The sequence below is a fragment of the Lotus japonicus genome, chromosome 5, assembly GCF_012489685.1.
Source record: "Lotus japonicus ecotype B-129 chromosome 5, LjGifu_v1.2".
Lineage (NCBI taxonomy): Eukaryota > Viridiplantae > Streptophyta > Magnoliopsida > Fabales > Fabaceae > Lotus > Lotus japonicus.
The window spans coordinates 67990686-68053531 of NC_080045.1; the positions used below are offsets into that span (position 1 = coordinate 67990686).

A 62846-nucleotide genomic window follows, 5' to 3' on the forward strand; every position below is an offset into this window, starting at 1 on the left:
GTAAGAGGAGGCGAAGGCTGTGAAGATGAATTTGGTGGGGGTGGTGACCGGAAAAAAAAACCATGAAAGAGAGCAAAATATAGGGAAAATTCAAAAAAGAAATGGAGAGAGCATAGAATGGTAAGAAATATGGAAAAGGTGATGATGCACGATAAAGGTGGTGGATCAGGGTGGGAACATAACTCACAACGAAGGGAGTATGACTAACCTAGTGCGGGTATGGAGCCAACGCCCCAATTTTGCGGCCCAACACCTCTACCCAACCATCTTCCACTATAGTCGCACATAAACTGCCCCAATCCATCAAACAACCTCCATAAATTGAGCTACTCGCTGACCAACGAAATCCAAGCCCACCGTAAAATCTCGTTACCAAGCCTTGCAGCTTCACCCTAGCCCAACTTAGAGCCCCACCACCACTGCACCATGAATCATTCAAAGCCCAATATTGCACTGACGTCAACAACTTATTTGGTTCAATGAGGAGGAGATTAAAGTGGATTCAAGAAAGGCGTCAGAGGAAAAACTCTTCTGAACAATTATACTAGCAACTTGATGATGCTGCTAAAGGAGTTTATATACTGATAAATGACTTGGATACTATGAGTTGTATGGTACTTAAGAAGTTAAATTTAGAGGTAGAACACTTGAAAGATTGGTTGTTGATATATGAGTGAACATTGGCACGGGTGAAATGCTCGAGACATGTTTTTTTTTATTGTCAACTTCTGTTTCTCATTCAAGCTAGGTTAGCAAGATAATCAGCTACTTTGTTGCCCGATCTCTTGACATGAGAAACAGAAAAACGGAAAAATCCTAGATAGGTTCTTGCAGAGTCTAATTACATCATGCAAATACGAGCCCCCCAAACAGGAGCTTCGCCACTGTAGAACTAGAGAATCAGTCTCCAGGGAAATTTGGAAAAATCCTAGCTGTCTTGTCCATTCTAGTGCCCACTTCAATCCTAGCTCGAGACATGTTACTAGCACTTTAGGTTGAATAAAATGCAAAAAAGAAAGCCCAATGGGCTAGTGCGAGCTAGTGGGTTCACTACTTCGAACTCAACCCGCCTAAAAATGGTTAGCAGGGTAGCCTGGCCTAGTGAGTCAAGCCCATGTTGCAGTGCAATCATTTGTCAGGAAAAATCTTATGCACATGGAACCTTCAATTTAAACATCACAGAAATTTAACATGCACCTTTAGATTCATTTTATAATAAAATTCAGGCAGGCCATTAAGTGTAATCTAAGCATAGTACAATTTTATCGTTCCCAGGGGCAGCAGCAGTTGCGGAAGACAACAGGGTCCCAATTAATCATAAATAGATGCAGGTGAACAGTTATCTACATCATAGAGAAAAATTAAGGTAATGGAAAGTTAGTCTCATTTATTATTAATTAGGAGTTCACATATAAGCTTTCTTTTTTCCAAGAAAAGATGCAGAAAAAACTGCTTCACCATGAAACTCCTGAAGACAGAACACATGAACAAGAATACAGACAGCAAATCACTCTCCGTCAACTTTGGGTAGGCCCTTCCACTTAAAGTTGTCTGCATATGATTTAACCTACAACCACAAGTAAATAACATTTAATAAAGTTATTATTACTGAGGGCACAAAGGTAACACAAATAAAAGTGGTGAGAGAAACTAATACCACTGTCATTCAAACTACTAAAATCATAATACAAATGGTAAAAGATGTTCAAACCTTCAGCAATGGTGTGTGGGGCTTCTTGACCTGCAATAAGTTCAGAGCTGTTGTTAATAATGAAAATAATAACAAAACCACCAATAATCATTGCTGTTGGTATATATGATTATATTTTTCGAATGGTAGAGTATCTCAAATTATTTTAGGTAGTTTCCATATTTATAATTTGCTTCCTTGTTTAATTAGATTAGAACTCTTCTATTATCTATATAGATATGTAAAAGAGACTTGAGTTTTTGCATGCATTAAATCATAAAGCTACTATACGTTTATATATTAAATAAATTAAAAAATAACAAAATAATGTTAAAAACTTAAAAAATTCGTATTATAAAAAATTATTCAACTACTTATATAAAATAGCAACATTCATAAACTTAAAATTGACTTCAGCTTTGCATTTGACAAAAATTAAAAATAAAAGTTAATAATAAAATAATATTTATTAATAAATAATTTAGAGGAAATACTTTAAAAATATTTTTTTATCTATATATATCTATTGATATCTTTTAACATATGTAAAGTAGACTTGAAAAATTAACATTAAACATATGAAGAAATAATAAATTTCATTTGTATTAAATATATTTAAAAAAAATTAAAAATAAAATAAAAAGTACATCCCCTTTATTATTTATTATATTAATTATTATTTGTTAAACTTTTCAATTTCTCATATTTAAAATTAAATATTAAAATTAAAACTTTTCAATTTCTATTAATTATTTAAAATTAAATATTTAAATTAATTAAATTTTAATTATTCATTACAACTTGAGGTGAAATTTTAAAAAATAACACATAAAAGTTATTACTATTTTTTACTTATAAAAAATGTTTAGTAATAAGTAATGTTGAAAATAAAAAAATGTCTCTATAAGGTATTTATTATTACTATATCGAATTTATGAATTATTTGAAAAGGATTATATATATATGATTTTTGATCTACTATATAGAAGTAAAAATAACTTGAGAAAGTATAACAGAGAAAAATAATTATAACAAAAGTTGAATAAATATAAATCTACTAAATAATATAATTTTTAAGTTAAAATTATTTAATTGTTGATAAAAAAACATAAAAAAATATGTTATTATAAATTATATTAAAACATTCTTATTTGATTTAAAATATTTCAAACTCACTTAAGGATTTTTCAAATTATTAAATAAATAAATTATTTTATTAGTTTAGTACCAGCAAAGAGAACTTTAGTATGAGCAATTTAATTACACAAAGATAACTTTTGTATGAGCAATTTAATACACCAAAACTATTATGTTGACTTAACACGGTTTTTATTGTATTTATAATAAAAATCTATTTTTGATATTTGGTACAATATAATAATGTTTATACTATATTAGAAAAAAAGTGTAAATAACCCGTGCAACGCACGGGTATTATTTCTAGTTATTATTTAAAGAAGACTCTTCTATTAGAATAAAGACTTAAATGCACTTTTGGACCCCCAAGTTTACATTTTTTGCGATTTTGTTGACTCTGGTCTTATTTTTCTACGAAACGAGACCCTCTCCAGGCAATTTGCATGCAGAAGATGGCTGGTCTTTTTGCCTGGAGAGGGTCTCGGTTCGTAGAAAAATAAGATCAGGGTCAACAATCGCAAAAAATGTAAACTTGGGGGTCTAAAAGTGCATTTAAGCCTAGAATAAATAATCTCAAATTCATGTTTCTTTGATGTGATAAGATGTAATGTGGTGGAATCTAAAAAAACAAAGCTATCAACTCTATTTATTCAGACTCTTCTATTAGTATAAATAGAGTTGACAACTTTATTTTTTGGATCATACCATACTACATCTTATTCTTATTACATGAAACAAACATGAATTTGAGATTATTTCATCTCTATTCTCTCTTTTCTTCCTTCCATACCTAAATCCTTATAGATATCACTCTGTGTGAACTGTCTCGTCACTACTTTGGTGACAATTCCCTTGAGTTTCAAACTATTTTGTTTAGTACATTATGCTTCACCATATCTTAATTTCCAAACTGTCTTTCTCCTTCTTGTTCTTTGATGAATTCCAGTTGCCTTTCATCTCTTTGGTTTAGTTTTGTCAATGGACTTCTTCAACTGCAGTCTGCTGCCATCTTCTCTAGAATCCCTAGACAGATTTGTCCCATCTGTTGTGTATCTTTCCAACGCATTTTCTTTCTCTTCCAATCGCTATCAAGATTGGATCTCCTGTCCAAATAACTTCACTAATCAAAGTGAAGGTGTGAAGTATTTCCTATTTCATTATTCATAAACTCTCATCCAGTCACTCCTTCGTCTCTCTGGTCCGACTTTGGCAACTGTTCTCTTCTGATTCTTCTTTTCCTCTTTTTCTTTGTTTGTTGGTTCTATTTTGTATGTTTTGTTTAAGACACCTACGACTTTTATTATTAATTTAAGAATCTCAAGAATTTTGAGTAATTATTTTAGCATTATCCCTTTAATTCCACAGTTGTCATCTGTTGCATAAAAGACATATGGTAATGTTATCCATGCAGTTGACTCTTTTCCAATGATGGGGACAAAGTTGTAAGGTTTCTCTAGACTCTAGCCCAAATTTCTGTCCCAGATGCTTTCGAGTCACAGACATTGTTCCAAATGCGCTCTAGAATCTTAGTACTAGACACAATGTAACCTCAGTCTTTGTCCTAGACACTCTCAACCTTGCCTTTATCCTCAACGCAGTCTGACCCTCAGCTTGTGTCCCAAACACAGCGTGACCCCACCAATCTGTGTCCAAGATACAGCTCAAGTAAAGCCCTCACAGCAATCTGCCTATGTTTGTCCCTGGCCTATTTCCAATTATATGTCCTAGATGCAGTTGCCTCCATCTCATGAACAAATTTATACATCCAGGATTTATCAAGTGGACTCTTCTATATAGCACCCAAATGCTTGAAACAAAATCAAATGACTAACAACTCACCAAGCATGCTCCAATGATAAACAGTTCATAGTCGTATGAGAAACAAGATATGCTCATTCTCGTAAGTTAGATTGCTGAGTGCAAAATTGATACCCTCATACAATAGATTATGGTTTAGAATTAATATCCTAATTGAGGCATGAGCAAGAAAAATGAATGAATCCACTTAATATTATTTTATTTCAAAAAGAACATGTCTGAACCTTAACGATAGGCATGACTTAGAAGACACAGTGACCGAATATTTGAATAGCAAGACATACCACATACTCCCAACCATGTTTCTCTGCAAATGCCTTTGCTGCTTCTGCACTATCAAAACTCAAGGCAGAATCGCCAACATGAGCATATGGGTCCCCAGTGGATGTCCAGCCCATCAGTGGATTTTCCCATCTACAAACACAATAAGTTGATAGTAACTATTCGTGAAGCCATTATTAAGGATAACAAATCTGTCAATAAGATGAGTAAAAAAAGGTTTAAATTCAGGATATTGTACTTCCAGTAACTGTGTCAAACATTCAGGAATGCCCATAATCATAACATTAGTGCAATAACTTTGAAATTAAATTTAAAACCCATGACCATTTCCAGTGCAGGACATGTGAATCATAGCTTAAGTTTCATTTTTATGAATAAGTTTGAAGCAGAAACTGGTTGGTATACTCAGAAAACAGATAGACAATGCAGATGCAGAATCCCAAGGGTATCAAACTCATTACAGAAGAAAAGTAAATAAAGAAATCGAAATACTTTTGGGTTGATAAGAAGTTGATCTTCCATCTTCCAACCTTCCCAGATCCTTGTTGAGATGCAGTTCTAGCAGGAGAGTAAATCACAACCTGCCAGACATCCTTCGCATCAATTTTCAAAAACAAGCATACAATTCATCTACCCTACCCTAGCTAAAACTATTAATTATGCTTGATGTTGCTAAATTGATATCGTAAATATGATATGATCCAAGAAATCAAATGAATGAATGAAAGCAAGGTGGTTTTAGTGGAGTGGAGGTGATAGATAATTGTGAATAAATCAAATGAAATACGAACCCTCCTATGAAGGTGTTCTTGAGGAATTCCAGAAACCATTCCGATCTCGCCTGGTTTAGCCTCGACCAATGCGTCGGTGGAAAACTGCCTGGTCAAGGTGGCGCGTAGGGCACCACCGCGGCTCACCGCACGTTGCACAGTGCTTGCCATCATCGATCAGAAACACAACCTAGCCCAGCCCAAACCCAAAATGAAATCACCATACCCTTCACCTTTCTATAGTTTCATTTATTCTTCCGCTTCATTTTTCAGCTCACTCCTTCTACTTTTTGTTATTGCAAAAAACGCCTTCAGTATTAATTTTTTTGTCTTTTTGACATAGAAACGCCTTTTTTTTTTTTTTTCTTATAATAGAGAGAAAACATCTCCAAACAACCGGGCAGGGTGTCAGTGACATGCTAAGAATGCCAACATAGATCCACTCCTGGTAGGAGCATCGGGGGAGGAGGCTTGCCCACTAACTGAAATTTTACTGACCCCAAGAATTCAAACCCTCGATCGATGGGGAGGTGAAAGTTAAACTCAAAACTTGAAACCAGTTGTGTCAATCGATGTTGATTAAAAACACCTTCTCAATTAAAAAGCTTTCTGATTTTATGTTTTTTTTCTTAATAACAAAAATGGTAGAGGGGAAAAAACACATTATGACTATCAGGCAAGGTGCAATTGGCATGCAAGAAGACCAACAGAGATTATTTCTATCACACTTTGTCCTCACTCATGTGCTTCTTTAGAAAGCTTCCCAAGAGGTCGCTCATTCCAATGTTTCTCCAATAAATACTCTTTAGTCTTGGAGTTTTTATGAGTTGAACTCCCGAAAGGATAATGCATATTGTACCAATCAAATTTGTATGTTCTCCTCGACTGTATAGTCTCATGCCTATACAGTCTCGAAATACCTCTTGTTGGAGTGCAGGGTCGACTCACTCATGTGTCTCTTTTCCTTTAAGCTTTACCAGGAGTCGCTCTTTGTTCGTGCTTCATTGCATTGACGATCAATCTCGACCCTCATCGGTCCCGATGTCACGAGCTCGATCCTATGTAGGAGCTTTAAAGGATCTCCCTCAACAACGCGCAAGTGGTATGCGGGAAGACCAATAGATGCTCACTCTAGGTAGGAGTGTTAGAGGACCCCCCTCACGTAGAGCGCACATGACATTGAGAAAGTCCAGCGTAGGCTCACTCCTAAGCAGGAGCGTTAGTGAATCTCTCTGAGAGCACAAGTGACACGCGAGTAGACTAACAGATGCTCACTTATAGGTAGGACTTAGGAGCGTTATGGATCTCCCTCTGACAGGGCACCAGTGGAATATGAAAATGCCAGTTGGGACTCACTCGTAAGTAGGAGCGTCAATGGATCTCCCTAACGAGAGTTGTCTACCAGTTGAGATTTCACTGGTGACAAAGGGATTAAAACCTTCAACCTATGAGAATGTGAGAGATGGACCCATAACATGTGGCTAGTTGTGCTAACCTAAGTTCGAGGAGTTTTATGCTTGCTGTGCTTTTTATTTTAATATGCAATATATGATTTTATAATTAACTTCTCTTTATATTTATATATTATTATTTATTGATATATGTATGAATTTAACTTTTAAGATTTTGAAATTTTGTTAACAAAATACTAAGGGAAATATTTTTAAATATGTTCCAAGTTCCTATAAAATATGGCATAAATAAATAATATTCATATTTGATTTTAAAATGTTAAATATGTTGTCCTCGAATGATGACTTGAGTGGTAAGAGCTAAGTGACATATGGGTTGGGAAGGGGAAGGTGCAGAGATTAATCCCTGACAGGTGCAGTTTGACTTTCTGATGTATCATTTTTTTAAAAAAATATGTTTAGGTTCCTACGGGATGCAAACCCTAGGCTCGGGGTAATGAGTAGAGCCTGGTACCTAAGAATGCAAGAAGGCCATAACCGGTTGCTTGACCCGGGAAGACGTCGGGCCAGGATCGAGCAACCGCTCCTCATGCGGATGAAAATCCAAGAAATAAGTCATGGGGCCTAGGGGTGTTGCAACCTAAGAAGTAGCATGTGGTGCGAAGACGTGGCTCCAAACTCTGATAGATAGGGAAAAGGAGAGTAGATGAAGTCAATCTAAGTTTTTTCTTGCTCTCCAATCCGTATCGGGGGAGGTAGGGGCGTTAACTACGACATGACAACTTCGATAAAAGAGCTAAAGGAAGCAGTGACTGATCCTCAGGTGAGGAGGAGGAGGAACGATAGAGGAAAGCAAGCACCTAAGTGATATTGACCCTTGAAGTAGACAAAAAATGGGCCCGAACACGTTTAGGTTTTGTTTGGTTGGGAAAGAAAAGTAAAAACATAGAAAAGAAAGGGAAAGGAAAGAAAAAGAGTGGAAAGCGAGATGAGTTTGTGACCTGGTCTATTATTTCCATTTATTAGGATTAGGATGTATAGGATGTATAAGAAGAGTCCTGACTAAACCCTATACACTAGACTAGAGTGAGTCTGCAAGCTGCTCGGAGATGGATGTTGGTGTTGTCCTGCAAGCTGCTCTGAGTCCAAACCAGGATGAACGGAAGGCTGCTGAGCAACGCTTGGAACAAATCCAATACGCCCCTCAGCATCTTCTCAAGCTCTTACAAATCATCGTCGAGGCCAACTCTGACATCGCCCTCCGACAAGTAGCCGCCATTCATTTCAAAAACTTCATCGCTAAGAACTGGTCTTCTTCTCACCATCACCAGATCTCTCTCCCTGATAAAGACCTTGTCAGGAACCACACTCTCCTCTTTCTTCCTCAACTTCCTCCTTTGCTCAGGGTGCAAATTGGCGAGTGTCTCAAAACAATTATACACTCTGACTATCCTGACCACTGGCCTCATCTCCTTCACTGGATCAACCATAATTTACAGGATGATCAACACCTCTTCGCTGCTTTGTTTCTGCTGCGAATCCTTTCTAGTAAATATGAGTTAGTTCTTCTTCATTCGGTTACTTATTGCTTATACTTGAATTGCATTTCGTCTATCTTTTTCAACAAATTGATTCTTCCCAGGTTCAAGTCAGACGAGGAGAGGACGCCCGTCACTCACATTGTTGAGGAGACATTTCCTCACCTTCTCAACATATTGACCAGGCTTGTCCACATTGCTAATCCATCACTTGAAGTAGCAGACTTCATCAAGCTTATCTGTAAAATATTCTGGTCCTCCATATATGTATGTCTTCTCTTTTTCTAACTTCCAATCTTTTTTTGTTTGTTTGGGTGGGGGTTGGTGTTTGAACTTGCTATTGCTTTATCATTTGCAGCTGGCTCACTTAATTTTATACTTTTCTACACTTAGTTATTGCAATTGATGTATGTTATCACGTGCTTATTGTTTAAATTTGTTCAGCTGGAGATTCCAAAGCTTTTGTTTGATCAAAATGTATTCAATGCTTGGATGGTGCTGTTTTTAAATTTATTGGAGAGGCCTGTTCCCTTGGAAGGTCAGCCTGTTGATCCTGATCTTCGAAAATCATGGGGTTGGTGGAAGGTCAAAAAATGGACAGTTCACATTCTAAATAGGCTCTACACTCGGTATGTTTGAGGTGTTGATTAATTTAATTAGCAAATATGTGCTTAGTTGCAGAGTGATTGATTTATTCTCAATTTTTATGGGTGTCTAAATTCTCGTGTTATAGATTTGGTGACTTGAAGCTACAAAACCCTGAAAACAGAGCGTTTGCTCAAATGTTTCAAAAGCATTATGCAGGGAAGATTTTGGATTGCCACTTAAATCTGTTGAATGCCATTCGAGTTGGTGGGTATTTACCTGACAGAGTCCTCAACCTGGTTCTTCAATATCTGAGCAACAGGTAGTTTTCAATCATTTTATGTTTATTAATTTGTGGGCGCATTCCATATCTTTCAGTTATGTCATACTCAAACTTCCATAAAAAACGTGTATATTTTTTTAAACCAAATCTTATTTATGTAGGGATGACTCTAGCTAATTCTGTGCATTTAGCCCACAAGTTTAGTTACTCATTGTTAAATGTAATGGCATATTAGTTTTCTTAATTTTTGGTAACAGGTAGACAGTGTTTGCCCATTCTTTTTAGGAGACAAATATGAATTTGATCATTTTCCCTGTTTCTACTGGGCATTGATTTTCCATCAAAATATCATCACCGTATATGTTAGGGTTCTAAATTAGACTTAGTGGGACTGTTGTGTTGGGCTTGAGTTTGGTTTTATCTGTTTGTTTTTGTTATTTGCTTTGGCATTAAGTTAGCTTTTATTATTTGAGTTGGGTCTATGTTGGGCCAGTCCGCCAGTGTCATTTACTTAGTAGGGTTAGTTTATTAAAAATAGGAGTACTCTCCTTAAATTAGAGCAGGAATTAAGTAATAGAGTTTGTAAAGAGATTTTTCCCTTGGAAGGGTTTCACCATTGGAAAGAAGGTTTTGCTTCTTGTGAATCCATTAGGATTGTTTTCGGATCCCTCTGTCCCTCTCTCAGGTTCTGCTTCTTGTGAATCCATTAGGTAGGGTTCTAAATTAGACTTAGTGGGACTGTTGTGTTGGGCTTGAGTTTGGTTTTATCTGTTTGTTTTTGTTATTTGCTTTGGCATTAAGTTAGCTTTTATTATTTGAGTTGGGTCTATGTTGGGCCAGTCCGCCAGTGTCATTTACTTAGTAGGGTTAGTTTATTAAAAATAGGAGTACTCTCCTTAAATTAGAGCAGGAATTAAGTAATAGAGTTTGTAAAGAGATTTTTCCCTTGGAAGGGTTTCACCATTGGAAAGAAGGTTTTGCTTCTTGTGAATCCATTAGGATTGTTTTCGGATCCCTCTGTCCCTCTCTCAGGTTCTGCTTCTTGTGAATCCATTAGGTAGAGTTTGGTAGACAGGTGAGAAGGGAACAAAACAGGACATACGGGTTCGGTTCTGCGTTTGTCATGTTTTTAGGATGGAACGGAACAATACACAAGTCTTCAGGGACAGGGCACTGGTGTTCTCTAAAAAAGGTTGAACGGAAGAGAACGGAGCGACTCAGAACAAAAGATTTAAAATTTCACTCTTTTAGAAGGAATTCTAAAAATCCTTCCTGTCGAATTCTCTCTCACACCTTAACTTAATAAATACTCTTCATCTAAATTCTTAAATACATCTCAAAAATAAAAATGTTTAAAAAATGACAATACTTAAACTAAGTTCAATTTCTCATTGTTTTGAATTTCTTGAAATTTTAAATTGATTTATCCAAAGACAGTTTTACTTTATTAGACTTTTAGTGGCCTTAGAATTTAGAAGTAAAAACATTAAGTTATGGGGATGTTATCAATGAGTGTGGGGGCAATTGAAAATATTAACATAATTTTTATACTATAATATTACAAAAACAACAAAAATTATGTGAGGGAAATTGGCTCCACAGCTCAAAACGTGCATCCGTCCCTAAGTGGGAGCATATCTGAATTGAGAATATTAGTAGCTCCGTTGAATGTTTTTATTTGCTGTGCTTTCAAAATTTATATTGATTCTGGAATTAATACTTTTTCTCTGGTTATTTTTAAACATATGCAGTATTTCAAAGAATAGCATGTACACTGTGCTGCAACCTCGGCTTGATGTTCTTCTTTTTGAAATAGTTTTCCCTCTCATGTGCTTCAATGATAATGATCAAAAGCTTTGGGATGAAGATCCACATGAATATGTAAGGAAAGGCTATGGTAAGTCTTATTGGTCTGGAAACATGGAAACTGAATTTCAAAGAATTTAAATTGGTAAGTGCCTATAGCTTCTAATGCTTTCTTACAGACATTATTGAAGACTTGTATAGTCCTAGGACTGCCTCCATGGATTTTGTTAGTGAGTTGGTTCGAAAACGTGGGAAAGATAATCTTCACAAGTTTATTCAATTCATAGTTGAAATTTTAAAAAGGTAAATATGTTGCTTTCTGTTAGAATAGAAGATTTATGGATTGAATACGTATTGAGGTTTTGTTGGGCTAGGTACAATGAAGCGCCATCAGAATACAAGCCTTACAGACAGAAAGACGGTGCTCTTCTTGCTATTGGGGCACTTTGTGATAGATTGAAGCAAAATGAGCCTTACAAATCTGAACTTGAGCGTATGTTAGTGCAACATGTCTTTCCTGAGTTCAGCAGTCCTGTTGGCCATCTTAGGGCCAAGGTATGGGCCTCCTATTCAGTTTATGCTTGCATTTTCTCTGATGCAGTCCAGATTCACTCATTTTGTTTTTTTCTCCTTCTTTTGGGTATAAGAACAATGCTTCTAAAAGAAGACAAAGCTGGCATTGCACAATATCCATGATCACATCCTAGTTTTGATTTCCATATTTGATAAGTCCTGAACAAAATGATTTTCATGACATTGTTTGATCAATTGTGATTCAATCACAGTACTCCCACTTTCTCTTTCATCCCATTTTCACCCACTTTCTATTCCTATGTCTCTTTTCTTTTCCTATCACACACATATCTTTCATTTATGTCTCTTCTCTTTCTTTCTCACAAACTGGAGTTGGATTTTGGGTGTCAACTCATCGTTATCCTTGTTTTATCTTGTATAGAGAGAGAGGAGCATGCCTTATTTAATTTTCTAAATTAAAACAGTAGTATTTGAGACAAGGATATGCAAATTTTGAATTTTTTTGGCTGCAACTTAAGTGGATAGCAAAAAGTGTTTGTCCTCTCGTGACTTACAATCCTCCCACAGTTTTGGGCATTGCCTAAAGTGAGCCTGCCTTGAAACTATTCCTCTTCTTGTTGTTTCCTATATATTTTAAAACCCAAAAAGATTTAATGCAATCCTTTCTAAATTGTCTTCACTATAACCAAACAAAGCATTAGTGTTGCCCTTAAATGTTGTGGTCTGAGTGTCTGACTTGATGTAAATTAATTATAATTTTAATCTGGCACTAGGGAATTTTTATTCTCTAAACAATCTTGGTTATTTGTTACTTTTCCTATGGAAAAACAGGCAGCATGGGTAGCAGGACAATATGCCCACATTAGCTTTGCAGATCAGAACAATTTCCGGAAGGCATTGCAGTGTGTTGTATGTGGAATGCGAGATCCTGAACTTCCTGTCCGCATTGATTCCGTTTTTGCTTTACGTTCTTTCGTTGAGGCTTGCAAAGGTGCTTAATACCTTCATTTTGCATCTATTTTGATTAGAATGAATTTTCTAAAGATAAATGTTTATTTCCTTACTTTTTAGTTCTGTGTTGATGCAGATTTGGATGAAATTCGTCCTATTCTTCCTCAACTCCTTGATGGTATGTGAATGTGAAAAAATGTTGTCTATACTTACGTTTCCTATTTCGCTTGGTGATTGAGTTCAACTAACTAAGTTATATCTAGAATTTTTCAAACTTATGGATGAGATTGAGAATGAAGACCTTGTATATACTTTGGAGACTATTGTGGACAAGTTTGGGGAAGAAATGGCACCTTATGCTTTGGGGCTGTGCCAAAGTTTGGTAATATATTTTTATATTTTAAAAATTTGTGCTTGCTTCAGAGAGCTAGTTTTTGTTTTCGTATGATAACAGTGCAGCTTTCCTTCTCAACAACAGGCAGCTGCATTTTGGAGGTGTATGAACACTGCCGAAGCTGATGATGAAGATGATGATCCAGGTGCTCTGGCTGCAGTTGGTTGTTTGCGTGCTATTAGCACAATACTTGAATCAGTGAGCAGTCTTCCTCAACTTTTTGTTCAAATTGAGCCAACTTTGCTTCCCATAATGCGTAGAATGTTAACTACCGACGGTGAAGGTATTTGCCCCTTTTAATCACGTTACCTAGATGACTTTGAGCTTTACCTTTGTTTATATACCTCTTCTTTGTAAGTTCATTTTGTATGTGCTTTTTATATACGCACTTATTGAAGCAAAGGTGAGTGTACTGCTGCCACTCATTTAACCAGTATCACACTATAGATCTAGGTGAATCTACTTATCACGCGATTTACTCTTCAATTACTTTGATGAGAATATTTTAAATCAAGAGCTCTAGATTTAGAGAATATATCTAGTGATGATAATCAAGCAGTTTTATGGACAGTGTTATCCTAGTAAATGCTTAGAACAGCTTAAGTTCCACTTTCAATTTCTTGAATTTTCAAATAGGGTGTGTATTTTTATGTGTTGTCATTGTGGTATGGAGAATATGGCTCTCAAATTTCAATTTCACGTTGGTTTGCTTGCTTGAATTTTTCATTATCTTCTACATATGCATGCAGAGGTTTTTGAAGAAGTTTTAGAGATTGCATCATATATCACCTTTTTCTCTCCATCAATATCATTGGACATGTGGAGTCTTTGGCCATTGATGATGGAAGCGCTGGCAGATTGGGCAATTGATTTCTTTCCTAGTATGGTTCTCAACTTATTTTGGCCGCAGTTCATCACAATTTCTCTTTACTCTTAATTTGTTTAGATCGTCTATTGGTGGACTTGTTTAATATGTTAACAACATAATAATGCTAGAGGTGAGTTGGTGTCTGAAGATGAACTTAGCTATGAACATAATGGAGTATCTGCTTTTTCCTTTGTTCAACAGTTGTCTTGTTACTAAACAAAAGGGTTCTCTTTGTTAGGAGCTGATAGCCATACGGTTGAAGAACATGAATTAACTTTAGTTTCAATTATACACTTTCTTGGTTGCTTTGTCCGGATATAGCACCCCAACATTTAAGCTAATATATCTTGTATTCAATTTCACACTTTCTACATATTTATTTAGTTAGTTTCTTCTGCAGATATTCTGGTTCCTTTGGATAATTATATTTCAAGGGGAACAGCCCATTTCCTTACTTGCAAAGAACCTAACTATCAACATAGTTTGTGGAATATGATTTCATCTGTGAGTTATCTTTACGTTATTAAAATTACTTCAGCCACTGCCTGTTAGGAGTGGAGTTTGGGGATTGAAAATGATTGTTATCATTCTTTCTATCTTATCATTTTCTCTTATTTGTATTTCATTTTGAAGATTATGGCGGACAAAAATATACAGGACAGTGATACTGTGTCAGCTCCGAAGCTTATCGAAGCTGTCTTCCTAAACTGCAGAGGGCAGGTGGATCATTGGGTTGAGCCATATCTCAGGATTACAATCGAACGCTTGAATCGAACTGAAAAATCTAACTTGAAATGTCTTCTCATGCAAGTGGTAAGGGTGTATTGGAATCCTCATTGATCTGAACGCATGGAGTTTTTGGATTTGTATAATTTTGTGTGGTAGTTTTTCTGAACAAATGCCATATTCTCCTTGTTCATATGGTTTGTAATTCCTTAGCTAATTCTCTTGCTGAGTTAATAATTTTACAGGTTGCAGATGCTCTATACTACAATGCAGCACTGACTCTCAGCATATTGCAAAGATTAGGTGTAGCATCAGAAATCTTCAATCTTTGGTTTCATATGCTGCAAGAAGTCAAAAAGAGTGGCGTGCATGCTCATTTTAAGAGGTCCGTGCTTCATTTAATTCTCCATACTTGGCTTTCATATAACAGTAGTAGTTATCTAACATTTGAAGATCTAATTACTACAAACTTGTGAATTTTTTTAAGCAGGGAACATAACAAAAAAATTTGCTGCCTTGGCTTAACATCGTTACTGGCACTTCCAGCTGATCAATTGCCAGGAGAGGCTTTAGGTCGGGTGTTCCGTGCCACTCTTAATCTTCTGGTTGCATACAAGGATCAAGTTGCAGGTCTTTATGCCGTCCTTTGTTCTATAACGTCGTAGACTTGCAATTACATATTCATCAGCAGTAGATTGACTTCCTTTTACTTTGATCAGATTTAAGATGTTCTAATCCTCAACTATTATAATTTACAGAAGCTGCAAAAGCGGAAGAAGAGGAAGAAGCTGAAAATGATGATATGGATGGTTTTCAAACTGATGATGAAGATGAGGATGGCACTGATTCTGACAAGGAAATTGGAATTGATATTGAGGATGGGGAAGAAGCTGACAGTACTAAGCTTACAAAGTTGGCTGAACAGGTTCGTGAATATGATTATGAAGACCTTAAAACTATTTGGATGCATATATTAATTAAAAAGATGTTGAGTTTATCATTTTGCTTGCAATAAAGGAATTCTGTATTTTGTATCTTTATGAGCTTTAATATAGCAAATTGTAGTAATTCATAATTTGCTAAGTTCCTTATCTTGCTCTTGAAAAGTTTTATTTCGTTCTGAAAACTTGATTAATGGGAGCAGTTCACAGTTCAGTGATTATGATTTTTTTTGGATAATAATTGTGTGCAGAGAATAAATCAGAATATTGTCTTTAAATATTTTAATTTTAATCATTTTTAGTGCATTAATTGTTATAGCTTTTGATTTGTTGGCAGGTTATTGATTAGTTCTAATATATAATTAATTGCACTTCAGCAATTTAATATAAATTGGAAATAAAATAACTTGCATTACTTTAACCACTCCATCATGGTGCAGCTGCTGGTAATGCATAGTGGAGTTGCCCATTGAGTTTTATTCCTTACCCTGAATTTTTCGCATGATGTAATGTACACCCTGTAGAAGTCTTCACTACTGGGTTTACTATCTGGCTTTTAGGCAATAAACAGCAATTTGTTTGACTTATTGGTCGGTTCCATGGACCTCCATATGGTGCTTAACTAGTCCAGAAAGCCATCTGTTAGAATAAAAATATATATTTCATAATATTTTAGAGTAATTTAAGGTAATTTAGGTTATTCTTTAGGATTGGGGTATTGATTTATTTTCTTATTTAAGCAGGATTATTAGAAATCCAATGTTAGTACAATAAGGATAAATGCTTTGCAAGATCAAACCCAATATATTTTATCAATACAATTTAATTATCTGTATTCCTTTTTAGGGTTTGTTGTAGTGCTTTGTCTTGTTTGTTTCAAGGCTTTGTTTACCAAGATGCTTTATTTTCCTATCTGATGTTTTTTGCTTTGGTTGCTGCTGGCTTGATGTTGTTTCAGCCCTGTTTTTGTTGTTAGGTGTGTTGTTGCTGGTTTTTTCCCTTAGTTCAGTGTTAACTTTCTGTTCTCTGAATCAAATGATCCAACGACAAGCCCAAATGTTGAAAACTCAGAACTCTGTAAATCTAATTCTCATTCATTTCAAAGGTAATGATACAATCGACCATAGTTCAGTACTTATAGAAGAATATAAAGCTTGATGAACAAGCTAACAATTCTAACAAACTCTAACAACTAACTCTTAATTCTGTTATGCCAGCTAAGCTTGACAGCTAAGCAAGCATAACTAACACACTAACTCAGCTACAATCAGTAGCTTTACTTATCACGAGTAGTATACTCTAATACACCCCTGCAAACTCAAGGTGGGGGAGAAGGAACCCGCTCAAGCACCTTGAGTTTGGAACGAAGATACTCAAACCTAGTAGGGGAAAGAGCTTTGGTGAATATGTCAGCAATCTGGTCTTCAGAAGGAATGTGATGAACAAAAAGAGTCTTGTCAAGAACCTTTTCCCTCACAAAGAAGATATCAAGCTCCATATGTTTGGTGCGAGTATGAAGAACAGGATTATGAGTGAGAGCAACTGCACCCATATTATCACAAAATACTCGAGGTGGAGAAAAGGGAACCTGAAGCTCTTGCAATAATGACTGAACCCAAAGTAATTCTGCTGATGTATTGGCCAGGCTGCGATATTCTGCCTCTGTGCTAGATCTAGCAACCAAGGTCTGTTTCTTGGAGCTCCAAGAGACTAAATTTGGACCAAAAAAGACACAAGTGCCCGAGGTTGATCGTCTGTCATCAGGGTCAGATCCCCAGTCAGCATCACAAAAGGCCACAAGAGGGACAGAAGTGTGTAAGGAACAAGGCCTAAGGTGAAGACCATGATGTATGGTACCTTTAAGATACCTAAGTATTCTTTTGACAGCCTTCCAATGATCCTCCAAGGGCTGGCTGAGGAATTGGCAAACCTTATTCACTGCAAAGCTAATCTCTGGTCTTGTCAAAGTAGCATACTGCAGAGCACCAACAATAGACCTGTACAATGTTGGATCTGCAAAATAATCTGAGCCATATTTGCTCAACTTAGCACCTCCAATCATGGGAGTAGATATGCCTTTGGCCTCCCCCATTTCTGCTCTCTCAAGCAAATCATTGATGTATTTTGTTTGTGTAAGAAGTAAGGATCTGTCCTTCAAATGATGAACTTGAACACCTAGGAAATAGTCTAGCTGCCCCAACTGCTTCAAGGAAAATTCTGAATCAAGATTCTTCACCACTTGTTGAACTAATGGCAGTGAATTCCCAGTAATAATAATGTCATCTACATAAACAAGAATGTAGATAACACAACCTTTGGTGGAGAAAGTGAACAAGGAAGGATCACATTTGCTAGGAGTGAAACCATACTTAACTAGAGCTGCCCTTAACCTTTCAAACCAAGCTCTTGGGGCTTGTTTGAGGCCATAGAGAGCCTTGTGCAGTCTGCACACAAAAGACTTGTCTTTACAAAGAAAACCAGAGGGTTGTGTCATGTAGACCTCCTCTTGAAGTGCCCCATTAAGAAAAGCATTATTCACATCAAGTTGATGAATGTGCCACTTCTTAGTGATAGCCAAGCTGAGGATTATGCGAATAGTAATTGGCTTTACCACTGGAGAAAAAGTTTCTGAGTAGTCAAACCCTTTCACTTGGTGATATCCTTTGGCCACCAACCTTGCTTTGTATCTATTAATTGTCCCATCAGCATTCTCTTTAACCCTAAATACCCATTTGCAGCCAATAGGCTTTCGATCCTTAGGGAGTGGAACCAAAGTCCAGGTTCCATTGGCCATCAAGGCATCATATTCAGCTTGCATAGCAGCCTTCCACTTAGGATCCTTTAATGCTTGAGTAGAGTTTGTAGGTTCTGCTTGGGTTAGGAGAAGTGTGGGAAATAATCTGGGCATGACAATACCAGATTTTGCCCTTGTTTGCATGGGATGAACATTCCCAATGGGCTGAGCAATTGCACCAGTAGAAGAAGAAGTTGCAGAATTATTATGACCTGGCTGTGCTGATCCAGAAGATGATCCATGACTAGGTGAGTGACTAGGCTGCTGCTGAACTGAAAAACCACTGGGATGAGTGTCCCCTGAAGAGGGAGGTGAAAGTGGAGGAGCATTAACAGCTTGAGGTGGACCATGAACAGCAGCTGGTACCAGAGAAATAATAGAAGAAAGCCCTTGATCTGGGTGAGGAACCTCTGAGGAAGTGAACATGTGTGGATAGGGAAAGTTGAATTCATCAAAAACCACATCCCTTGAGATATAAATTTTGCCTTCATTGTCCATACACTTATAACCTTGATGTTGTGATGAATAGCCCATGAACACACAAAGCTTAGACCTCAGAGACAACTTGGATTGTGTGTAAGGCCTCAAATGTGGGTAACAAGCACAGCCAAAAACTCTAAGTAGCTTGTAATCAGGTTGTGTATTAAAAAGCTTAAGGTAAGGACTTGCATTGCCTAAAACAGAGGTAGGCAATCTGTTAATGAGAAACACAGCTGCAAGAAAAGCTTGATCCCAAAATTGATATGGCAAATGAGCATGTGCTAGCAAGGAAAGGCCAGTTTCAACAATATGGCGATGTTTCCTCTCCACACTACCATTTTGGTGATGTGTATAGGGACATGTCAACCTATGAACAATCCCTGACTTTGTAAAATAGGAAGTAAGGGGTTTAAACTCTGTGCCATTGTCAGTTTGAATAGACTTAAGTTTCTTGCTAAATTTCAATTCTACCATAGCTTGAAACTGTAGAAATGTGGAACAAGTATCAGATTTCTTTCTCATAGGAAAGATCCATGTGAAACGAGAAAAGGCATCCACACAAGTAAGAAAATAAGAAAAACCACAAGAAGACTCAATAGAGGAGGGCCCCCATAAATCAGCAAAAATTAGCTCTAGAGGAGAGGAGTAAACAGTAGTAGAAGAATGAGATGGCAAGCGATGAGACTTAGAAAGACAACAAGCTGAACAAACATTGAACTTTGTTTTATTAGGAACTTGAATATTACAAGAGGTTAAAGCTAAATGCAAAGCCTCATGATGAGGATGACCTAATCTAGAATGCCACAAACCATAAGAGGTTGGGCTTACAAGAGCAGAAGATGAAACTATAGACTTAGGACTAAGACTAGGTGTAGTAGAGCTAGATAATGCAGCTGACAAAGCAGAAACTGAGTCTGAAACAGCCACTGGAGACAAAGAAGCAGAAGCTGGAATAGGAGATGTCTTGGAAAGGGAAGGAGTATGCATGCCTTCAAAGACATACAAGCCATCTGGTCCAACATGACCTTGAAGAAGAACTCTAGATGTGACCTGACATTTAACAACACAGAAAGAAGGGTGAAATTCAAAATAAACATGATTGTCCCTTGCAAACTTACTTACACTAACCAAATTCTTGGTGATATTGGGAACTAGAAGCAGATTTTTAAGAGTGAGTGTGGTTGTATTATGATAAGGAGAAGGAAAAGAAGCAGATCCTATAGAGAGGATTGGCAAACCTTGTCCATTCCCCATGAAGATGTGATCATTACCAGTGAGGGAGACACTATCTGAGATGACTGAGGAGTCATTTGTCACATGGTGAGTAGCACCAGAATCAGGGAACCAAGTGCTCAGGTTTGCTGAAGCAGATCCTCCAGCCTGTGATGTGCCAGTAAGCATAGCTTGTGGAGGCCTTGCAATGGAATTTCCAGGCCTCTGTCCTCCATTGTTGAACTGAGAAGGAAAATTACTCCATGGAGTACCAGCAAAGGAACTAAATCCAAACTGTTGAGGACCAAAAGGAAAACCAGAGAATGAATGTCCATGACCAAACTGTTGTTGCTGACCAAACTGAGTGGGAAAACCAAACTGAGGAGATCCACAGTAAGGTGAGAAGCCAAACTGAGGCATAGGCATCATAGGAAAATTAGAAAATTGCATTCCATAGCATGAGTTCATTCCAGAAATGCCAGAAGAAGGAGTGGATGAAGATGAAGAACCACGATAGTAACAAACAGTAGCATCATGTCCATACTTCTTACAAATCTGACACTGAACGCTGCGATTATTACCTCTACCTCCTCCACGGCCATTGTAGCCACCACGAGAGTTGTTTCCACCATTGTTGCTAGTGTAGCCACCACGTCCACGCGATTCATAGGATCCAGTGCGATCATCATTGCGATCATCATAAGAACGATCCTTATAGGAAGAATCGACAGATCCAGAAGCATAATTTGCTTCAGAGGCCACCGGCGACGGTGTCGACAGCGGAGGTTGAGTCGCTGGTGGCGGTGAAGCCTGAGTAAGGAGCGCCGACGGAGGATTTGTCGAGATCTGGCGAGTACGAGCGCGATCAAGACGCGCTTCATGTGCGATAATCATCGCTTCAACCTGCGAAATCGAACTCGGTGATTCACGATTGTACACAATCGTTTGAAGATGACTGTATTCCTCAGGCAAGCCATCAAACACTGCTTCCAAGTGTTCACGATAGGAGATTGGATCTCCAATCGTGATTAGCGCATTAACAATCGACTTAATACGCTTGAGATACTCAGAACACGACTTCGATCCCTTGGAGATGGATCGAATCTCAGATCTCAGTTGTGTGGACTGCGCGAGAGCGTGTGCGTGGAAGAATTCGAGCACTGCTTCCCAGACTTGCCAGGACTGAGAGCAATTCACCACAGTAGGAAGCACTGATGGTGAAAGCGAAGAAAGTAACCACGTAAACAGAGCAGAATCTTGCTGCTCCCAGACTTGATATGCAGGATTCTCCACTGCATTCACACGGTCTTCTTCAGTGAGAAATCGTGGTGGAATCTCAGGAGGAGAAAGGAAACTCTGCAACCTGTGAGTGCGAACGATCCCTTCCACATGCTGCTTCCATGAAAGAAAATTTGTATCATCAAGCTTCAACGTAAGCTTGTGAACAAGCGTGGATGAACTCAACTGCGGTTGAGCCACTGGAACTGGAATCGGGATCGGAATCTCTGGAATTTCGTCAGCCATGACGAAGAAGAAGGAGAAGAAAAGAAAATCGAGAGAGATCTCAAGGATCGTGACCTGCTCTTGATACCATGTTGAAAACTCAGAACTCTGTAAATCTAATTCTCATTCATTTCAAAGGTAATGATACAATCGACCATAGTTCAGTACTTATAGAAGAATATAAAGCTTGATGAACAAGCTAACAATTCTAACAAACTCTAACAACTAACTCTTAATTCTGTTATGCCAGCTAAGCTTGACAGCTAAGCAAGCATAACTAACACACTAACTCAGCTACAATCAGTAGCTTTACTTATCACGAGTAGTATACTCTAATACCAAAGAATCAGTTTGGCCATGCAACAATCCTAGATAATCAGTCATACCCCTCACTATTTTTTTTTTTCCTAAAGGATACATTTGTAACAAGCTTAAAGATAAGTAAGCTTTAGCTTGAGGGGAAGTGTTAGAATATCAAAGATATCTTATAAATTGTAATATCTTGATGATATCTTATATAGTAATTTAAGGTAATTTAGATTATTCTTTATGATTGGTTTCTTTATTTCCTTATATGTATTTATATTGATTTGTTTCAGTTTTCCGTTGTAACCAAAAAAAAAATTGATTTGTTTCCTATTTAATTAGAATTAAGAGTTTTTATTAGTTTTTATTTGACTAGAATTAGAAGTCACCGTTAGTATGCTTCATAAAGTCAAACCCAATATATTATATCAATCTTACATTTTTTGTATTCCTTTTTTACCTTCTAAACATTTAAAAGAGTATTCAATGTGTTAAGGCCCCACATTGATTATAGAGAGCAATCCTCACCTGAGCTAAGAGGTAGAGCTCAAATTCTCAAGACCATTCAACTCTGCTGTTATGTTGTAGAATCAGCAGGTTTAGTCCAGTGTTTAGAACTATGATCTGGTCGATTTAAATTTACACTTTTAAAGGATGGAAGTTATTGTTTTTTCTTTCTCCTGAAAAAAACTGTGCACTTTCATATTAAACATTGTAGTTTCATAGTAATTATTTAACTTCTCTCATTTATTTTTGAATTTTAAATTCTTGTTGTCCTTTTGCGGTGTCATCCTGTAGGCAAGGTCCTTCATGCCCGACGATGAGGATGATGATGACTTCAGTGATGATGAAGAGTTTGAGTCCCCAGTTGATGAGGTGGATCCTTTTATTTTCTTTGTGGATACAATGAAAGGTGTGCTTATACTGCTCCTTAGAACACGTTAAAGTTTTCATTTCATCATACCTTTAGTTTTTTTTGTCTGACATACCTGTCCTTAAAAAATTGTCTGTAGTAATGCAATCGTTAGACCCACTGAGGTTTCAGAACCTCACCCAGACACTAGAGTTCTCTTATCAAGCTCTTGCAAATGGTGTTGCCCAGCATGCTGAGCTGAGAAGAGCAGAGATTGAAAAGGAAAAATTAGAGAAGTCATCATCAGCTACCACAGATTCTTAAGCTTTTGGATGTATATTCTTCATTCTAGTTTTGCTGTTGTGCTTTCAAGATTGTCTTTACACCCATTCTGGTAAGAGAAGCAGTGTGCTGCGTATTTATTTGAGGCATTTATTGGCTGACTGATCCTAGCTGATCTATGACATTTGAAGATTCTGCAGTTTTGAAATGCTGAGTTTAGTGCGCTGAAGTTACCATCAACTTAAGGGGTGTTCGATTCAGGGATCCCTTTGAAGTTGGATGAAAGTGCCCATTCCCTTCCTTTCCCCGTTTTTGGTGGTCCTCCCTTCAAGTGTCCATGTTATGGTTGAGTTGTCGGTTTCATTGTTTCCAACATATGGTAACTCCTGTCTGTTCTTGGATTAGGGCAGCAATGTCCTCATTTATGAGTTCTATGTCTTTTCTCTCCTATCACATAGACGGGTAAAGTCAAGTCGCCAATGGTATTGGTAATTTTTGTCGAGGGTCAGTCAGTATTGAAAATTCACTGTATTTTTAGCCTTTTCTGGTCATAATTTTTTTGGGTTGAGAGTATAATCCCTGTATTGATCAAGGGATGAGTTTTGGGTTATGAAAAGCTTTTCAATTCTGACGTTGTAACAATAATATATGCATTCTTTATAGGCTTAAATACTCTAAGGGTCCCTGAAATTGTGCCCCGTACGAAAATAAGTCCCTGAAAATTTTTTTTCCGATTCCAGATCCCTGAAATTGTTTTTTTAATCAGAATAAGTCCCTGCTCGTGGTTTAAGCCTATCTGGCATATTTTTTGCTGACTCAATATTTACACGTGGCTTTTTCTTTTATTTTTAAATACACATGGGATAAAAAAACTATTAAATTTAAATATAAAAAATTATTTACCTAATTAACCTAAATCTAATTAAACCCACTAATCATAAATCCCTAAATTCCCAAATCTAATATAATCAGAACTCAACCTAAGAGAAGGAAAGGAAAGTCGAAGAAGGAGAAAGAGAAGCAGAGGTAGAAGGTGAAGGAAGGGAGCTTCAGGTTTGAGAACCCCTAGCTTCTTCGCGACGGCGGCCGCCAATATGTGCGGTGGTGGCTCGGTGGTGCCACTGGCCCTTTGTCTCCTGTCTCAATCTCTTCTACTTCGCCTCTTTCGTGTTCTAGTTCGATTCTGGGTTTTTGGGGGTGGGGGTTGGTTCTAGATCGATTTCTGGGTCCTGATCTTTCTAGCTTCATAGAGTTGGGTTATCGCAGCTTTTTCTTCTCACTCTCATTGTGGGTTTTGTTACATTGTTGTTGCTGTTGGTGAAGGTTGTGGGTTGGCTGTGGGTTGATTTTCATGTTGTTGTTGGTGTTCATGTTGGTTGTGGATGAAGGGAGAGAGGGGGCTGGTGTTGTTGGATTGTTGGGTTTCTGGATTAGGGGAGATGCAGGGGGAGAGGGAGAAACTAGATTTCTGGGTTTTTGGGGGTGGGGGTTGGTTTTTGGGATTTTGGTGGTTGGGGGTGGGTTGCGATGAGGTTTTTGCAGTGGGGTTGAGGGTGGGGGTGGATGAATGATGAAGATGAAGAGGTTGAAGGTGATGAAGATGAAAATTAATTCATGATGAAGATGAATAAGAATTACATAGTGAATAATAATTTGTTTTCTTCTGATTTATTTGTTTGGGATTAGGGATTAGGAATTAATTGATTTAGGGTTTAATTTTAAGATTTATTTGTTAATTATAATTGATTAACACATGTGTAACAAAAGAAAATTAAAAAATCCACATGGAAATGATGATTGTGCAAAATAAGAGCCACATAAGCACATAACATGGGTAGGGACTTATTCTGATTAAAAAAACAATTTCAGGGATCCGGAATCGGAAAAAAAAATTTCAGGGACTTATTTTCGTACGGGGCACAATTTCAGGGACCTATAGAGTATTTAAGCCTTCTTTATATAATATACATTTGTGGGCATATCTGGGTATAATTTTCTGGAAATTCTCGAAGACCCCTTCAAAATCTTCTCAGTTAGATTTTAGTTCCCCCAATTTAGGGGTTTTGGACTCCCAAATGTAAAGTTGAATTCTTAATACAAATTTCACTTTAAATTGTTACATTTAAAATGCGATACAAAATTCATTTGTAAGAATTTATAAAGGGGTAAAATAGTAATTTTAAAAAACAACCTAAAAAAATCAGGTACTTTTACGGCGGGCCATGTAAAATAGTGGTCCACCAATGCAAAAAAAAAATACCATCAATCCCTCCCACTCAATTCCCGTCTTTTAACCTCAAAATGTCATTCGAATTATTGCAGTCATGACATGACCCTAGCGGCAAAGGGTTGATGCATTCTTGGGTTTTCTTTTGCAACTTCATCTATTTTCTTTTGATTTATTTCCTTTCACTTTTCTTTCTTCTCACTTTCTTTCCCGACCAAACATAACATAAATGATTGGTCTATGTTTAATAACAACTTTGATATACACAAACTTTATCTCCTATTTCAATTCCACCCTTTTTTTTTACTATTATTTTGTTATACACATAACATAGCATAGCATGATTTATGATATTATTTTAAAGGCTTAAAAGCACTTTTGGTCCCCCACGAATTAGCATTGTGCAAAATGAGTCCCTAAACTTCAAAAATAGCATTCTTGATCCCAAACGTTATACTCCGTTAACAGTTTTGGTCCCTCTTCACTTTTCCATCCAAAAATTAACGTTTTCTGAATTTTTCAGAAAATTCATCAACTTCTTCATCTTCTTCCTCCATCCTTCCATCATCTTCATCACATTCTTCAAACAAATTCCAGAAAATTCAATTTCTTTCAGAAACAAAAAATCCACAACCTTCTATATTTTTTTTTCTCATCTTAAATTAATAATTTATAGTTGTACCTTTTCTGTTTATTCAACAAAGTGTCTTCAATTTTTCCGATCGAGAAAAAAAAAACAAAGTGTCTTCCAAAAAGGAATATCCATAAAAGTTCCAGCGCCATTCTTTGTATTCAGCAGATCTTGAATATTAACTATGTGGGCACACTCACACTATGTAATTTCCTTGTGTCTCCTTCTCTCTCCGTCTATCATTTCCTTTGACTCCAAACCCATCACCATTTCAACAAACCCATCACTCCCACCCCATAAATGCAGAAATTTTTCGCACTACCTCATATCCAACATATGCAGACTCTAAAATAAACTCGAAGCTCCAAACCCAAAGTCTCTTCTTCTCCTTCAAAGCTCCTTCTCCTCTTCCCCAGATACGCCGTCGGCCACCACCCTGCTGCCTCCTCCTTCTTCCAGCAAACCCATCAAGAGAGAGATTTCATAGACGAAATTCCAGAGATCCACAGATCTACCATTCTAGAGAACTCTTTGGCTGAGGTGGTGCGAAGGTTTCGTTCGCTATTCATGATGGTGGTACGAGATTGTGAGGAAGGTTTAAACCTGGGTTTTCATTGCCTCTGGGTTTCGGAGCTGGAGCAAGGTTGAAACTTGAACACCACCCAGGTTAGCAAGCATTGTGCGATAGGGTTTGGAAATTGGGATTTCTGGGATCTCTGGGTTGGGTTGATTTTTGGGATCGATTGAAGCGGTGGTTTCTGGGTTTGGGTGATCTTTGGATCTTTGGTTGGGAGATGTGGTTTTGATAGTAATTGTTGGGAAAAGCTTCATGAACGCCAAAGATGTTGCTGGATATTTTTGTTACAAGAAGATCTTGCTGGGTTTGTTGTTTAAAAAAATATCAATTTAAATTCTATTAAAAAAATCCACGTAGGCATAAGTCGTTAGTTTCTAACAGAATAAGGAAAAGGGACCAAAACTGTTAACGGAGTATAACGTTTGGGATCAAGAATGCTATTTTTGAAATTTAGGGACTCATTTTGCACAATGCTAATTCGTGGGGGACCAAAAGTGCTTTTAAGCCTATTTTAAAATTTACATAACATACATTATTGTTAGAAATATATATATATATTTAATTATTAAATAGTGGCCTGAAGGGATTGAAATGACCGAGTGACTGCCCTACTCTGAGTGCTAGAGAAGTTTGAGGCGAACGGAGTAGTGTACTGTGGTGGCATTCTTCGTTTCTTCTTATTCTTCAGAGAGATGGAATTTGACGACCCTGATGATATCTTCAGAGATGATGAAGACGACGCTGATGCTCGATTCTCTCTGGTTGGTTGGTTTGGTTATTCACTCACTCACTATTCCATTTTCTTTTCGTTTAACATGAAATGAAAAAATGTAAATGTTTACTTATTTATCAGGAAAATGAGTCGAACAAAGAATATGTGGTTTTCCTGATCGATGCTTCTCCTAAAATGTTCACAAAGAGTTGCCCAGCGGTTAGTCTAGTCTAGTTACTTTATAGCTTACTGATTCATTCATTCAAAGTTCAAACTAAAACATGATGTACTTACATTGCATTGCATTGCAGGAAGACGAAGACCAAACCAATGAAACTCACTTCCGCATTGCCACCACTTGTATCTCTCACTCACTCAAGACTCAGATCATCAACAGATCATATGACCAAGTTGCCATTTGCTTTTTTAACACAGTAAGATTTATTTATGCATTCTGCTTCTTTCTTCCTTATTTCATTACTTAATCTTTCTTTCTTTGCAGAGGGAGAAGAACAATTTACAAGACTTAAATGGTGTTTTTGTATTTAATGTTGCTGAAAGAGAGGATCTAGACAGGCCAACAGCAAGGCTCATTAAAGAATTTCAACATTTGGAGGGTAAGCATTTACACTGCAATGAGATCACATTCCCAGGATAATACTAATTTCTTCTTAATCTTACCCAGAATCTTTTTCTAAAAACATTGGAAGTGTCATGTCCGGCTCTCAAGAAAATCCTCTCTACAATGCTATTTGGGTGGCGCAGGCACTTCTTCGTAAAGGGTATTTTATGCATATAAAATATATATTACTTGCAGTCTTATCTACTTGATTTTCAGTGAATCATAAATCATAATGTCAAAACATTTATATCAGGTCAGCAAAGACAGCTGATAAACGCATACTTTTGTTCACAAATGAAGATGATCCTTTTGGGACTGTCAAAGGGGCTGCAAAATCAGATATGACAAGAATGACTCTGCAGAGAGCTAAAGTACAAATCTGTGGATGCTTTCTAGCATAGATGGTTTAGATAAAGTTAAGTTTCAAGGAAGCTTAATTTCTTTTTATATCAGGTCTTTCATAATTTCTTTTTTCTGGTTTGTGTAGGATGCGCAGGATCTTGGCATATATGTTGAACTTCTTCCCTTGAGTTGCCCTGATGAAGCGTTCAATGTATCTCAATTCTATGCTGTATGAACACATCCTTGACTCGTATTCCCTAATTTCTTCTCTTAAGCTATACCGATTGGATATATTTGTCATGCTCACTTGTCAATTGTATTCCTTTCAGGATTTGATTGGGTTGGAAGGTGCTAATCTTGTTGACTTTATGGCAACAACAGGAAACAAGTATGGCATCTTATCCTATCTATGATGCTCTCTGTTTTTTTTTATTCTTGCATTTGTGAAGTCTTTGAGATACCATTATTTACTGTAGTGGGGCAACTAGTCGTATCCTTTGCAGTTTGACTCAGTGTTTGTTTGGTTTATATTTAGGTTGAATTGATTTTGAATGAATTCATGTTAAAAAGATTGATTTGTTTTTGGGAGTGTTATTTTAAAAGTGTTTAGAATAATTAATTTTATTTCGATGCTAATGTCGAATCACTTTTGAAGAATAAATTTAGGTATGTATTTTAAAATTTTGTGGGTCTCACCCAGAGTACTTAGTGGGATAATTCATTTTAGGGAGGTACATTTGCTTGTAATCAATAATTCAATTTAGAAGATGGAAAACTAGTTTGTGAAATGTGTTGAACAAAACAGTACATGTTTCTGTAACATTGTTTTATTTCTATTACATGAGGGTTATGATGTCCGCAGCTATGACCAAGAGGTTTAGACCTGTGCTAGGAGTATATTATATTAAAATAATGTTTGTGTTTAATTTTGCTCGATTCACTTTTTTAAGCCTCAGTTTTTGTGGTTTTCTGTTTCAACTTTAGATTGAAGGATATGAAAGATCAGCTAAGAAAGCGCATGTTTATGAAACGCATAGTCAAAAAACTTAAATTCACTATAGTTGATGGGATATCAATTGAACTGAATTCATATGCTTTAATTCGTCCCACTGTTCCAGGTACGCATTTTGCTTGAATTCACTGCAGTTATTTTCGGATTGGAATTTATTTTCCTTGTTTTCTTTTGTTTTGCTGTCCTTTGCCGAGTTTTACCTTGGTTGGGCCCTTTTAAGTTTTTTGGTCCCTTTAAAGTTTTTCACTTAGAAAAAAATATGCTTCTGCCTTTCAGCTTGTATTCTAATTGTTGAATATCTATTAAGATTTAGTTTATAATTAGTCTTGTCTCATTGAGATATAGTTTAGATTTGTTTCTCTATCTTAGATTAGTATATCTTAGATTAGTATCTATTTAAATAGAGATGATATCTATTTAAATAGAGATAGGTTTAGATATATTTAGTTTCTTTTTATCTCTTTGTTAGTCTATATATATTGTAGTTTTCAGTCAAGTATTAATCAATGAAATACAAGTATTATTTTATCAAATTCAAGTTGGTATCAGAGCAAGTTTCGATCCTACCGCTGTGAGGGGGCTCCTCCCCCGTGAGCCCCCTCATGGTGACTTTCCAAATCCCCGTGAGCCCCCTCATGGTGACTTTCCAAATCTCTTTGGATTTATTTTTCATACTTTGCTTCTGCGCTTGTTAGTTCTAGCCGTTTTCTTACGGCCTCGTTTCTTTCTGATCATGGTTCCCTTTCTCTTGAAACCCTAGTGATTCTTGTCACGTTCTTGGCAGTCACTATTGGCGTTCAACACTGTCAACGTCTTTCCACCGCCGTTTTCCGAAGTTGCTCAAAACGGATCAGAAACACCTCCATCTTTTCCCTGAAGCGTCGCCGCCTGTATCTTGAGCAAGGTTGGTCCTTGAGTGGGCGAGTCTCATTGATTAGTGAACACTAAGAATCTGTGGTAGGAATATCTATGTCTCTCCCACGGTACCCCGTTCATACTTATCTGTTGCGGCGCAAGGAATGGAATACGAATTCTTTGTATGGCGTGGTCAATAATTCGAGATTGTACTGATTCAGTAATGTGGTCTTTGTATGGTCAATGGCTGGTATTATTTTAATGGAAGCAAGCGGCAGAGTTTGATTAAGGTCTCCAGTGGTGCAGCACCTTTGAATGCAGCGGATATTTATTACTTTGTCCAAACTTTCCTAATCTTGATTTCATACAAGATACATGAATAATGAGGAAGCCACAATTTCAACAATAGATAAAGATGGTTATTGGAGATGTTTATTTCAATCAGGATGAGTATATACATACATCTGATCGCTATCTGATCGCTTGCAAGGTATTATCAAATACAAGGGCTTTCAGATTGCTCCTGCTGATTTAGAAGTTGTGTTAATTTTGCATCCTGAAGTAGTTGATGTTGCTGTTACAACTACCATGTATGAAGAAACTAGAGAGATACAAGGTGGCTCTTTGGTCCAGCCAAGTTCTCAATTAGTGAGTTGGGTTACTCTGGTAATATTTCTTTTGTTGAATGGATGTATGCATCTGATGTGCACTGCAACTCTTTCTTAGAGTCCAATATTGAAGCTGCTATTGTTTGAAAGGGAAAAGTCTTTACCTAATCGTTGGGAGTAGGCGGTGAAGGGAAATTTCAAGTCTCTACGATTTCTGATTACCGCATTGCATTGTGTGGCAGTAGCTTCTCTTCTCGAGTTAATTATATTTGTTACAAGCTATGCATATGATATATATGCTCTAGCTTGAGGGGAAGTGTTGTGTGAATTTCTCTCTCCGACAGCAGTGGCTTCTTGAGTTAATAATATTTGTTACAAGCTATGCATATGACATATATGCTCTAGCTTGAGGGGAAGTGTTATTAGAGACTATGGTCAGCCACCACCGTCGGATTTCAAGCCACGCGCCCTCACGTGCCTCCCATCTCTCTGCGTGTGAAGTCCACGCGCCGCTCTCTCCGCTGCTTTGTTATAGCTGGTCCTCTTTGTGTATCAGCTAGGTTTGGTTTTAAGGATCCTCTGTTTTGACGTGTGTTGTGTCGTCACAGTTGTGATCATCCGGTCGTCCTCTCCCTGTTTGGTTTGTGGGTTTGCTGTTTTGACCCTGTTTGAACGTTTCTCGTGCCATCTCTCATTGTTGGCCAAGTTTGGTTTGGTTTGGTTTGGTTTAGTTTGGTTTGGTTTGGTTTGGTTTAGAGTTTTAACTCTGTTTTCACGCTCAGGTTCCGCATTGGATTTTGAGACTTGAGTTGTTGTTTGCGTCTCATTGTTCGAGATGCTCTTATTATACTGCTCTTAGCTGACTTTATGCAATTTGGTTTTGAAGGTGACATTGTCACCTTCGTTTGTTTCGTCTCGATTGTTTGGTTTTCTAGTTGTTTGGTTTTCTGGTTTAGGGCTTCAGCTGCGAGTTGCGCTGGCCCACTCCTCTAGTTGAGAGTTATTGGTTCTGGTTTAGGGCTTCAGCTGCGAGTGGCGCTGGCCCACTCTCTAATGTTTGAGAGTTGTCTGTGTCAAAGTTGACACCATTGTTTGTCTTAGAAGCCATCAATCGGTCGACCTCAAGTATGTTTTATTTCTGTGTGGTTGTTGTTGGTGAGTTGTTGCTTCAGCCTTGTTTTGTTTTCGGGCGTATTGTTGCTGGTTTTTTTCGCCCTTGTTTGCTGGCTCAGCTACCCTACGACACTCCAGAAGAATTGGTTTTTGTCTTGCATCAATTTCAGCCAGATCAAGTATGAGAAGTTGTCTTTTGCCTGCCCATGAATTTAGCAGAAGTTCAAAAGATTATTCAATTTGAAGTATTAGAAGTTGTCTTTTGCTGCCATGGATTTACTCGAAGTTTGAAAGGTTATTCAATTCAGAGATTCACCAAGATCGTCATTATTAAGGGATATCTATTAAGATAATGTTCTTCTTGGGTTCGATTTGTTACAAGCTTAAAGCTAAGTAAGCTTTAGCTTGAGGGGGAGTGTTGAATATCTATTAAGATTTAGTTTATAATTAGTCTTGTCTCATTGAGATATAGTTTAGATTTGTTTCTCTATCTTAGATTAGTATCTATTTAAATAGAGATGATATCTATTTAAATAGAGATAGGTTTAGATATATTTAGTTTCTTTTTATCTCTTTGTTAGTCTATATATATTGTAGTTTTCAGTCAAGTATTAATCAATGAAATACAAGTATTATTTTATCAAATTCAAGTCTAATTAATGACATTCCATGCTTTTGATGTGTAATGACATTCCATGCTTTTGATGTATAGGAGCGATCACATGGCTTGATTCCATTACTAATCGTCCTTTGAAGGTGATGAATATTATAACCTCAATTATAAAATCTTCTCTGTTGCTGTGTAAATTTTGAATACCCTTATCATGTTCTAATTATATAGTTTCCATGACAATGCTGTGCCTGTATTATCCATTGGTTGAAACTTGATATGATCCTATGCCCAGACCCATTCTTTATCGATACCCTAAACAAGATTTTAGAAGTGATTTTATGTTCTAGTTTTTTTTTTTTTTAAAAGTATGAACATAACTGCATAGAAAGAATATTTACAAATTTGTTATGGCTTTCTGATAGTTTTGAGAAAGCCAAATCACTGCAAGCAAATTGCTGCGTCATATTCTTCTTGTGTATCTACAGTCATGTCTTTGTTATCTCAGAAATTGGGTGGAGTCAAGCTAGCTTGTGAGGTGGGGATTGTTTACCATATCTCTAATGGATACGGAATCTCAACAGACTCCCCTCTCACCCATGATTTGGAAACCCATAGGGCCTGGTTGATTGCACTAGGAAAGCCGAGGCCAGGTTGATTTTTTTAGGACGGGTGGCCCAACATCAGATCAAAGATAGAATCTGTTACCATCCTAGAATTTGAGTTGGTTTTAACTCTACGTCAAAGCTAACACATGAAGTGCGATTATCCGAGCCCTTTTAGGACTACTTTGGTGGTATTTCTAGTCGGTCTTGGATCTTAACATGTTATATGCTTTTTGTGCAGATCATAATGCTCTTGAGTTCCCTCTCTCTTTATTTTCTTTCACTTGGATGGACCATAATGCTGGTTAATCTAAAAAATCTACAAGTAAATGGTTTCAACTGGTTTGGTGGTGCAGAGTGAAAGAGCATTCATTTGTGGTGATACTGCTGCAATTATGGAAGAGTCTTCTAGACGGTTTCATCCTTATAAGAAGTAAGTATCCTTATCTTATTTGAATATTATAGTTTTGATTCCTTGGAGATACTTTCTTCACCTGTTTTTTTTCCCTATTTAGATTGAGGTTGACAGATAATAGCAACCCTAGTATATAAAACATTACAGTACCACTGAGAATAGGATTTCCTGGGATATGGATTATAACCAGTTCTTAGTTCTGGGAGAAATATGTCACTAAGGAAAAAAGAGATGACTGTACTTGGTTAGGCTTTAAAAATGTAGGTGGATTATGTTGTTGCAAATTCCTTCAGTTTATTCTTTGTAATCGTTGGCTGCTTCGTTGTGGGACTTTGTGCTTTAAAACCCAGGTGACCAACATCGAATCTTGCTGTTCCCACTCAGATTAGGCTGGATTCACCTTATCGCTGTCACGATCTTCCTCCGTAAGAAATCTGGAAGGAATATTCGGATTCACCTAAAATATTTGGAGATTGTAGCTTGAATAACTCCTTCAATATGTTGTTGCCGCAGCAGAAAATTGGATTTATCAACAAATCTAGAGCATTGAGAACGTAACTAGAGCATTGAGCATTGGGAGAACGTAACTAAAGCCAAGTGATATCTGGCAATTCAAGCCAACAAATTAAACTTGTAGTTGTAGATTTGTTGAAGCTGGTTGCTTTACTGGACATTGATAAATATTTGACTGCATGCCTGTGGAAATACCTCAAAAATCTTTATCATATTTTCTGATGTTGTTGTTTTCTTTTCGTTATCTTTATGATAATATGATGTTTATGAATTTTTTCAGCCAGAACATTACATTTTCAATTGCGGAGCTATCTCTAATTAAAAGAGTTTCTACTGGACATCTACATCTTTTAGGGTTCAAGCCACTAAGTTGTTTGAGAGACTATTACAACTTGAAGCCATCAACTTTCCTTTATCCCAGCAATGAGGTTACTTTTTTTCTATTCATCAATAAACTATTAAACTGTTGATTGAATCTTAAAATTATCACCAATATTTGGTTTTAATCTTCATTGGTATGCTTGGTGCTGATTTCTTATCCAGTACTTTTAACGAACACTGTTTAATTTTGGTGAAACTTGAATATTGAAAATGCAATGTTCTGAACTGACCAATTTATTGGTTTGGATCAGTTATTTTTTTTTTTTTAAATTTCCAACAAATTCTAACTAAAACGATTTTATGAATTGGTTCGGGTCCACATCTTATTAACTTTCATGTCTCTATCTGCATATATTTGTCTTTTATGTATACAATTTTATGTCCGTACCCGAGTAAATAAAGTTCATTCTTCTTTAATAATTATATATAACAGTTAAATTAATTCTAAATTATGAATTGGTTCGGGTCCGCATTTTATTAACTTTTATGTCTCTATCTGCATATATTATTGTCTTTTATGTATAAAATTTTCAATTTTATGTCCCTACGAGTAAATAAAGTTTATTCTTCTTTAATAATTATATATAACAGTTAAATTATTTCTTAATGTTGCCATCACTTTTAATTTACATTAATTTTTTGTAATTTTATCTAAATAATGATAATAAAATTGGATGATAAATATAATCAAAGACACTTGATAACTAATATGACAGTCCAAATGATTTAAAAAGTAAAAAATATAAGTTATAAATAATAAAGAATTGAAAATAGGATAAAATATAATATTATCGCGTGAATGAAAATTCAACAGGTGATTACTTCTTATAGGCCTAGACTAACCTAATTAAGGAAATAAATAAATAAGTACAATATCTCATCTCCTATCTCCTATTTGATACTTGGAAATGAAATCATAATAAAAAACAAATCTTCTAATAATAAACCAAATATTCTAATAATACAAAACTCCTCCTCAAGTTGGTGAGTGGATATCTATCATTCAAAGCTTTCAAGTAAGATCTCGAAATCGCTCCAAGGGAAGTCCTTTGGTGAGCACATCAACCAACTAAAGTCCTTAGGGGACGTAGTGTGCATAAATAAGACCACTATCAAATTTCTCTTTGATGAAGTGTCGGTCTATTTCTATGTGCCTTGTTTTGTTGTGATGGACTGGATTGTGAGCAATACTAATAGCAGACTTATTATCACAGAAAAGCCTCTGAACTTGATCTGGCAACTAAATTCTGCTTCTTTCTCCGCCATGTCATTAAATTTCCACCCAAGAAGTGGTGAAGCTCCTGTCAACAATTGACTCTGCATGATCTGCATCGTAGACCTCTCCCTGGAACTGCCTTTAGATACTGTGTTAGAATTAAGTTACATCCACACATCACCACAAAGCCCTAAGCTTAAGGAAATGGGTGTATGTGTTGTTTAACTTATATACACTTATACATTTGCTACTCTACACAATGTGAGACTTCTTTGAGTCACACTTGTTACTACTCTAACACTCCCCCATTCAAGTGGGATTCCATTTTTCTTCTTCTTCTTCTTGCCTGGGCTTGTACTCATTTATTCGAGTCTAAGATGCCTTACAACTTGCTTCTTTCTTCTTTGCCTAGGCTTGTACTCAGCGGAATGTCATTACGTGTTAGACTTCTGTTCTTGAGTCTCAGAGGCTTTACGACTTTTCTTTTTCCTGTCTGAGGTTGTACTCAGTGGTTCGTCATTAGGTGTTAGACTTCTGTTCCTTAGTCTCAGAGGCATGAACTGTATATACAACTTCGCCCCCCCCCCCCCCCCCCCCGAGATTTAAAAAAAAAATTCCGATTTTTTTTGGAAGCGGAAGCCATGGCTGAGGATCGAAACCAGCTCATGATACCATGTTAGAATTGTTAAGTTTCATCCACACATCACCAGAAAACCTTAAGCTTAAGGCAATGGGTACAACATGAAAGTTATGAAAATGCTGATTATGCAGGATCAGTCATATAGATAGGACATCAACCTTGGGTTTATGTATGCTCTTGGGTGGAAACCAATGTTGTTAATGGCGGATGATGGACTATGGTAAAGAGCCAAAAACCAGCTACATTTGACAAATAATGATGGGAGATCATCGGCCACGGCAGAGAGCCAAAAACCTGCCATGAGATTCCTCCGTTGCACTGCCATGGCAGTATTTGATAACACTGGTGGAAACATAGATGCACAAAGGAGGACGAAACAAAAGTTAGTTGCTTGATCATTTGTAGAATTTGATAGTGGCATAATGAATCTTTGAAATACTGTGGTTGAAAATTGTGCTGGATGACTTAATGATTCGATGTGAAAATCCTATGAAGCTACTGTGTGACAATAGATCAGCCATTGATGTTGTTCATAATCCAGTCCAACATTATAGGGCAATACAGATAGACTGGCGTACCAAAAAAAATAAATAGAGATAGACCGACACTTAATCAAAGAGAAACTAGACAATAATTAAAGAGAAACTAGATAATAATTTTGTTCACGATCGAGTGAACAGGAAAGGAAGCTAGGCCAGAACCCTAATAGGGATAAGGTCCCTAAAAGCTAAGCCGCCTATGTGTATAACATGTGTCAGAACCCTTTTTACAAGATATGCGACTCCCTTTTATAGTGGGAGTGCTCGAACCCTAGTTCTCAACCTAAGCGAACTCCTGGGCCTTATACAATCAGCCCATGAGTCCTTACAACCCTTTACCTAGATCTACCCATCTTCTCCCTAAGCAAAGATGTGAGAGCACCCACTCCTAGGAGCATCCCGAGAGCGCCCTCACCCCTCGTGAGCCTGTGCTGGGTGGGCCCTTACTATTGGAGAGAGCTCCACCTAGTCCACAAGACATGTGCCTGAAGTATGAAGGCTAAGTGTCTTTAGCCGTCTCCTACAGTTTCGCCTTCATGCGTGTGTGCTGGGCGGGCCCCTACTATTGGAGAGAGGTCCGCTCAGTCCAGGTTTGATCTCTACAACTTTTGTTCCCTCAGATCATCAATTGACAGATGTGTTGATTAAAGGATTTCCTACAGAGTGGTTTCAGGATCTAACGAGCAAGTTGGGAGATATCCATTCATCAGCTTGAGAGTGTTGTAAACAACCTATTTTAAGATAGAGTATTTTGTTCCATATTTTTCTTCCTACTTACTGTGTTAATATAAGGAGACACTTTATTCTAATTATCATTTATCAGAACTCATGTATGAGTCTATTGTCTATACATATTAGTGCTTGTAATTTGTAAGAACCCGTGGATTAAATTTCTGATCACATTTAGCTCTTTCAAGTTAAGATTTTCTTTGTGATGCCTCTTTTTTTCTTTGCAGGGTACAGATAGTAGCAAGTGTATCTTTATTGCCCTTCATAGGTCCATGATAGAACTCAATCGGTATCTTTGATTCCTTGCAACTATTACTAAGGCTTTGTTTAGCTGCGCTGTCACATCCTTTAAGTCATGTTTGCTTCAACATTTTATTTTTGGTTTTTGGCATATCTGCATTTTCTTTTCCCTGCAAATTAGTTCTTGATCAATTTAAATATGAAATTGTAGTGTGTTTAATTCACTCAAGATCAAGAAATCCGTGGGTATTAATGGACGGTTACTTATTGTAAGTGGTAAAAGGGGAAGAGAGAGGGATTTGTGAAAGGCACAATTGATCGAGAGTGACAGATATTATAGATTAACTAAACATCTAATAGAGACATGATTTGTATCATAGTTTTGTGATTGACACAACTGTTGTCAAATGACTTCTTAGCATAATTGTGTTGGTAATTTCTGATCAAAGTAATGCCCTGGTGTGTCCTTCAGTTTTGCAGTTGCATTTAGTGGAAGTTCCTCTCGAACTCAATTGGTTGCCCTTATTGCTCAGGTACCATTATGTTGAATGCTAGAATGTTTTTGCATTATAATGAATAGTTTTCTCGAGTTCAAGTGTTTGCAGCTGATGATTTTGTTTGATGGCTGTCTCTAAACATCTGAAATAACTTTGCAATGCTACTTTAGTGTCATAATTGCCTTGCATACTTCTCAGTTTCCTTGCACTGGTCTTGTTGCTCATGCTCGAACTTACTTGTGAATGTTTCACACTGCTTTATAGTACCACACACTACTTTAGCTGTGGCTGTGAGATAATTTAGTTTGTGGGCAGGCATCTATAATATAAGATTTGATCTACTGCCAACGGTTGTTTATATATCAATGTATTTGGGTCATTTGTGTCTTTAAAACAGAACGAACTTAGGATTTTTTGGGTTCTTATTGTATAAAAGGAGTTTGGTTGTTGTGGATTAAATTATATATTGCACGTGAATTTTCTCAAACTAAAGTGTGTAGTATATCAGTAAGCAATCGAATACTATGTCATAATTTTGGTATTTTGTAAGCTTGTTTTAGTTTGATCCATACAGCTGACCTCACTTAGTGGGATAAGGCTTTTGTTTGTTTTGTAAGCATGTTTTAATTTATAAATTCTAGTCTAATTAAAATTTCTATCGAAATAAATTGACAGTTTTTTTATTTTTTTTATTTTTTATCTCTGTTCATATTCATCAAACTTGTACCTATGTTATTCATCAAACTTGTACCTATGTTATTCCTAGCTCATGTGTCTGATTGTAGGAAGAGGTGATCCAATCAGGTGGTCAGATCGAGCCTCCTGGAATGCACATGATTTATCTTCCATATTCTGATGACATCAGACTTGTTGAAGAGGTAGACAACTGCGATAATTAGACTTGTGTTTAAACTTTATGTTGAAAAAACTGAGAAAACTAAGTTTGAAGTTTTAGTATGAAGTTATTATTAAGGTATGAAGGATTTTTGTAGCGTTACTCAAATACAAGTGGGACGGTGACTAAAGCAAGTGATGATCAAATAAAAAAGGCTGCTGATTTAATCAAGCGTATTGACTTGAAAGATTTTTCTGTATGCCAGATTACCAACCCTTGTAAGCTTCTTCTTGTTCCTCTAACTCATTCTCATCCTCTAGCATACTATTTATACTTCTAGTTAGCTTCATATTGGAAATCTTTGTCTTAATGTTAAAATGATGACATTTGATTTATAGTAAACCATCATCATAATTAAACAAACCTCCTTATACCTACACTTACGGCTTACCTCACCTGAATTATAGATTGTTAACTTAAACTTCTTCAAGATATCGGATTAAACATGTGGATGATTTATATATTTAAAGCTTGTTTGGGCTGACCAAAGAGCACTTATTGAAGCTGATCCAGTGCGTTTTTCAGTAGATAAACTTCAGTAAGCGCTCTATATAACGAGATTTTAGACTGGTTGACACGCGAATATCGTTTTTTTTTAAGTATGCTGCTATTTAGTAGCAGTTCCAGTCAAGATTACACCGTATCTAGTGCTATTCATTTGTTGGAGGAAAAATTCTATTTGGTATAAGTTGAGTTCTTATGCAGAAATTAAATGTTCGAAACTTTTAAATTGCAACAAAAGCTTTTTTTCACACTTTCGGGGTTAATATCCAAATTTTTAGAAAGGCCATTGATCAAGGTCTTTCTCTACCTTTTTTTATCAGGTTATTCTCCATTGATTCAACTTTTCTTACTTTGGCCTCTATTGGTCTTTTCCTCATGTGACCAAACCATTTAGGCTAGATTTACCCCAACTTTTCATGTCTTCTTTTTGTCCCATCTCTTCTACCACAAAACTCTCATCTCCATAACACTGATAACTAATATAATTTTTTGTTGTTGTTGTTGGTGAAATCATGGTTTATATAGCTGTGTTTATACATACCATGGTATTACAGATAACATTTGGACTTTTTTTCTGGTTGAAATTTGCTAAATCAAATTCATGTTACATTTTACATATTCATGTTCCTCTAATAGTTAATATTTCTCGAGTAGTCGAGTTATTATTATTCCCATTTGACTTAGCGAAAGAGATTTCAGCCTTGCAGAGGCACTATGCAGTATTGCAGGCATTAGCTCTGGAAGAGAATGAAATTCCAGAAATGAAAGATGAGACATTACCTGATGAGGAAGGTTTAGCCAGGTAAGTGCAAGGTTTTCAAGATATATTTAATATTTTAATGTGTTCGATTTGCACAATGCAAAAAAATGGAAAACAAGAAGGATATTCTACTGCTCTGTTTCCTGTTTGGCTCTTCTTCTTTTCACTGGAAAAGGATTGTTCAAGACTTCGGCATGAAATGATAAACCTACTTATGTGTCCCCTGCAGACCAGGAGTAGTAAAGGCATTGGATGAATTCAAGATCTCTGTATATGGGGAGAATTATGATGAGGAAAGTGAGCATGGAATTGGGAAGCCAACTGAAGCATCCAAAAAACGAAAGGCACATGCTGAGTTAGCAACAAAAGAGTGTGAAAACTATGACTGGGGTGAGCTCGCTGATGCTGGAAAGGTAAACTTTGAAACTATGACTGGGGTAGGACAAGCAGATGTGCTTGTGGCTTAAGCCAATTTTGCAAAGAACATAAAATGCACCTTTTTGAAGGAAAATGATTCATACACATCCGTATAGTGCAGACACCCTACATGCACCCAGAGTGAGAAAGGTACAGGAGAAAGAAGTAATGAATGTGATATATGATAAATGTGATAAGAAGAGAGACATAAAAGTAGTAATGAGGTGTTTGTATGGTGTCTATTATACTGATTGTGTGTCTAAGTATCATTACTATTTTTAAAAAGACCGTGCATGGATTTGGTTGGTAGCCCTGTAGGCTTTTTAGCTCACTATTTTTGATGAATCTGAGAATATCGTAGGTTCCTTATATAGATTATGTTAGCAGAAGTTAGGCACAGACTTTTGTTATCAATTCTCCAGCACCTAAAATATATTCTTAGGTACTCACAATATAACCAGAATAATAATAGGGTAACAATAAAATTTATATTCATGTATAAGTATAACGTTTTTGAAATGGATGAGTAATAAAGGAAATATAGTGTCACTAAGTTGGCTACATGATCCAAAGTCGCCTTTCCACACTGATGAGCTTAGCTGCACAGCAAATTTTAGTTTGTGAATTTTGTTGAACATTATTTCAGGTAGGACCCATGTAACATTAAAATTTTTAGTTGCTTTAGCTGTCACTTATTTTTAAAATTGTTGATATCGAATTGTTTGATCTTGTTTTGCAGTTAAAGGATTTGACTGTAGTGGAGTTGAAATATTATCTCACAGCTCATAATCTTCCTGTTTCTGGGAAGAAGGAAGCTCTAATTAGCAGAATATTAACTCACATGGGAAAATGAGCCAGCAGGGCCAATATCTTCCATTAATGATTTTGTAACATCAATGGCCAGAACATCCAAGACTCACAAGTACAAGAGCTACTGAATTTAATGTTTTAATTCATTGCTTGTTCTTGACCCGATCTTGGATAGCATATTCAATTTTACTTACTAGCTCAGTAGCAAACTGTTTGTTACTTAATATTATTTACATAGTTTAAGAGATTATTTATTGATATATAACTTGACTTAAATGCCATTATTTATACTTCCGTTCCAAAATGCTGGTTGTTTTATCTTTTTTCCATTTTGAATAATGTATGAGATTGATGTGAGGTAGTTGTGAAAAACAGTTGAAAATTGAATCCTTTTGGATAATTCCCTACCTGGCCTATATTTTATCTCAAAATCAAAACCAGTCGATTTTGATGCCAACTTGAACTTCTCTTCGATAAGAAATCTCTGTTCTTGAATAAACTTCAAACTCTTCTGATATGTGACTATTATAAAATAGTTGCCATGCAATTAATGTGTCCATTTATGCACTTCATGTATTACCATCACGTATCTTTCATATATTGACTTATTTTCCCTCAATCTTACAAAGCTTTACTCCAGAAGGCCGAAGGTTCACCTTCATGCAACAAAACTGATCCTAAACTCTTACTAGAAGCATCAATTTCAATAGTAAAATATTTTGAAAATTCATGGTATGCTAGAATAAGTAGAGTAGTAATAGGATTCTTCAATTTTCAAAAGCTTGTTGAGTAGAATTACTTCTTTTAAAACTATTAATTATTTAGCAAGAGTACGATATCCCTTATCAAATCTTCTAAATATCCTTTCAAACCCCAAAACCCCTCCTCAATCCTTTAAGAGAACTAGGTACAACTACATAACCTCCAAAAAAATTCGGGTCAACAGCCACCCATTAAGAGAAAAAATCTCTCTAACTTCTTAACCCATATGGATGCATCATCACCCCCTCAAAAATTGGAATTTCCAGTTTTCTCCATTTATACATTGAATTCACGAACCTTGCTTCATCTTGAAGTCTTGTCAAGTGTCAACCTTTTCTCCCCCTTCAGATTCTACTAGCCTTCTCGGGTAATTGTTGAACCTTTGGTATACTTTTCTGCATCGCCAATAGCTGAACATCTTGCACCCACCCCATCACAAAGTCTTCAAGCTTCTTCCTGTGGTTTTCACAAAGTTCCGCTCCATAGACTCCATTCTTCCTTCCATTTTCTTGCTTACCATGAGTGATTGTCCAAAATTTTCTCCCACATCTCCAAGATCGGAGCTTTAATACCAGTTGATAGAACTGGTTCATACAAGAACATAGAAAGGAGAAGAAATTCTCTTTTAGAGAAAGAGAAAAGATTACAGATGCTAGCTTTCGAGAGGCTAGTACTATCCATAAATTGAATATTTCAAGAATGTCACACAGACACGATGCATGTTTGGATTTGCTTTAGGTGTAGGTAGAATCAATTCTCATCTCTCACAAGCTACTAGCAGAAGTTCCAAGTCAAAATCACTTCTAATTGAACTTGGAGTTTCCGAACATGCTGACACTCACCCCACTTGTATCATCCAGATCAACATGAAATACTACTTATGGATCGAGAAGCATATTTGAAGTAGCTGATAAACTAAATAACATGATTTAGAGAAAATCCACATCTACTGAAAATAAAGAGAAAGGAAAATAACCTCCAGCATAAAAATAGGCCTTCCTCCAGATAAAAAAATGAAAGCCCTTCTTTTTCCTTTTAAATTTTGTTGATGACAATGACCAATGATTAAAAGAAAATTGGCAGAAAAATTAACCAAAATTATCATCAAAATAATGATGCATCCTAATTCTCCCAGCCTTAATAAAATTAGTGAGGCTTGGGAAGAGACATGAAAAAAAGAAAAAAAAGACAAGACATGCTATTGGCCTATTGCTGCTGCTGGTCAGGTTACAACTGTGATTTCCTTGTCCCCTCCCTCCCTATATGGTGGTGATTTCTGAACTACAGTGTCAGAATGGTTAATTGATGCCTCTGGTATCAAGTTGTTTATGTTATTTGCTGAATTTAGGTTTGCATGAGTATCAAAGAAGAGGCAAACTACAGAGCAATCATCAACCTTAGAAGTGGGAAGCTTCGTCCTCCATGCTTGAACGGCTGATTCAACCAGTACTTTAGCTGCAGAAGACCGTGGAGCAGATGCCACAATCCCCACAACCTCTTTGTTTGATAAAACATCCCAAACCTGCTCAGAAGAACCAGCACAACTGAGCTGAGAAACAAATGTGATGTTGAACTGGTATTGATTCAATTGCACAGCCTTACCCCATCTGTGGCTAATACAACAAATTCATCTTTCTCAGTGAGGCGGTGATGTGAGACATCAGGAACAGAGATGACGCCGTAGTCCTTCAGGCAAAAATCTCCAAAAGCCCGTGTCATAGCAAGGCCAGGGGCATCAACGTTAGGCAACCAAACTCGAGCAACTTGTGGTTCTTTCTCAATGGCAAACACCCTTCCTTTACAAAGCCTGATCCTCTCTGCTTCCCCTGAGTAAAAACAAGAAGTAAGACTTAGCATACTTGGAAATGAAGTGAATAACAAAGAGAAATGCAAATAAAGATGGAAAAAAGAAAGAGGGATGGATACTTGGAAGATTTGGCTTAAAGTCAGTGGTCAACTGATGAGCAAAAATAGAATCATCATGTTGATCTCGGGTAGCCAATACAGCTCTGGAGTCCCCGACATTTGCAATAACAAGGTGGTGCCCCTGCTTGAGCAAGGTGACTGCTGTAGTACCACTGCAATAGCAATCACTATGATGGTGCAGTTTGAGTTGTTTGTCCATAATCTTACATGCCTTTGAAAATGATTGTCTTAGTTTAACAAAATTAATCCCATGAATATCATTATCATTGATGAGTCCATGTCCATCTGAAAGATCAAGATCATCCATGTATTCACATTGAGCCATGAGCTTTAAAGGGAAAGAATCCCTGACTTTCTTGGCAACCATATGGCCATAAGGTCCATGGCCATCAAAAACACCACAAAAAACGGTGTCCTCCATTGAACGAAAGTTCTGGGAATCGAAAATAAAATAAATGAGATGATGAAATTGAATAAATAAATTAAAACAAAATAATGAAATTAAACTTGTACCTACCTCCCAAAGAAGCATAGCATCCTGGTTGATCCCTTTTCTTCCTTGCTTAGAGAACAAGGATGCAACGTGGGAGGATCCGTTCAAGACGAGTCTGCCACGAACTCTGTGCAACCGTATTTCGACGTTATAATCAGCAGCAGCGGTGGATGTGGATGTGGATGTGGATGTGGATGTGGATGTGGATGTGGATGATTCACAAGGAGAAGGAGAAGGAGAAGGAGGAGCAGGAGATGAACCTGAACCCAAACCCAAACCTGAGAGGCATGATCCCATCACCAATTCATGATCTACCTGCACCTGCCAGTGCTACCCCCAATTTTACGTCATGCATGCAGCACAAACTAAGAATAGGAGAAACATATAATCATTTGGATTGGATTAGGATAAGTGGATAACCAACTACTAAATTATAAACAAGATTTGCATATCTATATATCTATCTATCTCTCTCTGTGTCCATGTGGGTTAATTAGCTGGGAAGGTATAATGGGAATTAATTTGGTAGGACATATGAAAACTTAATGGCACAAATTAAAATTTAATATGAACTGCGAAATAAAGATAAATATAACGCCAACTTAATGGCACTTAAATCTCATGAGATGCAAAAATTAATATATACAAAATCTAACATAGCAGATTTGGCAATAAAATTTGTGGCTGAGTATGTAATGTGACGAGATAAACTAAAGTTTCAGCGGTAAACAGAGAAAAAAATTGTAACAAACTTTTTAACCGATTTAAAAGAGCAGTCTTTTATGGCGGTACAAGAGAACAACTTATGGATCCTCTCCCGCCAACTCTAAGCAGCACCTTCTATGGTAGAATGTGGACCATTAGATTCTAATTTTAACAATGAAGATGGTCTCTTTTATAGAAGTTCATTTTTAAATTAATTATCGGCTTTTTGCAATTAAACAAACAAATTTATCACATAAATGAAGTTTCCTCTACAATATGACGAGACTTAAAATATGCATCCATTGGATCATTTTAAAAGGTTTTGGCTGTCAAGTAACTAATTATCCCAAAAGCGTAAGTTGTTGGGTAAGGTCACATTAATGATTTTATATTATATTTTAACAAGCTCTCTCACGCAAGAGTCTATTGAGCTTGAAGCGTTGACGATGCCCAGGCTCACCTACTATGTGATTAAATTTAATTAATTAATTTTTTTGTTTTAAGAATTAGGGGCAGTAGGGGTCAAACAACTCTAGACCGCTTCCGCTTGATCGTTGAGGCTCTGTCAAGCAACCGATTATCCAACATTGGCGACAACAAAACTGATAGTCTCAATCTGTTTTTTTACAATCCATTGCAATACTTAATCCATACAGCTCCAAATTAAAACTAAAAAGTACTAGCTACGTGCTTCCTCTATACCTCAGAAACTATTGTGCAGCAGCTGTTTCACATAAAATTACTGTCATTTCAAGAGGCAGAGGCCACCCATCCGTATGAATAACTATAGTTACAGTCTTACAGACAAGAGATTTCATGTGTGTTTAATTAGGTTGGGGCCTTGTCTGAACAATATAGATGTCTTTTCCAACAAGACATCCTTCTACATCTTGTGGGGACCCAAACTTTCTTTCCAGGAAAAACCCAACGGCACATAGGCGTTGACCAAGTTGTCGCCGGAAAACTGGGTCAACTGTCAGGGGTTTCTTGCTGTAATCCACAGTTAAACGGATAACCTCCCCATCAGCAGGTCCTGCACCACGTACCAGCAACTCCTCACTCAAGTTTGCAAAAGCCAGCGTTTGTACAACCCCATCAAATTTCCCAGATGATATGCGCCATGGTGTGCCCCGAGTTCCAGAAGCCAGAGTTTCACCCAGCCCACAAGCAATCTCAGCCTCCACAGTATTACTATCCTGGTTTGTTGGGCTCACGGTATGTAGCACAAATGACAAATCAGGTGAGAGCATTTCTTGAATCAGAATAGCCATTGAAGCTTCCTTCTGAGGCACGCCAGCAGCACGCCGGCTCAAAACTGCCCTTCGTGTGTACAGCGAAGCCCAAACTCGGCTAACTGCATTTCCAAAAACTGTTGGATTGGAAGGACTAACATTGGGTATTGATTCATAAAGTCCAGCTGCTGACATTCCAGCTAAGTCCTCTACATTGGCACTGGATCGAACAATTAAACATGCACTGCTTGGAAATATTCTCCCAATGCTTTCAATGACATCTTTTGATGGCTTCAGGGAACAAACCAGTTCCTGGAGTTGATGGCAAAGACCATCAAGTTCACCACCCTCCAGTTTTGCTGTTTCTATCTTATCCAGTATAGACCGGAATGTTTCAGTCGAGTTGCTCTTCTCTAGCTCTAATTCCATGGATCCAAAAGGCAAAACTGCCCCAGAAGGAACTTGGAAAGAAGCAGGCACTCCCTGATCACTGTAAACTGTCATCCAAAAATCAGATTTTAGAAATGTGATTTGCAAGAGTACATTATTGTCATTAAATTCATTAAAGTAAATAACCGGTTATTCGGGGGATAAAGAAAAATTCATTAAAAGTAAAAGAGAGTAAAGAGTTACACTACAAGACATTGTTTCAGCTCACAAAAAAAAGCATTAAATCAAATTTGAGATGAACATAAAGATTTGATTGTTTCAGTAAAATTCTCTAAAGATAAAATCTCGAGCTGGATAGTTTAAAAACAAAATTCCGGACCTTGAACCTCTATCGTTATGACTGTTGGTAAACCAAAATAAATATATAAAAGAATGTTTTAAATAGTACTTTGAGATGAGGTTACTCACTGTAAGTGTAATAGTGGTGGTCTGACATAATTATGCAACACAATTGAATCATACCTTTATCAGAAACTGCAGACAATGATGACAAGCGACCACATGCAGCAGCCTTTGCACCGGAAGTCTGAGTCTCTGCATCAGGAAGCAAGATAACTCCACCAGATGAAGCATCCTTCAAATGAACAGCATAATTAGGCAATTGATTGAATGCTTTGCATCAAAAAATCATTACTCTGAATAACCTTAAAGGTTATCTACATATGCAGTAAAAAAAAATCAACTTTAAAGCTTACATTATTAGGTAAGGGATAAGTATTGTCTGCTATCTCAACAGACCCCTACACATGAAGGACCTGCTTTATTCTAAAACTTCATTTAATTATGATAATGGAGCCAGTAGGGATTAACCTCTAGGTTGTTTAATTTTGTACACCCTCATACGGTCATACCATGTTAATGAACTAATCAAGTTAAAAGCTGATGCTGTTATGTGAATTAATATCCCACAAATTTTGGTTTTTGATTGAGCTCAGTGGCGTGGTGTGATTCCTATAGCCAACCTCGCGTAGTAGTTGTATGTTGTTATGTGAAATATGAAAGGGATAACAGATTTAGGAATATATTTAGTATTAGGATATTGCATTGGGGTAAGTAGTTATTTGTAGTGCAATCAGAGTGTTAACATTTGGATCAGGTCCACCTTTATGATTTACATTTCCATTCTCTGTAAATTTATCTCAATTCGAGTGTCTTCTTCTCATCTCAATAACAGAAGGTTTTTATCTCTATCATGCAGAACCCATCATTAGCATCATGAAAATGTCAGTTCAATCTTTCACCTCAAAATCTCACCACTTTCACCATGCTGAAAGTTCATTTCTAGATGTGAAAAAAAATGTCAGCACATCGCCAAAATAAAAGTGAATAATTCTATCATTCTCTACCTGATTAGAATTGGAGATTCCACCAGCAGAGAAAGCAGGAACCTCAACTCCAGAGAAACTATCATCAGAAGCCCTTTCAACAGAAAAACTGCCATTGGAGTCCACTGAAGAAGACAACTTCAGAGTAACACTAGCAGCGGATGCATCCAACCTGGAAAGTTAAATAAAAGCAGGAAAAGGGAAAATGGAAAACATTATAGGAAGGGAAAATGGAAAACATTATAGGATTAAATGTATTCACAATGACAATATTATCAAAGTAATTTGAAAAGTTAATTGATTTAAGTTTTAAGGATAAGGGTTCAAGGACGAGAAAATTGTCTTGGCAAATAACCTCACACATGACCCAATAAGACTTTTTACATCAGCAATTTTTTCATCATCTTCACACGTTACAAAGGCGACTTTCTCCTGTAATTAGCAATAGCTGTATGAATGTCATGGACAATGTGTAAATTCAAACTTCAAAATCATTCATTGGAATTGGAAACATTGAAAGAAGTCTTGCCTGCCGGGCCCTAACACCAAGATGAGACAAGTGAGGCAGCTCTTGCTGAAGTATAACTCCCACTATGTTCCTCCCAGCAGCTGTTACCTGGCAGCATAATCAAACTTACAAACATTGATCTATTTGTTACTTCATATACACTCAATGAAGTATAAATATACCTCTTCATCACCATCAGCTCTGTTAACAAGAAGGATAATTGGACCTTCCACTGAAGATGGTAGGGATCCAGGAACAATTCTTTCAACCTAGGTCAAAGATGCCCAAATTCATGTTAGTCATGATCTATTGTATGGATGGGGATATCCCTACTAGTTTCTTACCTATTTGGTTATCACTTTATTTATAGGTTTGCTTGTGTAGAGGGCTATAGATGCCCCCTTTCCACAGCTTGAGGACTTCTGTTTGATTGTTGATTGTAAATAATAGTGTGAAATTTCAGAGGCACTTGGTCCATCATGGGTGGTGAGAGGTCAACCATAGAGAGAGAGACACACACACACACACACACACACACAGAGAGAGAGACTGAATCTGAAAATGACTGTATTGTTCAATAGAACTGAGAGTTACAATATATACAGATGTGCTTAGATCACAAGGTAACTAAAGTAATTGTAGGCTAACAAACTGACTGGACTAACTAACCATAACTAACCACAAGAGCTATGACAGAATACAACGGGTACACTGTATATCAGTGTAGTGTACTCCAATATTCCCCCCTCAATCTCAGCTGAGGAAGGAAGGCACATTCTGCACATTGGGCTTGATCCGAAGATCAAGGAACCAAGAGGAGGACAAAGGCTTAGTCAGTGCATCTGCAAGCTGGGAGGCTGCTAGGATGTGCTACACGGAAATCTGGTTGGCATCATAGTCATTTTAGAATAGGTTTTCCTGATGCAAACTAGGCTTCTCTGCTAGATCGATGGTCCAAAAAAAGATAACTACGAGCTTTTTCATAGAAAATTTAGTATTGTGGAAGGTAAGTAAAATAATGGTAACAATCTAGGCATAATTATTATTTATGCTCTGTAGGAAAATGAGAGTAAAGAGAAAAGTAGAGAACTAACTTATTGATTAAGAAAAGAGTCTAGATACTAGAATTATATAGATGCTCGAATATTGTTGACATGTAACAGACTAGTCAACTGAATAACTACTAGTTACATCTGTAATAATAGACTAAAGAAATCCTAAGGATGTAATCAAGTACACCCTGTAGTTCTTTTGATTGGCTGCATTTTGCTCAAAACATGATGTGCAACCATATGTTCCAACATCTGGAACAACATGGTGTGTTTACGTATGTTGGTGGTTCAATCGCTGAAATCAAGTTATTTGTTGGGCTGCTGACTGTAAGGGGATTCAGAAGATTTATCCTATGCTGTGCGTTTTATCTTCTGAAGGCGTGTTTGTTTTAATCTTGGCTGAAGTAACAAGATTGATAACGTGTGAACCAAGTATATCTCAAAGTTTGAATTTAAACTTACTTGGTTCTGTTATTTTATTCTGGTAAGAGTTGATTCCTTGAAGATTCTTTCCAGAAGTGCTGTTGTGGACTCTATGACGTTCGGCCCATTGAAGATCCAAGCCTCACGTGAACGTCTATATAAAGGAGTTTATAAACCCTAGCAAAACAGGGATTCTGAGCGTGATATACTGATCTTAGGGTTTATTATTTGAGTCCTGTTGTGAGTATTGTAACAACTTAGTGCTTCCTGTGCTATTGCAAGTACTAAGTTGATATGTTTAGTTGAGTTGTAATCTCATCAAACTTGTTTATTGATAAACATGTCTTGATCGCTGTGGCAGTGGTCTTTAGGGGTTAGAGGAAGTTTCCTCATAGCTTAGAGGAGAAGGGCTAAGCTAGATTCACTTATGTAATAGTGGTAGACATTGAAGAGGCTCTATACTAAGGGGGAGTACTTAGGTATAGGAGGGACTTTCATGTGACCTGAGAGCTATTATTTGATAGTGAATTGACTCCTGGATTGGTATCCTCCAGATGTAGGTGATGTTGCACCGAACTGGGTTAACAATTCCCTGTGTTTTTTTCGTTGATTTAATTTATGTACTGTTGTGCAATTGTCGAACCGATTGTCCCAACATCGCGTTCGACATCTGTCCTGTGCGAGAACCAGAATTTCACACCCAAGTGTATCCAAACACTGTTCTAATATGCTCCATCTTGCAATAGTCTTATTAATATTAATATGAGGGTATAATAAACTTTTAAGACAGCAACGTAAGGGATAACTTTTTTAAATTCAATACTGGTTGTTTTTTAAAGATCTCTGTTTCTCTCTCTCAAACAAACACACACACACACATGCACCAGAGTAACTATCACAATAACATTGCTAGTGATATTTCTAATTGTAGCTCAGTACCTGAACTAATGTTCCTAAAACAGCTCCTGGAACAAGAACATCCCAACCATCAGAACCAAGTGTACTTCTAACAGCTTTTAGCAGAAGAATACATAGTTTTGAAACCTGAAAAATCACGCTAAAATTTACAGTAGAGAAGTCAGATAATATACTAGTTATGTTTATCGTAATGAAATCCATAGTCTAGGAAAAAAAACATGACAAGAAACCACAGATATTGATGATAACACTACAGAATATAATTCCTGATTTCCTGTAACTTGTTCTCTTAATAAAATGTTGTATTACCATACCCAGCACGAATCTCAGCTTCAGTATATGTTCTGACACTGTTTTCAGGGATTCCTAGAGCTTTTCCTAGTGTCTGCAAAATTTAAAGGGACAATTTTGTTTATTTCAAGATACATTCATAACATGCAAAGGAACCTGGTTTAGAAACCAAACAGGGTAAAAGTATTAAAAGGCGTAAGTTATTTAGGTTTGAAATGAATTTGTAAGCCATTCTGGCTTATTTCTGATTGAAAAGCTGAGTGGAAAAGTGCATAGATCCTACTAGGTACTAATCAAAATTATATTAGGGTTATTAAGACTAGCAAACTGTTTTTTCATTTAATTATATATTATCAGTCAAGGGATTTTTTGTACTTCTTTTATTCCCTAGTCTTGGTCGTACTTGGGCTTCAATATATATAATATTTGTTTTGCTTTGGGCATTAAAATATCAGGCTTTTAACAGAATAATATTACTATTTGACCTGGACTTTTTGAGGAAATATTTTAAGAAGTTCTTCAGTGTATTCATCAGTTAGCCTCTTTGATCTATCAAGAGTAGCTTTCAGTCTCAATGCCCAGATCATCTTGCCATCTTCATTTCCTGGGAAAGCATAGCACATCTAAAGTGAAAAACTAGTCAACACGACAAGTTAAGCAAATACGTGAGTTTACCTTCCCTTTCAGAAAGGCCTCTTGCACTCCAGGCAATGAGCTCATTTTCAATAGCACCACATTCTTCTGGCTTCCAATTAGATAACTTCAACTGGTGGACTCCAATAGTAAGGGCCCCAAGCGGGTCATTCCAAGAGTTCACATTTTTTGACTGCAAATTTGCAGCCAGCCAATGAGCACCTCCCATAGCTTCAAGCACATTGATAAATCTATTCATATGAGTTCAGAAGTTAATGCTCTACCAAGAGGAAGGTCTTTTCATTACAATTTATAAGTGCCATGTAGCTGGAAAAGTTTTATATCACCAATTCTCCATCAATCAAGTTCAACATGGTTCGATATACATCATTATCAAGTGACATCTAGGCAGCTTGACTTCACACTACATCCCCATAAGTTGTGATCGTTTAAATTTGAAAAGATATTTCCAATGTTAGCAAAATCTATAGCAAAATCGCAAAATCCTAAGCACTGTTCTGATTCAAAACGCATGCAAAATCTTTTTTTGGTGGAATCGCGTAGAATCTTAGATTTTAATCGTAAAATCCTATTGAATCTTACGATTCTAGTATTTTTTTAATTTTTGAAGCTGATTCCTAAAATTGGGGAAACTAAAGAGTTTTTTGACTTGGTGGAAAAAACAACCCACCACCCAGCATTTAGGGGATTTCAAAATTGAAGCTCTAATCGATTGTAGTTGCCAAATTTGAATGGTTAATTGATAAGAATTAATAACTGATTGTATATTTTGAAAAATCAACCCACATGACCCAACCTTCACGCCTCTAATTGCCTATATAATTCACTCATAGTAGAGTGAATTGAATCACGCATTCATGCTCTGTTTTCTGTAGTCTCTATCTAGGTCTCTTCCTCTTCTGTTTTCTCTTCATTCTCCAACATCTTTGTTTTCCTTCATTCTTCAACGTGTCTGTTTCATCTTTTAGTTTCATGTTCTAGTACTCTTATGATTTTGGATTGAGATTATGACTTATATGAATGTTAATCTGATGAATTTTTATTCCAATTTTTGTTAAATGATGTGATTTACAAGATATCTATGCTATTTTTTTGTTTTTCTATTTATGGTAGAATCTTACGATTCAATATACGATTATACGATTATACGATTTTGAACCCCCTCTCCGATTCTACGTAGAATCTAGCTTTTCACAACATTGGATATTTCATATATTTTGCCAATCTAAAGAATTCAAGAATTGATATAATTCTTTGAATAAATTCAAGGCCCAATAAACATCTATCTTCACACAATTAGAGCAAGTAAGCATTTATATTCTAGCTGCAACTACTATTGTCCAAGTAGATAACAAGAACTCCGTGCCTATTGCAAAATAATGTGTTCTTCATATATTTCATGAAAGTAGTTCAACATCTGAGTATTTGACAAGTGTTCAAAATGTAAATTATGAAAAGGTATGCCAAGAACCTGCTTAAAAGAACAAATGAGTAATCCTCAAGCCCAATCTCACAGAGGCGCCACTGTACTTCCAAAGAAACAAGGATCAAAAGTTGTTAAAACATTTTTTAAATAGCTAACCAGACTCAAGCTTTGTTAATAGATCAATAAAATAAGTGTCACCTTTTGACGCATAGCAATTGCGGAATCTGGAGCATCATTTCTGAGGCCACTTTCAAGACCCTTGACAAAAGTTTCTCTCAAAGCAATCAAGGATTCCATGGTTTTAAACAGAAGTTTAATTTCTTGTTCCACACCAGGTGTTGAGTCTGCAGCAGAGTCCATTGTCTGGAAATGTATTGTGATCCCTTATCAGTAGATGTCATTATAAGAAAAACTGAGTACTAGAGTCAAGTTAAAAAGATCAATAGTACTTATCCCCCCCACCACCAACAAAACAAAAACGGAAAGGAGAGTTCTTATAAAAGCTCTTGAATTTGGACCTAACTTTGCCCCAAAAGTTAACTCAAGGATAATGATTGTCCTAGCGACCTAGCCATTCTAAGGACTACTTTGCCAATGTCTCTAATAAATGTGGGACCACAACACCCCCCCCCCCTCACACACTAGGGATGGACATTTGGAGCGTGGAATTTGAATTTGGACTAGGCCTACCCCTATAGCTCAGGGGTGGGGATTGTATTATCCCTTATAAGGACTACTTTAGCCAAGTATCAATTCAATGTGGGACCTTAATAAAAGCAATAGCTTTACAACTATAATATTTCACTTTTATGCTGAATATGATGAGCATAAATTATTCAAAAGTTATTCTTATGTCATTTTTATAATTAGTGGAGAAGTATTTCGACAAAAGAGAAGGGGGGGGAAAACAAATGGTTGAGAATATGAATGCACCGTATGACTTAAGTCTCAACTCTTAACTAAAAAAAAAACTAAGACTAAAATACATATGCCCATCGACTTCATCTTTAAGGTACTCTCTCTCACTCTTGTTGTTTTTTTCCTCTGTTGCAGCACATTCTGTCCGCCTGATCTCTTCCAATTTCTTTCACCGCAATCCCTTGAAATCCCACTTGTAAGACTCCACCTCTTGGGGGAAGGTTTTATTACTTTCAAGCTAAGCTTTCCACCTTTCTCTTACACGAGCCTGTAAGGTAAATTTTTTGCCTTAGAGTTAATTCTCTAAAGAATGAGAAGGGTACCACCCGGTCATTTATTTGAGCTCTTTTGAGGTATACTCACAACTCAAAAATTTAAAGAATGGACTTCTATTAATGTTAGCTTAGGTAAAATTACTTCTATGACTTTGAGAATAAATTTGGATATTTTAGGGTTGTCCTTGTTCAAGAGATTTAAATAAATTTCTAGTCTTTAAAATATTTATTGGTACTTATAGATCTACCGGCTATCACATTGTTTGCTTCTTCTAGAGTTGTTGGGAGTGGGTTTGTTGGTTCCTCAAAATTGTGACATCTTTAAATACTTCTATAATTGTCACTTTTATTTATCTTGTCATATTAGAAATTGTTAATTAAATTAAACTTGGGGAGACATGTTTTTATACTTATTTTTTACATTCTTGAATCTTTCTATGTTGTGAATTGTATACAGTTAATTTTGAATGTAGTTACGAAATAGAAAATGAGTATTAAAAATGCTATTTTCGCATTGACTATTATGAAATTAAAAATGATATTTTTGTAATTGACTAGTATAAATTAAAAATGCTATTTTCGTGATTAAAATGGTTTTGTATTTGTATTTTGAGGGATCCATTTTAGAACCCCGTGGCCGTTAGTGTGGGTAACGGTCTAGGTGCACCTAGCTATATGATTCTGGGTGGAGAGGTCTATATGTTAGATGGAGTCATAAGTGCAAAAAGAGGACTATCAACTAGAGTAACAAGGTGTAGCACAACTGGTAGATAGTTGGGCTCCTTAAGCATCTAGTTCAGGGTTCGATCCCTGAGCGGTGCGTATGGAGAAGCATTTTTGGGAGAGGTCTACCCACTTAATGTAATCTCCGAGGCTCGGAGGATTAGTCTCATGGGGATGCCTTGGGAAACCGGAAAAAAAAACTACAGTAACTACTCTCAATGAGATTATATGATATGATTCACAGTCGAGGAGGCTATCCATTACATGGAGTCGCCCCTTTGAAAGGTATTTGATATTATGGGATGTTGAAATTACACCATACTCCAGTGAAATATATGTAAGTATGTTTATTTTGGAAAACCTATTACAGAAAGAGAGTAGAGATAAAGAGAGAGGGATAAGAAAACAATCCTAATGGATTCACAAGAAGGAAAACCTTCTTTCCAAGGGAAAATCCTTATACAAACTCTATTAATTCATGCTCTAACCTACGGAGAGTACCTATTTATAATAAACTAACCCTACTAACCTTACTAAGTAAATGACACTGGCCCAACATAGGCCCAACTCAAATAATAAAAGCTAACTTAATACCAAAGTAAATAACAAAAGCAAACAGATAAAACCAAACTCAGACCCAAACACAACAGGCCCACTAACTCGAATTTAGAACCCTAGATGTGCGTCTAGTGAAAAGAAAGAAGAAAAGTACATAGAAGGAGGACCTTTAGACCCAAACACACCATCCTAAATACAACAAGGCAAAAGAAACCAAAGGACCTTTAGACTAAAAGAGTTAAGAGCCCCAATTTGCACAAAAAGATAAGAGAGAGAATGAAAACTGATTTTATAATCTGAATTGTATTGCATTTGGGTGGGTGAAAGGATACAGGCTATGTGTATTTATAGCCTGAACTGAAAGAAACTAACCTAACAGTTTGTTGCAACTTCAGAGTTACTAACCTCTTCTTACTAACTAACTATGACAGCTGTACGTAAATAACTATGACAGCTGGGATAACTAACAAACAGAAAGCTTATACAGAAAGGTTATAATGAATAACAGAAAATACAATAGAGAATGAATAAAAAGGAATTGCATAACCTATACTCTAACACAGTTCAAATTGAAAATACAGAAGAAAAAATCTATCTCCAAGAAATCATAAGCTGACGTATTTCAGAATAATATTCACAACCAGGCTAATGGAAACAGCCCAAATGAATGCAGAAAACTCAAAGGTTCATATGCACAGCACTAGTTTGTATGTGGCTCAATGAACGTAGCTGAAGGACAATGATATGCACTGAAAGGATTCTTGGAAGAAAAAATCCAAACATAAAATTCAATCCTAAAGTAGAAGAACATTAACGGATTTATCAGATTATTTCAGCATATAATGAAGTTCAACTCCTAAGTCATGTTCCACAATATGCATATTCCAGTGTCAAAGCCTGAGACCAAATTAAAAACACAACAGAATCAGAAAAGGCGATTTCACCTGTTTGCACTGCAAGAATGAATCAAGTGATGAAATCCCATATTTATCCATAGATTCGTGAATTGACTCTAGCTGTTCGGAAAGACTGCAACATGACAAGGTCAGAAGTGAAATCATTAAAATTATGACTTTCCAGCAACCCATAAGTTACATGAAAAATCTCCTTCATATTTTGTATACTTTGATGTGATCACTCAAAAAGTATATTCCAACACTGTTGTTGTTACATAAATGAATGAGGTTGGTTACTCTATTTTCCATGACTACTGGAGGTTCCACAAGAGACAACAAGTTTCAGTGCAACAGTAAGGTTGTTGTCTCTTGTGACAATGATGGCTACAGCCCACAGGTTTTAGACCTGCAAACAGCCTCACGAAACACAAATAAGGTTGCAGGCATGACACTCTCATACTTCGGAATGGAAGAGGTGCACTTACTAGGCCACCCTTTTTATGCGAGCCTTCACAGCAAGTTGCTTCTAATGGGACTGAACATGGGATCTCCAAGATGGAGAAACTACTACACAGTGCTCAACCAGTTGATTTTCTTACTTAAGGAAACATATGGTTACTTAAAAATGAAGATTTTCTTAACAACTGCACGGAGTTTCATGATCAGTATATTGGTTCACAGGCTTAATTATGTATTAAAATCATGGGGCTGTGATCATGTAGGAGGTTTCCGATAGAAAACAACACAATGTTAAAGTGAAACTAATTGATCTGCAGAAAAAAATATCTACATTTACATATAATATAATTTACAGTTATAGTGAGTCAGGTTAGTGTTATTCATGTCAAACCTGCCAGCATTAAAGAAGTCCTTGAGTTCTCGATGAAATATCTTGAACTGCTCCACAAAGGTTTCACTATATTCTCCAGGGTTCTTTGTGATTTTAGCAAGCATAGCTTCTGTAGCAACCAAATCTTCAGGACCAGCATTTCGATGAAGCTTGTTTTGTATTGTATGTTTAATTTGTGTCTGGAAAATAAAGAATACATAAAACATGTTACCACTATTCACATGAACTACAATTATATTCCATACTTCAAGTAATTTGGGAAAAATAACCTTCAGGTCATGTGGGATATCATTTCGATGAGCAATATCTCTAATTCGAGTCAAAGGAACAGAAGCAGTGAATTCTGCCTTGAAAGATGGCAAACAGGGGTGAATCTTACGAACAATTAGAACTTCCTGTATATCAAAGAAATAATGGTAAATGAAAGAAGTAAGATAAACCTTCTAATACAGGGAGATATAAAAGGTAGCAAATGAAAACAAATACTACACTAATAGCATTGTTGGAAAATTTTCCAATTCCTGGAGAATTTAAATGTTCAATACTACATGGCTTTGCTTAAGCGCTTCATTAAAATCAAAATAACTGCAACCGGAAAAACTAGGGACACATAAAGAACATATGAAACTAATTGACTGCATTCATTTGAACTACACATCTTCAATATAGTACCAAGCTGAAATGAGGCCAAAAATACTGCTAGCTTCCTAAAGCTCAAGATATCCGCGCATCAAAATCCATTGTTATTAGACGAGGGAAAAGAAAGAGAAAACAGAATCACTTAAATCCATAACTCAATTCAGTCCTGCGGTAGTATATGTATATATATACACAGATATAAATCGTTACCATCACATAGCTCTTATGACAGAAATACCCTCATACAGTCTTATGAAATATGACCAACACACTAACAGCTAAAATTTGATCAGTGCCTGGAACCAAATAGGCTACCCTTAATGTCGCTGTAAATATTATAATAAATCACCTGTGGAGAGATATCCTTTTGACTGGTATGTCGCTCTAATTCACGAAATATAAGCCTTGAAATCTCAGCATGCCTATTGGGTCGGTGGTGACCACCATCTTCGAAACATGTTATTTGCCCTGTGTTAATCCACTGCATAAGATGACCTGAGGGGATTAGATGATGGTAAAAGAAGACCATAGATGAATGAATATAAATACAGAGGAAAAGACAGAAGAAGAAGACCTTGAGGTAGATAGCAGAGTATATGAGTGCCTCCAATGGATCTTTACCAAGCAGACTCTCAGCTATAATTTCGCGTACTATATCAAGCTTGAAGGTGAAAAGTATAGATAGAGTTAATTACAAGATAGTATTAGGCTGGTTATTTACATAAGTTTAGTTTGAGGAAGTAACATAATGAATAACAGAAGAGTGACAGTGAGTACCTTTCTCCACCAATTCCTTGCGTTTTGATCACCTTGAACCAACTTGAGAGGCAAGCCTTGAAGACCAGTAGTGTCCCATTTCCTTTCTGTTTCATGGGTCCGATGTTGGTTGGATTGCATGAAAGTAACAGTGTTACCTTGCCACTGACCTACAAAAGGACTTGGCTCTTCTGATTGGGAAAGAGGAGCATCATTAGTAGCAGCGTCAGAGAAGTCCTTTTCTTGTTGAATCTCTCCTCCATCAAAATCCAATTCCAAAGGCTGAAGGTCCATATTCTCGCGCGTGGCGTTCCATGTTGCAACCATCTCAAAATGACCTTCCTCGGGCAAGTTCAAGAGCCTGTTATCTCCAGCTTCCCAAAGCAGAGTGTTGTCCTTGTCGACAATTATGAATTTGAACTCAAGTTGTTGGCTCCCTTGGAAATCCAGGTAACATGCCCATCCTTCTTGTGTCCAATCCAACGGAACAGGTTTCTTCCAGGACCCTAATTCTTTGGCTGATCCTGAAATGACAACATGATCACCAAACTCAACTTGGTGATTTAATCGAAGACGCAGCCGAACTTTGTTCTTCTTCTTATTATTTCGTTCTTCCCTAGTTTGGGTGGAAGTCGAAGAGACAGCGGAGATATGCGGAACAGTTTTAGGACGGTGAAGAAGAAGAGGATGAGGAGTGTGACGACAGAGATGATGGATGGAGAATGATGATGATGATGATGATCCTCCTAATTGCTTTTCCTTCTTCCGACTCCCAGAACGGATCATGTGCGAATGGCATTGCAAGATACGCGCAGAATCCATAACCTTCTTCTTCCTTTACAATCCCAGTTCCAGTTCAAGCAACTTCAAACTATCTATCTATCAATCAGTTGAGTTGTCGATTGATTGATTCGGGATCTGATCTTGGTTCGAGGGTAAAGTTAAGTTAATGCAAGCAAGCAAACAGCTTTGCTTTGTATTGTCTCCTCCTTTCTCTCCACACACGTGGATGTGGATTACAATTCAACGGTTCAGACATCATCTAAACTAAACTTTGATGTTCATTATCTTTCTTGTGATACCTTAACTCAGGTCAATGTATAGTACCCAAATAAGTTGATACATTAAGGTTGTGTTTGGATGAGGGATTGTAGAAATTCAAGGGATTTTAAATGCCAGGGAATTCAAATGATTCAATTGAATTCTCTTGAATTTCAAATTTTATTGTTTGGATAAAATGTTGAAATTCGCTCAATTGTAAAATTCTTTGTTTGGTAATATAAATGAATTTCCTTCATTTAATTGTTTTTATCTTAATATATTCGGCCGAAAACCCTAAAAATCAGTCCGACTCTCAAAAATAGATCAAAACCTTAAAAGTTGACATAAAAGCCTAAAAAGTGGCTGAAAAACCGAAAGTCGGCCGAAAAACCAAAAATCGGCCGAAAACCTAAAAATCAGTCGAAGACCCTAAAAATCGGCCCGACTCTCAATAATCAGCAGAAAACTCAAAAGTCGACACAAAACCCTAAAAAGCGGCCCAAACCCCTAAAACGACAAGAAATCCCTAAAAATAGGCCGAAAACGTGAAAGTCGACTCAAAACTCAAAAATCGGCCCATAACCCTAAAAATCGACCTGACTCTCAAATATCGGCCGAAAACTCAAAAGCCGTCTGAAAACCCTAAAAATCGGCCCGACTCGAAAAAATCGGTCGAAAACTCAAAAGTCGGCAAAAAAACCCTAAAAATCGCCCCGACCCTAAAAAATTGACCGAAAACCCAAAATCGGCCCATAATCCTAAAAATTGGCCGATAACCCTAAGAATCGGCCGAAAACGTGAAATTCGGCCCAAACTCAAAAATCCCCAAAACCCAAAAATCGACTGGAAACTCAAAAATCGGCCGAAAATCCTAAAAATTGCCCGACTCTAAAAAATCGTCCGAAAACTCAAAAGTCGGCACAAAACCCTAAAAATCAGCCCGACACTCGAAAATTGACCGAAAAACCTAAAACCCGACCTTTCGGGTTTTCGGTCGATTTTTAGTGTTTTGTGCCGAATTTCGAGTTTTCGGCCGATTTTTGAGAATCGAGCCCATTTTTAGGGTTTTGGGCCAACTTTCAGGTTTTCGGCCGATATTTAGGGTTTTGTTCCGATTTTTGAGTTTTGGGCCAATTTTAAGGTTTTGGGCCGATTTTTGAGTTTTCGGCCGCTTTTAGGGTTTTGGGTTGATTTTTGAGTTTCGGCCAAACTTTCACGTTTTCGGCCGATTCTTAGGGTTATCAGCCAATTTTTAGGGTTATGGGCCGATTTTGGGTTTTCGGTCAATTTTTGTGTGTCAGGCCGATTTTTAGGGTTTTGTGCTGAGTTTTGAGTTTTTTTGCTGATTTTTAGGGTTTTGGGTCGATTTTTGAGTTTCATGCCGACTTTCACGTTTTCGGCCGATTCTTAGGGTTATCGGCAAATTTTTAGGGTTTTGTGCTGACTTTCGAGTTTTCATCCGATTTTTGAGAGTCGGATCGATTTTTAGGTTTTTGGACCATCTTTCTGTTTTCGGCCGATTTTTGAGTGTCAGGCCAATTTTTAGGGTTTTGGGCCGATTTTTGAGTTTTTGGTTGACTTTCGAGTTTATGGCCGATTTTAGGGTTTTTAGCCAAGATTAATTTTTTTTACTGAATTTAGATAGGGTTAAGGGAGAGATGAAGAATTTGAAATTCCTCATATTTTGAGGTGATTTCAATTACCCTAAATCCTATTGAGTAAAATACCTCATTTAATTACTAGTAATTTGAGAATTCTCCACATTAGATATCCAAACAAGGTATTTTAATTGAAGGGATTTAAAATACCCTCTAAAATTACATTCCCCTCAAATATTCCCCCATCCAAACACAACCTAATAAAGACTTATAGATCACACCAGCCCGCAATTGTATTTTTCTAATAATATATCTTAAGATTAATTTTGTCAATTCGATTGGTGTCAGGTCTCTCCCTTAAACAAAACAATGTCGCTCAAGCTCAATGCTAAGTTCAGATTCGCGATAACCACTTCAAGGTCACGGTAAACGCCAACAAAGGTCGCCGGAGACAGTTAAGTTGTCCAGCGAACGAGAGCACTATTACACTAAAATTATAGCTTTAAGAATTATAATTTCAATTACCACATGTCATTAATTTACATAACCACCTAATGTGGGTATCACACCAAAAAAAAAAATCTCGGGACAAGAGAATTCACCACCTATCATTACTCAAATCAAATTTCACAACTCCCTCCCATCATCTCCTATAAACTTCCTAGCTTTTTTAATAATTACTATCAAAATTATTATCTTATAAGAGTGTTAAATAATAGGGTGTATTAGAGAATACAAACCTGCATGAATTATCTGACAAGAGTGTTAAATACGGTGTATTAGAGACAATAT

At 36.8% G+C, this 62846-nt stretch overlaps 5 protein-coding genes across 11 annotated transcripts; 2 read left to right on the top strand and 3 right to left on the bottom strand.

The window, feature by feature from the left end:
- Positions 1-1176: 1176 nt before the first annotated feature.
- On the bottom strand, positions 1177-5941 carry LOC130720094 (NADH dehydrogenase [ubiquinone] iron-sulfur protein 4, mitochondrial). 2 transcript variants are annotated; one of them, XM_057570699.1, is made up of 6 exons: positions 5719-5941; positions 5420-5508; positions 4930-5059; positions 1712-1741; positions 1459-1567; positions 1177-1343 (listed from the first exon to the last, which is right to left on the bottom strand). In XM_057570699.1, the coding sequence occupies exons 1-5, from the start codon at positions 5869-5871 to the stop codon at positions 1508-1510; spliced, it is 462 nt and encodes a 153-aa protein (XP_057426682.1). In that variant the 5' UTR covers positions 5872-5941; the 3' UTR covers positions 1177-1343; positions 1459-1507. The 2 variants fall into 2 exon arrangements, with proteins under 2 accessions (XP_057426682.1, XP_057426681.1); XM_057570698.1 differs by having other exon boundaries at positions 1177-1567.
- A 2183-nt stretch (positions 5942-8124) lies between these two features.
- Positions 8125-23899, top strand: LOC130720799 (importin beta-like SAD2). Of its 5 annotated transcripts, none has more exons than XR_009013241.1 (20): positions 8129-8667; positions 8752-8914; positions 9092-9276; positions 9381-9554; positions 11267-11412; positions 11501-11624; positions 11696-11876; positions 12687-12846; positions 12943-12984; positions 13070-13188; positions 13285-13483; positions 13950-14081; positions 14469-14572; positions 14702-14881; positions 15040-15179; positions 15285-15424; positions 15553-15719; positions 22829-22943; positions 23044-23277; positions 23366-23899. XR_009013241.1 is itself a non-coding variant. In XM_057571498.1 (19 exons), the coding sequence occupies exons 1-18, from the start codon at positions 8219-8221 to the stop codon at positions 16748-16750; spliced, it is 2844 nt and encodes a 947-aa protein (XP_057427481.1). In that variant the 5' UTR covers positions 8125-8218; the 3' UTR covers positions 16751-16793; positions 22069-22169. The 5 variants fall into 5 exon arrangements, 2 of the variants coding, with proteins under 2 accessions (XP_057427481.1, XP_057427480.1); XR_009013240.1 differs by having other exon boundaries at positions 8130-8667; positions 23357-23899; XR_009013242.1 differs by lacking the exons at positions 23044-23277; positions 23366-23899 and adding an exon at positions 16712-16840 and having other exon boundaries at positions 8125-8667; positions 22829-22928.
- Positions 23900-27180: 3281 nt separating this feature from the next.
- On the top strand, positions 27181-41939 carry LOC130717342 (ATP-dependent DNA helicase 2 subunit KU70). Of its 2 annotated transcripts, none has more exons than XM_057567541.1 (19): positions 27181-27361; positions 27454-27531; positions 27624-27746; positions 27815-27929; positions 27998-28094; positions 28188-28305; positions 28422-28505; positions 28606-28664; positions 29261-29394; positions 32577-32620; positions 33436-33512; positions 34288-34435; positions 37740-37801; positions 38225-38285; positions 39035-39127; positions 39242-39362; positions 40348-40450; positions 40638-40821; positions 41565-41939. In XM_057567541.1, the coding sequence occupies exons 1-19, from the start codon at positions 27293-27295 to the stop codon at positions 41676-41678; spliced, it is 1884 nt and encodes a 627-aa protein (XP_057423524.1). In that variant the 5' UTR covers positions 27181-27292; the 3' UTR covers positions 41679-41939. The 2 variants fall into 2 exon arrangements, with proteins under 2 accessions (XP_057423524.1, XP_057423525.1); XM_057567542.1 differs by having other exon boundaries at positions 27624-27722.
- A 1523-nt stretch (positions 41940-43462) lies between these two features.
- LOC130717350 (probable protein phosphatase 2C 33) lies at positions 43463-45316 on the bottom strand. Its single transcript, XM_057567553.1, has 4 exons — positions 44841-45316; positions 44324-44756; positions 44000-44223; positions 43463-43919 (listed from the first exon to the last, which is right to left on the bottom strand). Exons 1-4 carry the CDS (start codon positions 45111-45113, stop codon positions 43620-43622), a joined length of 1230 nt encoding a protein of 409 aa, XP_057423536.1. The 5' UTR covers positions 45114-45316; the 3' UTR covers positions 43463-43619.
- Positions 45317-46124: 808 nt separating this feature from the next.
- On the bottom strand, positions 46125-60424 carry LOC130717349 (phosphoglucan, water dikinase, chloroplastic). Its single transcript, XM_057567551.1, has 18 exons — positions 59437-60424; positions 59234-59320; positions 59009-59140; positions 58290-58415; positions 58021-58199; positions 57219-57303; positions 53999-54163; positions 53846-53898; positions 52396-52604; positions 52206-52324; positions 51744-51814; positions 51451-51568; positions 49219-49305; positions 49058-49144; positions 48884-48960; positions 48550-48700; positions 47666-47777; positions 46125-47250 (listed from the first exon to the last, which is right to left on the bottom strand). The coding sequence occupies exons 1-18, from the start codon at positions 60235-60237 to the stop codon at positions 46346-46348; spliced, it is 3564 nt and encodes a 1187-aa protein (XP_057423534.1). The 5' UTR covers positions 60238-60424; the 3' UTR covers positions 46125-46345.
- Positions 60425-62846: the final 2422 nt, after the last annotated feature.

Bases quoted from the DNA above. Each gene is read 5' to 3' on its own strand.
- LOC130720094 (XM_057570699.1), bottom strand. From the start codon at position 5,871: ATGATGGCAAGCACTGTGCAACGTGCGGTGAGCCGCGGTGGTGCCCTA. The intron at 5,060-5,419 runs GTATTTCGATTT...TTGTGTTTGTAG, and splicing joins AACTTCTTATCAACCCAAAA to ATGGGAAAATCCACTGATGG. The intron at 1,742-4,929 runs GTATGTCTTGCT...AACTTATTGCAG, and splicing joins AACATGGTTGGGAGTATGTG to GTCAAGAAGCCCCACACACC.
- LOC130720799 (XM_057571497.1), top strand. From the start codon at position 8,219: ATGGATGTTGGTGTTGTCCTGCAAGCTGCTCTGAGTCCAAACCAGGAT. The intron at 11,625-11,695 runs GTAAATATGTTG...TTGTTGGGCTAG, and splicing joins ATAGTTGAAATTTTAAAAAG to GTACAATGAAGCGCCATCAG. The intron at 14,082-14,468 runs GTATGGTTCTCA...TTTCTTCTGCAG, and splicing joins GGCAATTGATTTCTTTCCTA to ATATTCTGGTTCCTTTGGAT.
- LOC130717342 (XM_057567541.1), top strand. From the start codon at position 27,293: ATGGAATTTGACGACCCTGATGATATCTTCAGAGATGATGAAGACGAC. The intron at 28,306-28,421 runs GTACAAATCTGT...TGGTTTGTGTAG, and splicing joins TGACTCTGCAGAGAGCTAAA to GATGCGCAGGATCTTGGCAT. The intron at 33,513-34,287 runs GTAAGTATCCTT...GAATTTTTTCAG, and splicing joins CGGTTTCATCCTTATAAGAA to CCAGAACATTACATTTTCAA.
- LOC130717350 (XM_057567553.1), bottom strand. From the start codon at position 45,113: ATGGGATCATGCCTCTCAGGTTTGGGTTTGGGTTCAGGTTCATCTCCT. The intron at 44,224-44,323 runs GTATCCATCCCT...GTTTTTACTCAG, and splicing joins CTTTAAGCCAAATCTTCCAA to GGGAAGCAGAGAGGATCAGG. The intron at 43,920-43,999 runs GTAAGGCTGTGC...TCTTCTGAGCAG, and splicing joins TTGTATTAGCCACAGATGGG to GTTTGGGATGTTTTATCAAA.
- LOC130717349 (XM_057567551.1), bottom strand. From the start codon at position 60,237: ATGGATTCTGCGCGTATCTTGCAATGCCATTCGCACATGATCCGTTCT. The intron at 58,200-58,289 runs GTTATTTTTCCC...TTTATTTTCCAG, and splicing joins ATATCCCACATGACCTGAAG to ACACAAATTAAACATACAAT. The intron at 48,961-49,057 runs GCAAGACTTCTT...TGCTAATTACAG, and splicing joins TTGGTGTTAGGGCCCGGCAG to GAGAAAGTCGCCTTTGTAAC.